Source organism: Phalaenopsis equestris, unplaced genomic scaffold (genome assembly GCF_001263595.1).
Source record: "Phalaenopsis equestris unplaced genomic scaffold, ASM126359v1 Scaffold000840, whole genome shotgun sequence".
NCBI lineage: Eukaryota > Viridiplantae > Streptophyta > Magnoliopsida > Asparagales > Orchidaceae > Phalaenopsis > Phalaenopsis equestris.
The window spans coordinates 2,583,852-2,655,940 of record NW_018165280.1 but is presented as its reverse complement, the minus strand read 5'-3'; the positions used below and the strand labels follow the sequence as shown (position 1 = coordinate 2,655,940).

The 72,089-nt window shown below is 35.3% G+C and overlaps 3 protein-coding genes across 5 annotated transcripts in view; 1 reads left to right on the top strand and 2 right to left on the bottom strand.

Moving 5' to 3' along the window:
- LOC110031611 (nuclear cap-binding protein subunit 2) overlaps window positions 1-5,945 on the bottom strand; it is a 29,424-nt gene extending 23,479 nt beyond the window's left edge. Inside the window, exons 1-5 of one of the 2 annotated variants that reach the window (XM_020734897.1) lie at window positions 5,720-5,945; window positions 4,239-4,462; window positions 1,821-1,959; window positions 1,698-1,731; window positions 1,260-1,370 (exon numbers count right to left, since the gene is read on the bottom strand). In XM_020734897.1, coding sequence (XP_020590556.1) covers window positions 1,260-1,370; window positions 1,698-1,731; window positions 1,821-1,959; window positions 4,239-4,462; window positions 5,720-5,737 — 526 coding nt within the window. In that variant the 5' untranslated portion in view covers window positions 5,738-5,945. The remainder of the gene's footprint in view (window positions 1-1,259; window positions 1,371-1,697; window positions 1,732-1,820; window positions 1,960-4,238; window positions 4,463-5,719) is intronic. The other variant, XM_020734898.1, reaches the window with a different exon arrangement.
- Window positions 5,946-27,876: 21,931 nt separating this feature from the next.
- Window positions 27,877-32,217, top strand: LOC110031658 (scarecrow-like protein 21). The gene is made up of 3 exons (XM_020734985.1): window positions 27,877-27,952; window positions 29,593-30,193; window positions 30,920-32,217. The coding sequence occupies exons 2-3, from the start codon at window positions 29,768-29,770 to the stop codon at window positions 32,048-32,050; spliced, it is 1,557 nt and encodes a 518-aa protein (XP_020590644.1). The 5' UTR covers window positions 27,877-27,952; window positions 29,593-29,767; the 3' UTR covers window positions 32,051-32,217.
- A 6,016-nt stretch (window positions 32,218-38,233) lies between these two features.
- Window positions 38,234-67,845, bottom strand: LOC110031607 (WRKY transcription factor SUSIBA2-like). Of its 2 annotated transcripts, none has more exons than XM_020734889.1 (6): window positions 67,537-67,845; window positions 57,369-57,560; window positions 56,107-56,644; window positions 55,579-55,744; window positions 55,326-55,484; window positions 38,234-39,135 (listed from the first exon to the last, which is right to left on the bottom strand). In XM_020734889.1, exons 1-6 carry the CDS (start codon window positions 67,645-67,647, stop codon window positions 38,604-38,606), a joined length of 1,698 nt encoding a protein of 565 aa, XP_020590548.1. In that variant the 5' UTR covers window positions 67,648-67,845; the 3' UTR covers window positions 38,234-38,603. The 2 variants fall into 2 exon arrangements, with proteins under 2 accessions (XP_020590548.1, XP_020590547.1); XM_020734888.1 differs by having other exon boundaries at window positions 55,579-55,669; window positions 67,537-67,709.
- Window positions 67,846-72,089: the final 4,244 nt, after the last annotated feature.

The window sequence follows — 72,089 nt, the reverse complement described above, 5'->3', positions numbered from 1 at the left end:
AGAAGGAGAGTCTTCATTTGATTCTTTTCCCTAGATGTCCCTACCTATAATTAAGTTTGAACATACTGATCTCCAAATCCATCAATCCATAGAGTTGTTCCATTCTAGCTCTCCAAGAAAGATGATAATTTCTAGACATGCACTTCATCGCAAAACTTCATATCAACCAAACTCAATAAAATTGTGATCAAATTATTTTTACATGTTTGTTGCAAAGGAATCTTCCATCCTCCTGTGATTATGTTTTTTTTCTCATTATAAATATGTCATTTATAACAAATGACTTTTTATTCGCATTTGAAGGAGCTTTCAATGATCCAATCAGAGTCTTCTCATGTAGTAAGTATATTGACAACAACATTCTAGGTGGGTGGGAGATTGACTCTTCAATGCTATCCATCGAAGAGAACCTGATCTTCTCAGTTCATAAATGTCGACTTCATCTTTGCAGCCAAAATATTTTCTATCAAACTTATAAATCTTTACATTTCCATTCATAAAAGGCGTTGCTCTTATTATTCCCATGGAACCTCACAGTTGAATAGAATAACAATTGTTCAGAAATTAATCAAAAAGTAGAGGTAAAGATAAAAAAATATATATGATATAACAATAAATAAAAAACGACGTGGTTCGACGAAATTAACTCAGATGGGAGCATCATAATTTGCACTTCAAAAGAATCTTCTAAATATTAGTGCACTGTTAAAGCGGGTAAAAATCAAATCAAAACATAAATTTTGAAACTAACTCATGAAAATAAAATTTGTATTTATCCATGAAATTATCAGTCTTGAATTCAGTTGCCTATCCAATAGAGAAAAATAACGAAACTCAACAATAAGACATCCACCTTGGCGATGTGGTTAACCAGACTCAGCACCCATCTCAGCCAACATAACATCCATCTCAGCAAGGTGGAAAAGGCAATCAATCACAAAATGACCCATAAACTTCAAATGGAAACCCCTTAAGTCAGTCAGATTCACCAAAAACTGAATAACATGCCTTAAACAAAAAAAAAAAAAAAAAAAAGCACGCAGCTCTTATCCCTTACAATTCTCCCACCAAAACACCATTTAATTCAACATTTTTAGCAAATTCACTTTTCCCATATAAGACATGAAATACAAATATTCAAATTGCACCAACTTTTTATAACCCGCGTAGACCACTAACAATAATTGTTTTATCTGCGGGAAGTTTCAGCAAAGTGACACACAAACACAGTAATCATTATTACAAGCCACAAAACTTACAGTGAGAAGGCATGTTTGGCTGAAAAGAGTCCAATGATCCTCCGCCATAATCAACTAATTCTCTTTGTGCCTCCAACTCTCTCTGGACCAATTTTCCATAACCACCCCTACGTATTAAGAGTTAAGGAAGAGAAAAAATCATGGGAAAAAACATAAAAAGGCATCATTCTCTAATCTGAATAAGCCAAATTAATAACATCTTCAGCTGGCACACGTAAAATGAGTGAACAACGATTGGGACGAGTAAAAAGTCAAATTAGGAAACTAAGTTCAGCACTTCATACCGATATATCAAAAACTATTATGAGGAATTTAAACAAATAATTGAACACCATTGAAACATAATAGCATCTCAAAACAAATGAAAAAGTAAGGAAATAGAAATTAAACAGATCTCCAATCTATTTTACATAAAAACATGTTCCGGTTAAAGGATATCTGGATCATAATCCGTACGGTACTCATCACGCACCTAAAAAAAAAACTCATCATGAGCACAAATTCTGCAATAAGAAAACAATCAGCCAAAAAGAACAAAAGAGATGAAAAATAGAATATCACTTGTCCACCACTGCGACCGCGGCCCCATTGTCTACCTTCTTCAAATCCCCAATCAAAGTCTACTCGAATAGATCGATCATCTAAAATGGTTCCACTGATATATTTAACTGAATCTTCAGCATCTTCCCTAGAATAATACCTAAGGACAAAATAATCACATTACTGTTTGTTCTGGCTTCACATTGAGAAAATTAAAAATGAAAAAACTAGTTTCATATTTGTGCAGTACATGAGCACAAAAAAAGGATCATTTACATATAGACTGCAAAATTCTTATGTATTTACATATCTAACACCTAAACTTCAAAATTTACATACATAACACTCTAATCTTTAATATCACATCAAAAATACAACTCCAGCTAAATTTTAAAAGTGAAGTACACCATTTCATACATAATTTTATGATACTAAAGTGTTATAAATGTAAATATCAAAATTTAGGTGTTAGACATGTAATACAAAGGAATTGTTCGGTATGAATATACTTTTCCCTAAAAACAAGCCCTGAACTCTACAATATTCATTCACTGTTTTGTATTATTTTTGTTAAAAGACCATAAGAGAAGAATACTATGTACTTTTCTTATTCTATGAAAGGCAAAAGTAGAATTTATATTGAACGCAAGTCTAAAGTATAATAAAAAATAACAATATGCAATTAAAGATATGGATCAAAGATAATATTCTCCACATCGACAGCAACAGGTTTGAAAATATTAAGTAGGGCCTGAATTCCATTGGACGATTAACCACTGTGTGTTTTGAAAATATCCTACTATAAAGCAAATCCAAGAAAGTGCATCTCACCCACTTGGAACAGTGCCGATCAGTACTAAAAGTCATAGGGTGAAACCAACTTGTGCTTAATCTAAAAAAATGTTCATTCCTAAATTCACAAGTCATATTCTGAGTGTAAATCATAAACAACCTCAGCATTCGAGTCAAAAAAAAGAGTGAATTATCTGCATATAGGATTGGCCAAACCCATCTAACATTCATGAGATCCGAAGCTTCGAACATTGAACCTATCACTTGAATCGAGACATTACAGCCATAAGCCCTAGGGATGCAGTTCTTATTCCCTTAATAGATAGATTATTTGATTTAACATTCTAAATAAACCTGTATTAGGAAGATTTTTATTTGCATGATATCAAAAGAACTTGAGATGGCATGCTAATTTCAGAGGCTTCAACGTCCAGCAAGGTTTTCTGTTTAAGGGGAACCAACTTTGCATCACACAGACATCCCTGTATGCGCCTATCATTCAAGATTTATATGTGGAAGGTTTATCCACGCAAGCTGATTGCGACAAACCCATAGTCATTGTCAAAGAACGATTCTACTTGCCACGAATGAAGAGAAGATCATCAAATTTGTACGAAAATGCAGTTTTCACCAATCTCCCAAAGGGTAATCTTCAAACATGGGTCTATAAATTCCATTACCTATCCTAGACAGCATATGTGAGGTTATAAGGGTTTCAAGTTAGGATTACCGGCAACCCGAAAAAAAAAAAAAAATTCAATTTAAAAATGTGTTTGTTCTTGGTACAAAAATAAAATAGGCAATAATGAGTATGTTGTAGATCTACCTGAACCTTTAAAAATTGCAAAAAACTTCAACATTATATACGCCTTTAAATACAATCCTACAAATGCCTTTGAAGTTATCGAAATGAAGTTCAAATCGAGTTCCTCTAAAGAAAGGGGGGTTTAATGCAGCAGCCATAACTTGTGCCCACCCAACTGAGACCTCACGCCTCTATTCTTCTGCATATTCCCTTTATTCCTATTTACTGTTTGGGGTAGTTAAAACTATTTTTTTCTGTATGTCCTTGTTTCCAAAATTTGATTGCTTTGTTGTTGTATTGGGCAGAAAATGGTCTTATATATATAAGTAAAATGTGGTTCAAAGGAGATAATCGGTAATGCATGTACTCTTGCTTTGAGAAAAAAATAAATAGAACACTAGAAGTTCCATCAGAGAAGAACAACTATTCTTCAATCCAAGCATTATTTATTATTCTTAATTTTACTACTTTAATGAATCTATATTTTCTGGTGATTAAATTATTCTATAAATACTTTATTTGTTAGCATGCTAGGCAAATTTTTTGAGCTTGTTTTATTTAAAAAAATTTTGGTTGTCCAAAATATTTCAAACAATTACTTCTAACACGAAGATGCACAATTTATCCCAAACATGCAAAGCATATTTCTTAGTTCTTTTTAGATTTATAAAAAAGCTATCCAACCTTAGCCCTACTAAATCACATGACATTCAAAAAAAAATATATTGAACTAAATCAAAAGTTAGCCATGACAAACTTTCAAGTTTATAGAATAAAGCTTGTTGAGGTGATTAAAAAATTCACACAGATGGAACTATCTGAGTGTGGGTGGAAAAGCTTACACTAAGAAGCAAAATCCACAAGGAGTCTTGCTGTTCTTATCTAGACCCATAATTATCTTTTTGATCTCCCCAGCACGGGAGAATAGCTCATAAACCTGCTCTTCAGTTGTGTAGAACGACAAATTGCCAATATAAACCGTTGTCGAGGTTTGCAAAGCATGCTCATACTCTTCTTGTGTGCCTTGGAACCTTCTATCTCTATAAGCAGAAAGCTTGTTCGGGTCCTTTAAATGCACCAGTTCAAAACATTATGGTGTCAGTATTAGTTCCATATTTTAAGAAAAAAACTGGGCCGAATAAGCAGAAACATGAAATGCAAATGTAGCTTAGCTACACAATGAAAGAGATACACTTTGGAGCTTCTAACTGCAAAAAATTGAGAAAAAATCAACAGAATTACAAATTGAGAGGAAGTCGGTTGCCTTTACAGCTAAACTAAGAGGTTGTTTGCTGCAAGTAGGATTTAACTTAAATAGGATTTTGTAAATCGTATAAATCAGTTTTGAGGTGTTTAAATTCTAGAGACTGTTTGGTATGATATTGTTAAATCTCCTGTCACTGTTTGACAACTTATTTCATAATTTAAATTTTATAGTTGAAGTATGAGTTAGTATTGCACATTAATGATATAATTATTAATTCTAATTAAATTTACTTAAAAATCTTTTATTTATAATTATGATAATCAATAATTAAGTATTTATTTAAATAATTAATAATTAATAAAAAAAATTATTAGATTAATTATAATAAACAATAAATAAACATGCATTAATTATAATTTGATTAGTTCTTATTGAACTAAACAATAATTATTAGATTTTTATTAAGTTAATTAAACTTTAATATGTATTTTTTTTATTAATTCATTATTAAATATTTACATATCCTCTTGCCCTAAACCACCTTTGGTTCAAACCCTGCTGAAACATTGAACCATCAACCTTTGCATCTGCCCCGTTCGATGTCCGGTCCAGTTTTCACAAACCTTGCCAAAAATATTGCCTTCCTAACCTAACCCCAGAGAGTCGCGATTTGATCTGGCTGGGAAGGCAACGACGGGATAGCAGCATACAAAGAACACGGAAACTCCCATCTTTCTTCTCCTTTGACTCCGTTCCTACAGGAAACCATTGAGGAAGGTAACCGTGGCCTTTTACCCCTTCTTCCTAGCCGCATTCACGCGCTACAGCGTCTCGAAATCTCATAAATCCATGTTCCAAAGGGATTTACTAAATCACTGATTTAACGTAAAACGAAAAAAGGGATTTAAGAACCTGTAAAAGATGTTATTTTTGCTGTTTGGCAGGATTTCGGTTAAAAACCGCTCAAATCCTGCTACCAAACATCCCCTGAGACGCATCACAAACTAGTTCAGACAAAATATGTTCAAAAGCAATATTATCAGCATTCTATCCCTTACCTCAATTATGAACCAAATATCATTAGATAAAAAAAAAAATGGAATTGAGCGGGCTGACCTTGAACAGAGACGCCATCTATCTCTTCCCCGCCTCGCGTGAGATGAAGCCCAAAGCTCAATTTTGCACTACTTGTCTCTAAAATCGCACATGTAGCGAGGAAGCGGGAGAGGATGGTAGACCTAGGTTTAGTGGTATTTTTGTAACGCTTTGTCGCAGCCCTGCCGGAAAAAAAGAGGATCTGGAAATCCGCAGCATAAGTTCATGAGGACTAAGGAGAATTTGATCTAATCTGAGGATTCGACCGGCCGAGTAAAGTTTCAGACCGGCTTGGGTAGAATTAGCTATATGGGGTTTGTTGGTTTTCATTTTTATGTCGTACATAAAGCTAAAAATTAAATTTTGTCTGTAAATCATTTTTTTTAAATAAATCATTAATGAATTTTGTCATTTCAGATGAATCTCAACAAGATTAATACAAATATCAAGACAATTTTTTAACAAAAAATCTTCAAATTCAAATTAAAATCATCTAGAACTTTGATTTCAACAAACTTTATTCAAATCGACAGGCTAAACGAGACAAACACAATGTCATCAAAATTGGTCCCCCGAGTTAAATCAAGTCTGAATCAAACTATTGAACCACTTTTGAAAGTTTTTTAGTGACTAATTGGAATATTAAATGGATTTCTAATATGATCAAGCATCTTGTTAAGACAAATTCAACAAGTCCAAAATCACTAAAGTCTGACATCATTAAGGCAATAAAATATTCATAAAATGTCGCTCGATCAAGAGAATCATTCTAATTCATTATATGAAGTGGTCTAGATTCCTACCATATTTATAAGATATGTCACTCACAAAATCTATAAGTATAAATATTAAATGTTCTCTAAAATCACACATGTTGCGGGAAGCGAGAGAGGATGGTTTGCTTAGGGTTTGGCAGTGTTTTTGGGAATGTTTTGTTATGGTCTTCACAGAAGGGAGGCTCTAAAAATTCTACAGCATGAAGTTCATAAGGAGAATATGATCTAATTGAAGTATCTGGCTGGTTTAAGAAGTTGAAACTGCATTGAGTATAAGTGAAAGTGGTCAGATGTGGACATTTGTGAACAGATGTAAACAAGTGAAAGTATGAATGGAGGTGAAGTTATAAGAGACATATGAGATATATGAATAATCAGAGATATAAGTGAAACTAGACATGTAAGGGGCAAAAAGAAAATTTAAAATAGTTCAAATAAAAAAATGTGCTTGCTATTTTAATACATTCGTGATATCATGTTGTTTGTACTGTTACTCAACATATAATTACTGTAGTTATAATTTTAGTATTGACATTGTGATAGATACCACACACGATGTTTTAGCATGTTAGATTTCTTTGTATTGAATACGTGTGTGTGTGTGTGTGTGTGTGTGTCTATATATACAGTGAACTGTGATTACTCACCCTTGCTTGACTCACATGTGTTATTTCATGGAAGGGGAAAACTCACGTTGAGTTAAGACTTTTGAGTTATTGTTATTATTGGGGATATGAGTATCTTAGATCAATATTTTTTTTCAGTCATGATGATTTGTGTATTTTGATGATAGATATATTAAATCAAAATTATTGTGTATCGATCTCAATGAATTTTAGGTATTTTTTATTTTACAATATTTGATGATGCTAATGGCTTTGTATTTATGAAAATTAAAGAAAAATAAGCATATAAAACTCCTTCAAAATAGATAATGGGTAATAATTTATCTGTTATAACCTCGACACGAGGTGACCCACCTTGTTATGATGGATGACACGGAGTTGGATCGTGACAGTGGCAACTAACCACTAAAACAGGGTAACGAATAATTGTATTAAAGATTTAGTGATAATTCTCGATGAAAAAGGCTTACAACCGTTATATATAGGATATAATAATTTCTTGCGGACTCCTGAAGTTTTTGGCCCACTACGACCCTTTGCGACCAATTGATGTTATCACAGCTAGACATCGTGAGCTACATGTCAGCGATCAACTATGTGACTCATAGCTCCTGCAACTCCCAACTTCAGCCTTTCTGATCTATGATGTTATTGTAACTCTCAACTTCAACCTCTATGACCTATAAATATTATTGCAACTCTCTTATCTTTGTCCTTTGTGACCCACATATAATATTGTTGCTCATAATTATGTCTTATATGTCAATTATAGCCTATGAATCTCACAACTCTTACTGCTCATAACCTCGTCCTCTGTGGTCTATGATTGTTATTGCAGCCCCCAACTTCGGCATTTATGAGATAGGGAGATTCCCAAATCCAACCTTCATGGCCTACGGATGTATTGCACCTCCAACTTTATTACTTCTCATCCTCATGGCCTATGTGACCAAATATAGCCTAAGTAATTACAACCCTTACAGCTCCTAACTTCATATTTTATGTCTAATTGACGCTATTGCAGATATGAACTAAAATTTTTGTGACATACAAGCGTTATTGCAGCTCATTACCATGACATATGTGACTAACTACAACCCGTTGTTGACCTCTATTTTTTTGGAGAGGTTTGTACCTTTCTTTATAACCTGAGATCTAGCCATAGAACTTCCCTACTGACTCTTCTAGAGGACTAGTGATGAGACCCACCCTATTTAGAAAGTCAAATTGCCATTGGCTTCCCTTAAGTCTCATATTTGTGATTCCAAATCCTCAATATATAGTTGAGCCGATTGGAACCAATATGTTGAAAGTTAAAGTGAGTTTCTATAAGGATTGAGAGTGTCCTAGGGAGACCATTTGAACTTAGAAGCTTTTGTTCTTCGACACATCACATTCACATACATCATAATTTACACAATATACACACAAACACCATAATCCACACATAATTCACCATCTAAAATAAAATTCAAATTTTAAAAAAATGAAATGAAAACATGCATAATACGAATTCGAGACCCTTCGACATAGGTTGACCAACTTGCTGCCGAGACCATTCCGCTTGACATTGGTCATCGCTTAGTGAGGTCGGGTCGACGTTTAGCTTGGTAGAGGACTCTGATCGAGTCGACGAATTGTATTTGCCACGCTGTGCGTGGGCCAAACACAAATTGACTAGATCATCAACAAAACTGTCCAGATGATCCCAGGTGATGAAACGGACTACACGGGTGCGTCCAGAACGTTAATTTTACCTACGAAAGATACTCATATTGTTATGGTTTCGTGCACGAACAAAAATCACATAAATCAAAAGATTTAACTTAAAATTTAAAAAATGAAGAAGAAAAGAAAGAAATTAATTTAAAAGTAATAATAATAAAATCTTCTTTAAAAATCTCACATAACTCCTCACAGCATACCCTTACCCGTTCGATGGAGAACCCTAGCCGTCATGAAAAAATATTACACCAAGACTCTAAATACATTCGGAGTCCAATGGTGAGATGTCATGTATAAAGCAGACTTCGCCATTTTTAACACTAGAGTGTTTTGCTGGTAGCTGCTATTCAATATTGGTATATAGACTTCGATGTCTCAGTTGCCTTGGAATTATAATGAATGAAAAGTCTAAAGCTGAGGCCATCCCAGCCTAAATTCTTATACCCCTTTCTGATTTTTCATATGCTCATCACTAAACTTTTTATGAAAACATACATGTTTAAAATCTTTTTTTTTATTTTTAAATTGCAACTATTTTGCTTAATCTTGTTATATACACTTGTGCTACCTAATTGCAATTTTTTAAAAACTTTGTTAGAGTCGACAGGTACGCGCTGAGTTTTTCCTTTTTAATGCACTTTAATGTTCATATTTCGTTATGCATGAAATATTATTCTTTTGTTATTTACTACAATTCACTATATATGCTCTGTCATAGGTATGACTTAGGGTCTGTTTGGGGCAGCTTATTTGGTGTAATATCGTTTTAAAACGCGTCTGGTCTGTTTGGGTAAACTGCGTTTTGGCAGCTTATGTGTTTTCAAAATGTTGAAAACAATGTTTTCACGCCGCACCTATCTAGGTGGGTACGAGCTTTCTGGCTGAGGTCTGACTTTTTCAAAAAAATAAAAATTTGTAATAATCGTCGTACCTAACTTATCAGCAGATTATTCAGTAAGCTACAGCTGCCCCAAACATACCCTTAATATAATTAAAATATTCCTCCACTTTCTTCAATTATTTTGACAATGATGAACTTTGATCTATGTTTCCAACCAATGCTTTTGAAGCCACAATCTATGACTCACATGACCAACTGCTATCATGACCTTTGACTATGGCCTCTACAATCAGTTGGTGCTACAATCATTGTCTACAACATTCATGAAGTGTTATTACTTTCATAACAATCAACTATGACCATTACAACATATTATAACTATTCTTGTGGAACTATTGTTCTACATCAACAATGCAACTTGATCTTCTCTAATTTAAGAAGAGAGCGAGTCTGTGTGCTTAAAATTACATCGTGAATTATCCCAATTGGTTGAGGCTCCGCATTTTTTTCCAAGATTTTTCACATAAAAAATCTAGGTTTCTCCTCTTGCTTACTTTTCTTTTATCCTTTGTGCGTTGGATCTTTATCTAGTACTTATACGCTAATTTATTACTCTATTGTCACAAATCATCCAACATGCATCAATTCTATTAACTTTATTCTTAAAGAAATATTCAGTTTATCAAAATTCTAAGGAAAAACTAGCATTCATTCATTTGTCATTAGTCATATTCTCTTTCAAAATAGACAAGTCAGCTCGAACTCATAGAATTAAGCTCGAGCTCAAACTCGATTACTTGATCATGCTTAAGCTCAAGTTGAGGGTGACTCGGCTAATGTCTACTGTTTGTCACCATCCCGACATTCACATATGTCTTTTTATCAATACCCGTTGTGATCTAATATTTGACACTTGTCATCCGACTCCCATTACACTATTGGGTATATCATCATTCGACCAGCAATGCTCATCTTCTAATAGCAATCATCTAAAATCATCCATCATATGATGCCCACATAATATCCCAGCCCTCTTAACTATACACAACTCTAGCAACATGTATTGACTCGATGGCACCAGAGAATGCAGTTCACATATAATATTCCATAGCTAGACTTATTGGAGTTTTAATGTTAACTTTCTTGTCGTGTCCCTCTAATTTCTCTTCCCACTTTGCACTCAAAGGAGGCGAAAGGGCTAACAAAATGATAAATTTAAAAGTTTAATATTGTTTTCAAGTTTTTTGGATGTATAAAATGTGAAGTTGTAAATGGTATATGTGTAAATTTTTCTTAATTTTACTAGTTTAGGGCATTGTTCATACGTAATATTACAAGTAACCAAATAATAATTTATATCGCCTCCCCAACCCCTTGCATGCATATGCATGCTAAGATAATGTTAATCTATTGTTTAAGGGTCCGTTTGGGGCAGCTTATAAGTGCAGGCGGCGTTTTTAAAATGTCGTCGTACCGTTTGGTTCGCGCGTTTCGCTAGCTTATCCGAAATTGCGTTTGAGTTTTTACATTAAACGCAAGCCGCTGGTCGAACCTTGCGGCCGGCCTGCGGGCTGCGTTTAAGGATAAGCAGCTTATCTGAAACGCATAAGCTGCCCCAAATGGACCCTAAATCTCCTTTGGACAAATATTAAACATTTCTGCATGTGCAGGAATTAATGACGTTCATGGCAGGTGTATGAAATGCGGCAAAATTGATATATTGACTCCTACGGTGGCAGTTGTTTAACTATATTATTAGTTGAATGTAAATGTATTCAAAAGTAACTAATCGCAAATGGGAAATTTGAACTTGAATGCCTCATAACAAGTGACAATTGAAGAAATATGCTATGCACTTTATGAGTGAACTGGCTCAATTAATACTTAATAAAATTAACATAAAGTAATAAATTAATAAGTTTGATCTCTTTTTTTATTTATTTAAAACATGAAGATAAACAACATATACTATGATGAAGGTAGGTTTAAATCATGACACCCTCGTCTTGACTCGGCTCTTTTACAAGCTTGAAAAAGACAAAGATGTGCGAACAATAATGAACAATAATACGTGGTGTCTTCTTCATAAAATGATCTCCCTATTTATGTGGGAGTGTGATAATGTTTTATTTTTTCTCCTTTATTAAAAGGGGAATTACTGAGTATTTATGATATTTTATATGTATGAGCTTGTCGTTTGACTGTTCTTTTGTTCAGCATGATAAGTTTAATTGAATTTGGGTTGACAATGTCAACTGATTGGCTAGAATCGCTTGGTCTGCTAAGCTTGGTCGATACAATTTGGCTGGTTGATGTGGTCTGGTTGTTGATTCTTGACTCCTGATGAGAAGTCTCTGGACATTCTTGAGATGGTAGAAGATGCTAGATAGCCAGATCTGCTTTGGATCAATTCTCTTGTGATAGTTGGCTTGGATATCGTTTTGCCTCGTTTATGGCTGAATGACTTGATCTTATATCATCTAGTCATCTTTGGTCTGTCTTGTGTTTCAATCGACTTCGACTCTGACTTTGCTCGGTCAAGAAAATGGACTCCAAAAACTTTTTTCAATGGACCCTCCTTCGTCATACATTTCTTTTCTAGACCCCTAGATATCTTCAAGATTAATGCTGACACATTTTTGATATACTGAATGTGAAGTGACAGTGGTCGTGATGGTAGCCCATTAGGGACAACGTCAACATGTCCAATAGTAGTTGTAATGCGATAAATGGAAAGATGAGGGGTTTTCACTTTGTTGTACCGACAATTGATTCAAACTTAGTTCGGAGGGGTTTTCACTTTGTTGTACCGACAGTTGATTCAGACTTAGTTCGAACTCACTTAACTTAAATTCGAGTTGGCTTAAATCTTATTTCTTCAAACCTAAATTTAAGTTTAAATTAGATAGGAACAAAGGTTCAAACCAAGTCAGATTCGAACACGTTTGAACATTCTAGTTCAACTTGAAAAATTTGCCGACAAATAGTAATGTTATTACTCATTGGGGTTAATTTAGTTTCGATCAAAATTTAAAATTATATATCCCTTAAAAATAAATTGTAGATATTTTTTTTTCAATTTTCGTTAAGTACGAGACATATAAAGCTAAATTTCACATTTTTTTCAAAATCCTCTTAAGAATATTTTTTTCAATAACAAAATGTAAAAAAAAACTCATATATCATCCAACACAAATCTCGATGCAATCTTTTAAATAAGAAACATTCAAATTTCAATTAAAAGTCATCCAGAGCTCCGATTTTAGTAAATTTATAGTCAAATTGACTGACTCGATGAGACGAAGCTAATGATATAAAAACTAGTCTGATCCAAGTCAAATCAAGCCTAGATTAAGTCATTAAATCACTAGCAAGTTTACGGACAAATCGAGCGTCTCGACAAGATGAATCTAACGAGTCTAAGATCACTTAATTTTGACATTATTAAGGCACTCAAATGTCCGTTAAACAAGCTATGATTGAAGGAAATTATCTGAACCGTCCGATCAAAATGGTTCATATTATTGCATTAATTGCACCCAAAATAATATAAATAGACCCCTACCCCTCTTTTGAGGGGAGGTGGGGGGGGGGGGGGGGGGGTGGGGGGCTGAAGCTTATAGAGAGAGCCTGAGACTTTGAGGAGAAGCTGCAACTCAGCATCACCGCCGACCGTCATCAACCATCGTCAACCGCTGTCGACCACAACCGATCGCCGTCAATCACAGCAAACCACCGTCGACGAATGGAGACTGCAGTCGACCACCAACGACCGCCGCCGACCTTTGTTGACCATCTCTTACTATCGCCGACCTCTGTCGACCAAACACCGTCAGTCAATGTTACAACTTGGAAATTCTAGTAATCATTTCTCGTATGTGGGACAATAGCTCTTCACCGCGGTCCATGTGTCAACAACGATCTATATGGTCATCAGCTCATGCAACTCCTAACTCCGACTCTCACAGCTTAGGGACGTCATTCATACTTGTCTCTTCGACCTACGTGGTTCACATGTGTACTTATCATACATAGTGAATTATTTCAACTGGGTTAAAGCTAGTGGTTTTTCTTCCTTTCAAGGGTTTTCCACGTAAAAAGTCGAGGTGACTCCTTTTGTTTTTTTTATCTGTGTTGAATTCTTGTGCAAGATAATACGATAATCCATTACTCTACCGCCGCTATATATATATAACATATATATATATATATATATATATTACAGTCTATGATGTAAAGATGATGCAAAAATGATGTCATCAATAAAAATAAACAGCACCTGCTCTTACCTCACTGACATCTCTCCTTGTCCAATCATAAATTAAAAAAAAAAAAAACCGAAAAAAAGGATAAAAAGATGTTGAAAAGAATCTTCATAAAATTTCAAACAGACCCCACCAAAAATACTAAAAGGGACTCCTCTTATGAAACATATTAATTTCCAAAGACTTATGCAAAGAATTTTCATAAAACACCCCAATAAAATTGTTACTTACTATAACATATTCCAAAAAATGTAACAAAAGTCTAAGAGGTTCAATTGATTTATTTGTCTTCTTCTCCCCTACTTCTTAGAAGACCCTGTTGCCTTTTGACCTCCTATGCTTCCAACTAATAGAATGACTAAGTAAATTAATGCATGGGTCCAAAGTTAAATAAATACTTTATTATTTATATCATTTTTAAATAATATTATGTATTTGACCCGCAGTCATGAAAATGATTTTTTTTTTGTTAGTCAATATTAGTAAATTGTCAAAACAGCTGTTTTAGTTCCATAGTTTTTAGAAATATCAAAATGATTTCTAATATTTTAAAATTGAGCTCTAATATTTGTCCTTCACAAAATTATTTCAATAATAAATTAAAGTGTTTCGGGAACTAGAGAATATTTTGACACTTCTATAAACTCTCGTACTAAAACAACCCCATGAAAATAATGTAGGTTCATTTTGACACTTTAACAAAAATTAATTAGACAATAAGTCGGGTCCTTATTTTTTATTTATAAGACTTAATATGTATCTTTTATTTTTATAAATTTTGGCGCTAAAATCTTTCAGCGAAAAAAAATTATCTTGTGGATCAAGATTATATTATAAATTTGAGAATGATATATATGTATATATATAAGATTGACCGGAGTTTATGATACGAGTCCCTAACCAACCTCATGTGTCTAACCACTCGATTCTGCAATACAAGTCAGGTACACTCAGGCGGGCTCGATCCGGTGACCCCAGAGGACTCACGATTGACAACACAGCTGTCAACCAAAGAATCACAGTGCGTGACTCACACAAATACAGACACATATCTGTGTCATGAGTTATAAATATATATAATACTTCACGCAATTATAAGGAGATTACATTTTGAATAACGCCCTCATATCCATTCTATTTCATAAAACGCCACATTGACTTTGGCTTGATCAAAATTTACATGAACACTAACAGGGTACTATATTATAAGATTATATCAATTAAAATCCAAAAGCTTTAAGTTTACAACAATGATTAGAGAATTCATATACTATGTTGTTTGTATTCATTAAAGACAATTTCACAATTACATTAGAGCCCATGTCGAGTTTAATACTTTAACTTTCGCCTGTAGATCACTCATCATACAAAATATATAACTTTTGAATCCTGTGTGTGAATCACACACTAAGGGTTATAGCATAAGAAAGATGAGAGATGAACAAACAAATAGAGAAATGAACAGCAATAAATAGTAAAACATTTTATCTATTATCACCTTCTCATAAAATGATCTCCCTTTTTAAAGGAGGGAGGGTACCTTTTTTCCTCTATTTTAATGGTGACATGATAGGGTATTCTAGATATTGCACATGTATAAGCAGAGGATGGATCTCTGTAACCCGAAGATAGCTCATTGCTTGACGAGAGAGTCATTTAGGATGATTGTGAAGCTCTATTGTATTGCCAATTTTTGGTCTCTGATGAGGAACCTCGGGGCATCCGTGAGATGACAAGTGATGTGGAAGAGCTGGATTCTTTCCTCAAATCAGATCTACCGGTAGGAAGATTAATGCCTTTGCTCGACTTGTAAATGGTGATGTTTAGCTCGAGTGCTGATTTGTATGCTCTAGTCTGTTAGATTTGGACTCGGTTTGTTATTTTGGTTCTTTTTTCTTGCTTGGCTAGCTTTCATGCTTGGTTTATAAATTTGATAAGTGGGGTCTCTTGCTCTCATGTTGGTTGGCTCTCCTTTGTTGTACTTCCTTCTTCTGGACCGTTGAATCTTCTTGGGATTCATGCTGACACATTTTTTATGCAAAATAACATAGCCAAAAAATAAGTTGTTTGTGCATTATAGCCAATATGAACACCACATCAATCAACGCATAAAATAGAAGAACACTATAACCTCATTCAGAACATATAAGGTTATCTCTATCAGATTACTTATAGTGAATAATTATTTATTGGTGTTTCTAACACCATACTAGAACGTAGAGATAATTATATAATCGGTTTCTAAATTTAGCCAATGTTACTCTTTTGATCACCATGTTGAAATAGTAAATTAACGTTATGGTTATGTGTAAGAAAATGTGTGATAGTTTAATGAACGGATAATTATAAGAATGAATGATAATAACACATGAATCATATCAAAGAAATCACATGCAATGCACTTAACCATATGGATCTACAATTTAAGTTTTTAAAAAATAGGTATTGAAGATATAAGCATTCTTATAATATCATATGTATTAGGCCCAAAATAACAAGTAGATCAATGTGCACATATAACTCAATATTTTCATAACATGGCTATGTAATAGATGAACAATTACCTTAAGCATTGAAAAAAAAATTACAAATAATCTATCTATAATTGAGGTAACATTAACAAAACAAATCTTCTCACATAATACATTATTTGTTACATAATTAAAAAAAATATATGATTCAAATATACTAAACAATATAAATATCAAAAATAAAAAAGTAATAATACTAAAATAATAACCTCTTCATCAATTATTAAGTCTTATAAAATAATCTGTTGGCATGCATTGCATATTGAGACTAGTAACATATTTTTCCGATACGTGATGTTATCTATAATGATATTTTAGATCCAAGTTAGTCTACATAAATATCATGATCGTCACCTAAATAATGTCAACTAATAATAGAGTTCAAAACTAATCTCATCTCACACATACCTTAAAGAAAAGGGCCAATAATAAGCCTTAAGGATTTAAATAAAAGCTTTTGGGTCCATCTTTCAGCATGAAGATTCAAAAATATCTAAATAACAAAAAGAAGAAATATGTATTTACATGTACACATTCTATAACAACCGTGTCATATATCATTTAATGATTTTATAGCACATATAAATTATATGATATTTCATGATACAAAAAATAACATGTGTAAAATTATATGGGCTAACATGTATAACAATGAATAATAGAGCTCATAATATGAATGACAACATTGTGTATAAATATTCATCGTAATTCTAAGGATTAAAAACATGTAATTGGTCATTTGAATGATTTGACTTGAAGATTGGCTAATTATATGAGTTTTAATTGTAATATACAAAGAAATCAAAGTGATCAAATTATTTTCCAAATAAATCTAAATCAAATCAAGATTTAATTCAATCAATTTAATTTAAATTTGATTGAATCAAAATGTAATTAACTTTAACAATAGGTATAATTATCTCAGGCTTTAAAATATATATCAACAAGAATACTATGTAATATTTGTTATATTAAAATGTTTATCGAGTAATAATTATGTTTATACTTTAATCACTTATTTATTTATGTGATTTATTGAACTAATATTATTATTTTTTTTTAATTTTGATTGATTTAATACAAGCAAATGACGAGATTTTAGATTTCTGAGCTCCGGCAATCCTTCCCCAAGCTAGGATGAAGGTCGCCTTTGGTGTAAGAGAGCCCGTGAGCTCGCCGGAGTTGCTCTTCCCCAAAGCTAGGATAAAGCTTTACTAACCGTACTAATCGAAAAGTTTGCTGGAGAAGAGTGAGGTCACCAAAGAAGAGAAAGAAGGGTGAAGAAGAGGAAGAGAATAAAGAGGATAAGCTCCCTTAGCTTTCTCCTCTTGTTACCTCGAAGAATCTTTTCCAAAGCACCTCCAAGATCTCCAAGTACTCTCTAAGGAAGCTTCTTCAACCAAAAAAGCTAAAAAATGAAGTGGAGCATGGGGGGATATGAGGCTCCCCTAGATTAAGATCAGCTCACCCAATGAAGTCTCCCATTTGAGTCTTGCTTCCTTTTTGGAAACTTCTAAGAAAGGCTTAATAGAGGTATTATCTACCTTATTCTCCCATCCCCAAAGCAAATCATCACAAGCCTACAATTCTAACTGTCTCGAAGGTGTGTCGGGGTCAAATCAGAGCAAAAAATAGGCTTTTCTGGGATTTGGAAATGGTCCGACGCCAAGGCACCACAACCCAGGTGCCTAGATGCCCAGTCAGGTGCCTTGGTGCCAAGTCTTTCGAGCCTAGGAACCTAGTCGGGGGCCCTAGTGCTAGGTCATTGGAGCAAAGGCGTTAAGTCTGGCGCATAGACGTCACCCAGGTGGCACCTACTTTCCCGACTCTCGGGAAAATACTATATTTTAGATGTTTTGGGCTCCCATTAGCCAGAAACTGGTGTTAGAATTCCAGAGGTTTGGTTTCAAATGTCTGGGGAGGCATTTTGGGGACCTAGGAGCCCAGGGCGCCGGTCTAGCCCCGCAACCCGGATTTACATCGGGAGCGCCGACCGAAGATTTTCTTGATCTGTAAGTTACGGTCTTGAATGAGCCCATAAATTTGAAATTGAGTATTTTGATAGGTCATTCATAGTGGAAATCACCGTCAATGGTCTCCCTAAGCCACGACGCTGGTAGTGCGTCCCAAACCATAACTTTCCTTGGCCACGAGAGGCTCCAGACAGACGTGTGATAACTTATAAACACTGAAATGGGCACCAAACCTGTCTCGTGTCCTAAATAAGCCCCTTTGATGGCTGGTTCTTTCGAGTAAGGGTAAATCATAACCAATCCAAGCTCCTTGCCCCGAACAAGTGTTAAAGAGTCTTGGGTGGTGCCTTAAGCTACGGGACGTTACAGAGAAATCGTGTAGGTGGACATCCTACACTCGTGACATCAAAAGAAATGCCAACAATTTCTTCAAGATCAATATATTCACCAACGGCGACAATGTTGTCGATGAGTGATTTAATCATGAGAAGATATTGAGTCATTGATTGATCTTTCATAAAAACGTGATGGATTTCATTCCTTAGTTGGATGACACACGATGGATTGGTAAATTGAAGCTGGCCATTTAGGGTTGTCCAGATTTTTGACGTGGATTTCACCTATTCTCTGATCCCATGAGAAACACTTCATAGGAAGGCCATTGAGGTGTGCAATGTGGTAAAGTTCCAATGGAGGCAACGGTGAGAGCAGAGAGAAGAGGTTGAACATTCTGCAGTTTCATTAATCTAATTTGTTAAGTATATATATGTTACATTGGCATATCAGCAATGGTAATACATATGTAAAGCGAATAAGCATAGAAGTGAAGGATCATATATGCACAAAAGATGAGGTCGAATGGTCCTACTACCAGAATGTTATGGAGGAGGTGGAATCTTTTCGACTTAACTGTAGGTAATATTATACAGTGATGTTACATTAGATAATCGATCTGTTAATTGGATTCATTGTATTAAAATTAGCTCGATCCAACAAACCAAATTCATGAATCTGATTAGGACGTAGAGTCCCGTATTATGTGTAGGTATATACAGTTTGGCCAAAGTTCTAGTAACGAAGGAAGAGTGCTGCAAGTAGAGTGTGAGATGGAAGTGATCCTAGATCCCAGAGTTGGCGAGAGGAAGAGCCAAAGAGAGAGAGAGAGGGAAAATCTCTCAAGAAGAAGATATGGAGTATTCCAGGAAAGGGAGACGAGGAGGGAAGAGGGGAGAGAGAACCAGAGAGATCTAGAGAGCCCCCCCTTTTATCTTTCCTCTGTTGACACTTTTATACATAAGATAAAAAATAATTTAAATTTATCAAAGTTGGACATGAATGACTATATTGTTGACTTCTTTTTATCCAGTGGTGTAACATTTAGACAATGACGATTAGTGTTAGATATTGTTGGTACGGTGGCCGTCTCCAATATTTGGGTGATGGGACTTGTTATGGTATGACTCATATATCATATCGGGACAGACGCTGGATCGAAGCGGAGCAGAGCGGAGCGGAAGAATCTGTCCAAATTGGGAAGTTACTTGGGTTGGGGTGCGGGGGCAAAGCCCCGCGGTTTGGTACAGGGGTAATGTTGTAATTACATATTGTGTCTAGGTTTACTTCTGTGGTTATAAATAGACCTGTTAGTAACCCCAGGAGGTATCCTGTATTCTGTAACCTCTTTTCTGAATATTGAAAGGAATCGCCGCTCTGCTCCCGAGGACGTAAGCATCTTTGCCGAACCTCGTTAAATCTCTGTGTTCTTCTGGATTTGTGTCGATTACTGTTTTTCTTCGCCCTAATTTTCTCAACAGGACTAAATTCTTAATTTCGGGCAACGTTCTTAAATAAGAGGTGGACAGACGTCCTGGATGGTCATGATAAATTTCTCAAATGTATACATTTATAGAGATATGCTTCAATTGACTACTGGAGGAAGATGAAAACGAGTTGGGTTAGCACTTCGGCGTGTGGGCTCGATTTAGCCGCTTTGGCAGGTCAACACAACTCAACCATTTCAGTTGGTGAGCTCGATTCAACCAAAAAAAGTTAAATAAAAATTTCCGTATGCCAATATTTGTGTATACAATTTGTCTGTTTAAAACTTGTCAATCACAAATTAAACAAGCTCGAATAAACATTTGATCAATGAGCTTGAGCTTGAATGCTATCACAAAACAAGTTTTTGTTAGACAAGTTAGTTAGAGTTCGAACAATCTCCTGCTCGGCTCAACTTATTTGTAGTCCTTATGCTGACGATCGGTATCATTCATCACTTTACAACAACTATTGACCAACTTTGATTTATAACCATTATTCAATGCTAGCAATTGTTTGGTGTTGCTCAAACTCTAATGTCTCTAAACATCATTGTTTTCAAATATTCAGTCTCCCTTCTTATGTGAAATCATTCTATAGTGTAATCTTTTTTATTTCAAATCACTTTTTTTTTGGGGATAATTACATACTAATCATTAGAAATATTGATTTTTTTTTTAGCAATAGAACCGATATATTTATGTGTTCTAGATGAAATTATTGTGAAAAATATGAAATTGAATTTTATCTTAAATTTTAATATTTGAGCGATAATTTAAAAAATAGGTGAAAGAAAAAATTTCATTGTAATCCCCCCGTTTTTTTCGAGCAATTATTGCGTACAGACACCGCACGCAAATTTGCGTGGGGTGTCCGATCAGAACTACTGAAATACATCTTTTTATTTTTTTATCATTAGAGTGTGTACCACTCTAATTTTTTCACGACCCTAATCAGGCACCGCACTCAATAATTATACATTTTTTTCATACCGTACTTTAATTATTTTAAAAAAAATTATACCTCGTGGGTAGAAAATTCTCTTCATGAGTTTTTCCCAAGAAAATTAAAAAATTCTCATTTGCAATATCTAGAAACAAAGGAATTGTTGACCTAATAATTATGCTCCCTAAAGTCTTCTAAACATAAATCCGTATTATCCATACATAAATATTAAATAGCAACACCAACTCATAAAAAAAAGAATCTAAATGTATAAATAAATACAATAATATATAATTATTATGGGCGTAAAAGTGGTTGAACTGAGTGTCGAAGTAGTTGCATCTGTCTCCCTCACTCATAGAAGAGCGCCCTAGCTCACCTAGAGAGACACAACTACTAGAAATAATTTCCGGTAAGCAAGGACGCAAGTTCATCTATTTTTAAAAGTATCGCTTGACATCTAAATCATTGTCCTTTTATCATGGAACAATAAATGGGAATCATTAGTTACTAAATATATTTTTTTATTATTTTTTTCCTTTTTGTATGAAAAGAAAGTCAATCTAAGAACGATGAAATTTCATTTTTCTCAAGATTTCTTACATTTTTTAGGATATCCATCTAAAAGAAAAAGCTCTTAGCTCAGACTATCTCCGATGAACCTGATATTCCGACTTACCAGAGACTAGAGTTCAACCGATAATCATCAAAACCTCTCCTGCGTCTCACACCCATCTCTCTCTTCTACCTTTCCTCTACCAAAAACTGTTTTCTTATTATGTACTCACTTTCAATACAGGACCCTGCACCATCAAACTATTTTAAAATTTTATAAATTTTATAAATAATTTTATTAATGAACATTAATAATTAATTTTGCATAATATATTTTTAAATTAAACTTGAGAACTTAATAAATACTACTCACACTTGCAAATAAATTGACTTTGACTTATGAGTCCTAACCGACATCTCGATGTACGGCTCTGTATATATACACACACACAAAATAAATCCATGCAAAAATATTTTATAGCAGAGAAAACAGGGAGGACTCGTGAATCACTGACACGTTCCCGCGGAAACGTGTGGGTCAAAGCCTATTCATTTGACCCACATTTCATTTGATTTTACAAAACTACCCCTTGTTTTCTCTTCAGGCTAAATACCAGAACGGCCCTCGGTTTCTTGCTTTATTCCTTCTAGAAGAAGCGTCGTTGGTAAAAGTATAATTACATCTTAAATATAGTGAAAATTTGAAATGAATTTTATATGGCTTAATCTCTTGGCCTCTTCGCATAGAGTATTAACTGTTTTGTTGAGGCGGCAAAGAATAGTATATATTTAGTTGATGGAGAACATGCACAGTAGGTTCGGCAAGATTCGCTTCTTTTAAAAGACAAAATGGGAAGTATGCTCATTAGGATCAAAGTAAAGCATGCTCTTCCTATAGATGTTTGGGGCATTTTGAAATGATTTTTATTTATTTATTTTTATTATAAGTCGACATTAATAGATATTGCAATACAAGAAATGTGTTAGCTTCTGGTTATATGATTTGTTATGGTCGATGGCGCGTTGATGTTGGTTGTCATTAGGGGATGTGATTAAATTAGCAATTCTCCATGCCAAAGATAGTTAATGAGTGAACTCTCGAATCTCTTAGGAGTAAGTTCCAAGTTATGAATTAATATAGGTGAATTCAGTCAGCTCTACCGAACTACTTGCTTAAATGAGATCAACTTGAATCCCTTCATGCATCTCATCATTGGGGTTTTAGGTTGCACTTGTGTCGTGGGTAATTTGGGCGTACCTGTTTAATTCTTCTATTGTGTTATCTCTTTAGATGTTAGCTGCAAAAATAACCAGAGAAATAATTTTGTTATATAATTATTTACTTTATCATTCATGTCTTATAATAGACTGAAGTGGCATTTTATTCTCTTGAGCATGTCTATAAATTGGGAACCAATGGAAATGGCCGAGGCACACACTCATTTTATACACCTATAAAGTCCTTCAATCATAGGTGAGATGGAGTTTCTGAATTATAGGATTGACATTTTTAATAGTTTTTGGTTGTTGAGTTTTATGATAAGAAAAAGAGGGGTGAAGGTACCCTTGAAGGGAAGAAGAAAAAAAGGTTACAAGTGAGGAAGCCAAAAAAAATGGTGTTCCTACTAGGATGCTGGTAGAAATGTCTTTTTTACACCAAAATTTTCCTTTATTAAGTTCAAGGGCCTAAGCAGCCTCATACTTCTTGCAAAAAATTATGCAAGTAGACAAGGTCAATGAAAGCTCAATTTTGATGGAAAAAGTTTTAATTTTATCATAAACAGTTGCACCCATATATATATATATATATATAATATTCACAATTTTGTTAAAATTGAGCAAGATATTATTTGAAGTTTTGACCGCATGTTGATCTATTTTATCTTGACAGATTAATTTCAGAATGACCCATCACTAAATAAGGAGGTCATCGCGTTCAAGAGAGGAGGTCAATAATAATAGGATCGTTGGTGAGGAAGGATCTAAGGATGCAGACAATAATGCTAATTTCCTTTATTCATTTTTTAAAAATGAAGAGTTGAGATTTGCTTCTTGTTAAGGGATTCTTAAATTCTTAGAATAATGAAGAAGAAAAGGAAGTAACTAAGATAACATCAACTCTCACTAGCTTGAACTATCATGGCTCTAGAAGAGGATAGTAGTGAGCCCCATGAACAGAGTTGCAGGCAAGCTGATCGTTGAGCCTAAAATGGTTGTCACAAAGTTGGTGAGCATATCTAAACAGTGGAGGCAGGCGCCCATCCTCAGGTCGCTTTCCACCTCACTCTAGCGAAGGCCTTTTTTGCATTCAGGAAAGTGGTGGAAAAAAGCCACTTTAGTGCTTCCTATTGTAGTCCAAGTTAGAATAAAGAAGGTGATAAATTAGCCTTCTCCCGAGAGAGCTAGGGTTGGAGAGGTTTGCCCCATGATGACAAGCAAACCACCTCTTATCACGGCTAGGGTCCAATCAATCTTGATAATCAGTCCACCCAGCATGAAAATTTCAAGTTCAACGAAGACTTAACTTCGGTTAAGGTGGATATGACAAAAAATTAGGGTGCTCCTTACAAGTCACCAATTCTAGCGGTGCTTGAGCTTGGGTTCATGATTAAGTAGTAGTCATTATTTGAGCAGGCCAAGAAGATGCCATTCGAGGTCTTCTGTTATGAAGTGATGAAAGCAAATGTGACATCATGGTAACCTAATCACATGGTGTCTATGGATTAGAGAGCTCCTACATTAAGGATAGGAATGAACATAGTGTCCTAATCACATCATGGTAACCTAATCACATGGTGTCTGCCACCGAATCCTAGGCTAAGGATAGAAATGAGATGTATTAACCTTTTTAAAATGGAGGCCAACAATTCTCAATGTTCACTAATGTTTCTACATTATCGTGATCAACATCTCAAAGTAATCCTTGTCTAATTTGTAACATGCCCACGCTCATCACACATTTTTGAATGTTGGATTATGATCTATCTGTGGTCATACCACTTTGGCTGGAAAACACGAGAGGAGGGAGAGCTATATAAATGAATAAAATATAAGAATGAAAATAATTTGAAAGGCTAGAAGCCAAAAAAGTCATCTTTAAGCTTTTTTATATCTTATTTATAGTTCTCGGGGTGTCAATGGTTTTAGTACAATATCTAACAAAAATATCATAAAACGTACACAAAAACACATGAGGATCTATTAGACCATACTGCTAGAATGTTAGGTAATGTCACAAGTGCAAGAGTCCATGTTGCTCTCAATGAGGCCAAACCAGCTCTTGCAGCTTGTACAAAGCTATGTACTACTTGAGGGCATGTTGAGAGCTGTAAATTAGCCATTCTCCCTGAACGAGTAGTTACAGAGTGAACTTCTAGATCTCATAAGTCTTTACTTTTAGCAGAAGGTTATCAAGTCAAGCTATGTCTTGTGTATTTTAGGTGTACATTTATGTTTAATAAAATAACTTGAAATATATGAATCATTAAATTATAAAAATTCAAACTATATTTTCTTACACTCATCACATATGATACCCATTAAAACCTTAAATTTTCACTTAATAAATAAATAAATATTGTAATAATATTTTAGGAGATGATCTTCAAATTGCATAGAATATCTACGGCTGTTATGTCAAATGAATAATTCATTGCATTTGATTTGTTTTATTATCTCCTAAATAATTATTTTGAAGGTGTGGGACTAAACAACACATAAATTATTTTTTCATAATCATTTTTCTAAACTCAAATGCAAATATTATAGTAAATAAACAAATTAAAAGCTTAAAATTTAATTGATTCTAAATAGGGCATTGAGATCAACTTAATAATAAAAATAATAATAATTTTGTGCAAGAAAATTAATGGTAGATTTTAGAAAATGTAAATTTTATGCTGTAAAATTTGAAAGACAAACCATGCATGTTTAAACAACACTTATCTTGATGTCCAAAATATGGAAAAAATGATATGTCAACAACAAATCAATCCAATTTTTCAAGCCAAGACCTTCCGTTGGCCAAATCATAAAAGAAATTGTAAGAAAAAAAGTTTTTTGGCAACTTTTTGGCACATAAGAGTACATGACCAACATGAGTTTTTACCATGAATGGTTGACTTCTAGAAATACAATGAAAAATAATATTTTTCAATTAAAATTTCAAAATTTACAACAGATAAAGCCGCAAATAAAAAATCATAATTTGTAATACACTTTGTAATTATATTTTTTTTAATATACTTTGTAATCATAGTTATTTCAACATACATTTAAAGTAAGAAAACCCAAAAAATTTTTAGCCATATGATGAAGTGATTCTAGTGAAAAGCTGATACTCCATTAGAGGGAGAAATTTCTCGGTCTCTCTACAATCTGAATGATACTCATGCAATATTAATATTATATTTCTAATAAGTTTGATGTGTGCTAGGGAATTCACGGTGGTAGAGTAATAAATTATTATCTCCGTATTGCATGATAATTCAACACACAATTAGGTAACAAAAGTGACATGTAAATACAACAGAAGTTTTTATGTGGAAAATCAGGAAAGGAAAAAAAATTAAGAGGTCTAGCCTAGTTGAAATGATGAACTATGAGTTGGTCATTACATATACAGACTCTTCTCTTACATCCAGGAAAGAGAAACAATTTTTGAGTTTTAAAGATCGTACACAAAAGAGCTCGTTGCCTCACGGTAAGGAATGAATGCAGCAAGAAGTGGTTGCTATTGTTTCAGCACATCGTTTGCGATTGGCACAAAGTTCGGGGATGATATACTATTTCGTATGGTGCTTTATGACTCATTGAAGTCAGTTGTTTCTTCTCAAACCACAACACAAGTCTTGACTCCATATTGAGTTTCACTGCAATGAGTAGAGGGCGGTCGACGGTAGTCAATAATGGTGGGCAAGTAGTGGTTGTAAATAGTTGGAAACTGTAGGAGTGAGCGATATTCGCCAAATCTTCGTTGCATAAGTGATGCTAGACTTCAACTCATTCTTTGAGCTTCAGTCTTCTTCTAGCTCAAGGTATAGGTCCAATCTCAAGAGAGTTGTAGGCCTCTAGTTGTAGAGTCAAGGAGATGTCTCTATGCAAATAAGAAAGAAATTCAGATCATTACTTCGTACGACCTAGAGAGATTATCTTGACTGGAGCGTTCGACAAACATTTAAATGTCTTAATGATGTCAGAATTGAACGATGAAAGACTCGTTGGATTTGTCTACCGAGGCACTCGATTTGACTATAAAATTGTCATATTTGGAAGCCGTTTGACATTCTAATTATGCACTGAAAAGTTTCCAAAGTTGGTTTATTGTCTTGTGCTGGGTTTGATCTGGCTTGGATTGAACTAATTTTGGTATCGTTTTGGTCCGTCTCGTCTAGTTCTTTGTTTGATTGTAAGTTTACAAAAATAAGAGTTTTAGATGTTTTTTTTTTAATCAAAATTTGAATATTTTTTGCTCAAAAAATTATTTCAAGTTTCATATCTTGCCTCAACATTCATGCCGAATGTTGAAAATTTACTTAATGCGTATCAAAACTAAGATAAAATTAGTATTAAAGTTCATTTTATCCAAATGAATGAATTAAAATAAGAAAATATTACATATATTTTTCCTCAGAAAGATTCACCCCGATTAACTAACTCTGATCAAAATTTTAAGTCAATTTATTCAAAAAATAAAACTTTATTTATACTAATTTCCAATTACTTGTGCTCTTTAAGGTCAAGTGTTAAAATTCTTCATGTAATTTCAAGGTAATTAAAGGTCCTGAAAATTCCACCTTGAATATAAATCATTACAAAAATACAATTCACATCTTATAAATTTCAGGATAAGCATTGAAGAGATCAACTAAAAGTAATACTAATTTGACCCATAAAATAAAATTTACAAAAAAAATACGCAAACAACTCAGGAAACATCGTGGGCAGTGCTTTCTAGTCAATCATGGCAGTCCAGAAGGATAAGTAAGATTTCTGCCCCCCTTTTTTAAGGGACAATGGATAGTGGCATAGCAGTAATTATTAGCTGAGGCAGGGGCTTTTGTTTACAGATTTGTGCTTATAATGATGACAACCTTGTTTATTCAGGTTTGGGAATCTCTACCCTCTCGGTCTCTCTCCCACTCTCTCTGATTGCTGTGCTGCTTTGAATTCAAAGTTGTAGTCTGTGAATCAAATTAAGGTAATGAATCATTTTTTTCCTTCAGCTCTTCTGTTCTTATTTTAAGGTGAAGGGCCTTCAATATCTGAAGCTTGGTTTAGTTCTATAGTTTTTTTTTTTTTTCATTTTAAACCAGGAATGGTTTTTTTTTTTTCATTTTAAACCAGGAATGGTTTTCAATGAAAAAAAAAGAAGATTTTTTTCTGTGAATAAACAAGTATATATAGCTCGCTATTTGAGATGGTGAAATGGGATATCTGAAGAAGTAGAACTGCTTCGGCTGTAGGGATTATATTAACGCTTTGAATCCACTAAAATTTTGTCAGAAATCTGATGATTTTTTGTCAGAATTGTGAAATTTTGTGTTTTGATTGCTGCTTTGACTGAAATTTGTTTATTGCAAGATTTAGTTTTTGTTTCCGAGGTTCTTAGTCGTCACAGGAAATTTAAGCCACAGCTCTGTTATTTTTTGAAGCTGGAACGCTAAAGATGGCTTTTTTGCTATCAAACATCCAAAAACTTTAAATATAATGTTTGTGTTGGCCACCAAAACTTGAAGTTTATACATTATATTTAAAGTTTTGGGTGATTTTTGGGTGGTTGAAATGTAAAATTTTAAGTTTGTGTGGTCAATTCGTAATATTTTAAAATTTTAAGTGGTTGATATGTAAAAATCATAAAAAAATTTTATTTTCTTTAGAGAAATTTAGGCTGTGTTGGATGTTGTCTTCTTGTTCTTCTCCTTGGCCTTTGATCGATCTCTGCGGCCAAATTCTGTGTATTGGAAAACATTTTCCGTTTCCAGCTGAAGAAGTCATGAACAAGTTGCTTTTATTATTTATTTTTTAATTTATTGATGTGATATGGAAGATTTAGGTGGTATAAATGCAAAATGTAAAGTGTAAATACATGAGAATTGAGTGGTATGTGTGTAAATCTTCCAATCAAAAATACAGATTAGATTTATCACCCAAAGCAAGTTTTAAAACTGAAACAGAACTAACATCAGTTTTTTCACTCTGAGATTTTTTTTTTTTTCATGGAAATTATAAATTAGTCATTTCTTCTTTTACAATAATTCCATGAAATTATTTCAATGGTTGTTTGAATTTGATGGTGGATAGAAGTATAATTTCTAAAACTAACATATTTGCTAGTTAAACCCTGTTTTGACCTTGAAAAAAGAAATTGAAATCACTTTCATGAATAAACCTATATCTTTGTGATGCTACAGAGAGTAATAAATTTTGTAATTTTATTTTTGTTTTGTTCTTATTTAAATAAGAATATTACTTATGTTTTGAAGGTCTACTGGGCACAGAAACCAATTAAATGTTATAACTTTTTTTAATTTCTGTAGACTTTTTCGCTTTCTTGTTTGTTGTGTTGATCCTCAGAAGATGCATCATGATTATCACCAATGTATAGCAGAGACATTAATTGATTTTAGAATGATTGTCATCATTGCTTCCTCTGTAATATAGTCTTGCTCTAAACTATGCAATCATCATCAATGAGGGGTTAAAGTTTTTGGAAGGTTTGACTATGAAAGATATGCTTTTTTTTTCCTGCATTTCTGAGCTTTTGTTCAGTGTCTGTAAGTAAATGTGTTCTTTCTTTATTTCGGGCATTCGGTTAACTTCAAAATTCCACTTTTGCAGAATACCACCCTCCAAAGAGCAATATTTTCATGGAAAAATCTTTTCTTGCAATAAAAAAATTACATAATTTTACCAGAGAAGGTGTTCGATCATCTGGCACATCATTTACAGTTCTAATATTAAAAAAACTAGCCGTTTTATTCTGCTAAATGGTTTGGGGCGCTTCGAGTTCGTCATGATAGCGAGTTTAACACCAATGCAAGCTTCAGATATTCAAAAAAATTCTGTCAAATCCCAGCAATCACAGCCTGTTCACAACTCCATGCATTTGAAACAAATAAGCCCCAATCATCTTCCTCCCAACAACAAATCTTCACTCAATGAATCTCAGATGAGAAACTCATCCCCTCAGTCGAGTAATTTACGGTACTGCACACTTGAATCCTCTTCAGCAGTCGCCACTCACACCCACAGCTCTCCCTCAACCTCCAGTTTCTCTTCATCTACCGAAAGCCATTCAGATGCCGCTTCTGAATCTCCTGTGAGCGCTTCATGTCTAACTGAAGATCTGAATGACAAGTTAAGGGAGCTAGAAAGCGCGATGCTTGGGCCTGAACTGGTTGTGTTAGAGAGCTTCGATACCTTCAAGATTCAAATGGAGATTCCAAACAGGGATCTCCGGCAGGTGCTCGCCGCCTGTGCTTACGCCATCGGTGAAAACAACTTCACCACTGCCAAATGGCTGATCGCAGAGCTAAAACAAATGGTCTCGGTTTCGGGAGAACCAATCGAACGATTAGGAGCTTATCTGCTGGAAGGACTCGTCGCGCGTCTTTCTTCCTCGGGGAGTTTGATCTACAAAGCTCTGAAATGCAGAGAACCAACTAGCTCTGAGTTTCTGTCTTACATGCATATTCTATATGAGGTCTGCCCTTACTTCAAATTTGGCTATATGTCTGCCAATGGTGCCATTGCTGAAGCCGTGAAGAATGAAGATAGGATCCACATCATCGACTTACAGATCGCGCAGGGAACGCAATGGGTGACTCTAATCCAAGCCCTAGCTTCCAGGCCCGGTGGACCGCCTCATGTCAGAGTAACAGGGTTCGATGATTCTTTAAACGCTTACGCCCGCGGCGGCGGATTAGAGATTGTGGGGCAAAGACTGTCGCGGTTAGCCGAATCATGCAGGGTGCCATTTGAGTTCCATCCGGCAGCGATGTCTGGCTGCGAGATCGAGCTCGAGGATCTCGGAATCCGGCCGGGGGAAGCCTTGGCCGTAAACCTAGCTTTTCAACTTCATCACATACCTGATGAGTGCGTGATCTCGCCGAACCACCGCGACAGGCTTCTTAGATTCGTGAAGAGTCTTGCGCCGCAAATGGAGATTCCAAACAGGGATCTCCGGCAGGTGCTCGCCGCCTGTGCTTACGCCATCGGTGAAAACAACTTCACCACTGCCAAATGGCTGATCGCAGAGCTAAAACAAATGGTCTCGGTTTCGGGAGAACCAATCGAACGATTAGGAGCTTATCTGCTGGAAGGACTCGTCGCGCGTCTTTCTTCCTCGGGGAGTTTGATCTACAAAGCTCTGAAATGCAGAGAACCAACTAGCTCTGAGTTTCTGTCTTACATGCATATTCTATATGAGGTCTGCCCTTACTTCAAATTTGGCTATATGTCTGCCAATGGTGCCATTGCTGAAGCCGTGAAGAATGAAGATAGGATCCACATCATCGACTTACAGATCGCGCAGGGAACGCAATGGGTGACTCTAATCCAAGCCCTAGCTTCCAGGCCCGGTGGACCGCCTCATGTCAGAGTAACAGGGTTCGATGATTCTTTAAACGCTTACGCCCGCGGCGGCGGATTAGAGATTGTGGGGCAAAGACTGTCGCGGTTAGCCGAATCATGCAGGGTGCCATTTGAGTTCCATCCGGCAGCGATGTCTGGCTGCGAGATCGAGCTCGAGGATCTCGGAATCCGGCCGGGGGAAGCCTTGGCCGTAAACCTAGCTTTTCAACTTCATCACATACCTGATGAGAGCGTGAGCACGACGAACCACCGCGACAGGCTTCTGAGATTCGTGAAGAGTCTTGCGCCGACGGTGGTGACGCTCGTCGAGCAAGAATCTAACGCCAACACCGCCGCCTTTTTTCCGAGATTCATCGAGACTCTGGATTATTACACGGCCATTTTCGAATCGATTGATGTAACTCTACCGCGTGAGAACAAGGAGAGGATTAATGTGGAGCAGCAGTGTCTGGCGAGGGATATTGTTAACATAATCGCCTGTGAAGGGAAGGAGAGGGTGGAGAGGCACGAGGTTCATGGGAAATGGAAGGCGAGGTTTAGAATGGCGGGGTTTGCGCAGTATCCGTTGAGTTCATTGGTGAATGGTACAATCAAGTCGTTGTTGGGGAATTACAGTGATAAATATAGTCTGGAGGAGGTGGATGGAGCTCTGTATCTCGGATGGAGGCATAGGGCTTTGGTTGTCTCCTCTGCGTGGAGATGAAGTTGGATTAATCAGATTTGTGGTGTTTTCTAAAAAGGACTCTTTTTTTTTTCTTGGTTTTAGTTGTGGGACTCGTAGTTTGATCATAATATCAGGCTTAGTTTGCAGTGATGTTAAGAGTTATGCGTTAAAAAAAAAGATTATTTGTGGGTTCTCTTTTTGGTAAAATTTGTAATCTATTTAAGCCTATGCTAGGAATGAAATAATAAGATTTTTGAACTATTCTTATAACATGATATCAGAGCTAACCCTAATAGATTGTGTTGGGATTGATCGCCGTGCATACTCGAATTCACGATCGACATCATCATCAATAAATTATCGTGATTCAAGCTAATTGGGACGGGAGTGAAGAGATCGACGCAACATCATCATGAAACAACATTTAGCAAGGGGATCGCGACTTACAGATCGCTACAGGGATCGCGGCGTGTGATGCAGTTCTGTGTGCACTAGATTTATCCTTGAAAAAGAAAATAGTGTGGGAAGTAAAGAATTGAAACTTATGGAGAAGATGGATCATGAAGTTCTGAAGGTCTTGGTCGGGTTCATTGAGGAGAAAATATTAGGTCAGGACTCCGGATCATTTGGAGTTCAATAAAAAGGCGCCACGTGTAAAGTGAACTTGGTCGGGCTCATAGAGGAGAAAATTTTAGGCCAGGACTCCGGATCATTCAAAGTCCAATAACGAGGAGCCACATGTAAAGTGGACCCGTCACAATACACTGTGATTGGCCACTTTATACGTGTTGCCTCCTTATTGGACTCCGGTTACATCCAGAGTCTTGACCTAATATTTTCTCCATATAGAGAGCTAGTGCCTAGCTGTAATATTTGCTCATTTCGGGAAAGGAGGAAGAAAAAAAAAAGACATGATTCTAGAAATTTCTTAAAGGGAAATGGAATTTTAGGAATAATTAAAAAAAAAAGAATTTCGAGAGAAAAAAATTATATTTATGAAATTATTCTTTAGGTGATTTTTTTTTTTTACACCTTTATCCTTGGGTATTTTGCTAAAGAAATTCTTTTGGAGGAAATATTTCAATGGTGAGAGCCATGAATGGTAACAAAATGTCAGGTTTTTCAACCTCCATTATGATGATGAAAAGGTGATTCATCATGTGGTTACGCATCCTATCAAAGTTAATGTGATGAAATTCAACGAAAAAATAAATTTTGGCATGTGACGATATAAGATGATAGATTCGCTATGTTCTCTGAATCTGAAGGAAGACCTTGATAATGAAAAATTCTGATGGGATGCATAGAGAGATCGATTGAAGTTGAATAATAATGTTTGTTGCTTGTTTGAAATTGCTTGGCCAAGAAGATCAAATATAGGGTGATGATGAAGACTTATATAGGAAAATTGTGAAGGATGCTGGAGGACAAATATCTCACAAAGAATATGACGAATCGTCTCCATATGAAGCGTCGACTCTACAAATTTCAAATGAGATAGAGGGTTACTATTTATGAGCACCTGAATGACTTCATTAAGTTATTGACAGATCTGCTAAAATTAGATGAGGATGTTGGAGACGAAGACAAGGTGTTTCTTCTGTTAAATTTGCTCCCGGATGAGTACGAAACTTCACTATGACACTGATTCATGAGAAGGAGGTCTTGAATTATGGCAAAATGGCTAAGACACTATTTTGAGTTTCGTCAAAGAGACATGGAGTGCGCAAAGATGGAATCCGTCAAAACACTTGCACTCCAATGTGGCAAACCTGAGAAGAAAAAGAAGAATTGGTCAAATAAAGGTGGCAGCGGCGACGCTTCTCAAAAGCGAGGCAAGTCTCGTGGGTGCAGTCTTGAGAAAATAAATATGTTTTCTATTTAAAGTCTGGTCATTAAAAAAAAGATTGTTCAAGACTGTGAGAGTTATGATAAGAGGTGTTTGAGTTATAACCCCAAGCCATTTTTCTTTCTCTCATCTGGTACTAGTAGAATCTCCCTCTCCGTGGACGTAGGTGAATCAAGTTAAAGCCGAACCACGTAAGTCTTTTGTGTTTAATTGTTACATGAATTTTTACTCTTCTGCCTTGTTTTATCATGATAATATTTTGGATGAAACGTTAAATTTGCTTGGTTTGAAATGATTGCCAATTCCATTTATTTTATTATTGAAGGGTGGGTCTTGCATTTTACCTGCTTTTTGTAGTTAATTTATAGGGTGATCTCTTAGTTCATCCCATTGTTTATTCTGATGGCATTCATTATTTCTTAAGTTGTAAAAAATAAAGTTGAGAATTTAAAAGTTTTTCAGTATGACGAGTGTTATAATATGACTCATATATCACATAAGGACAGATGTTAGATCGAAGCAGAGCGGAGCAGAAGAATCTGCCCAAAAAAAAGAAGTTACATGGGTTGGGGGTGCGGGGGCAACGCCCTGCGGTACGATACAGGGGTAATGTTGTAGTTACGTATTGTACTTAGGGTTTACTCCTTGGGTTATAAATAGACATGTTAGTAACCCCAAGAGGTATCCCTGATTTCTATATTCTCTTTTCTAAACAATTAAAGAACTCGCCATCCTGCTCTCGAGGACGTAGGCATCTTTGTCGAACCTCGTTAAATCATTATGCTCTTCTGAATTTGTGTCGATTCCTGTTTTTCTTCGCCCTAATTTCTCAACAATGAGGCTTAAGGCTCAAATTAAAAACATAAAAAAGTCATAAATATGCTATAAAATTTTGGATTTTCTTTTTCTCTTTGTCATAAATTATAAATTTACATGATAAGAAAAGAAAGTACATTATAAATGGCAAAGCTCATTCACATTTATCCCATTTCTTTTGAATCAAACAGAACTAGTGATTTAAATCAAACGGCATGGTTTCAAAAATCAGATTAATATCTTAATATTTAAAAAAATAATCAAAAGAAATGAGAAACTTATTTTATTAAAAAGTAGAGAACTACCATAGAATTACTATAGGGTTATCAAAAAAATATATAATATTCTATTGATTTTCTCTTGAACATTAGGCTTAATTTCATCCAGATGTCCTAATTAAATCAGTTAATTAATCCAATTAAAAGTTATTATGGAAAAGGCATTTGGCAGATGCCCACTTGCTGAAAGCCTTAAGAGAATGGAGACTAATGAAGAATAGGTACCAAAAGGATAGAAGAAATGAAGGCTAAAGGTGCTTCTTATCTACTTTAACTTTGAGCCTTTGTGGACTCAGTGCTTAATAGAGTTTTTCCACTTGAAAGTTCCATTTATCATAAACTTCAATTACCATATTAAAGTGGGGATAACCAAACTTTAGATTTTAGTTTATTTAGAGCAACTTAATCAAGGTTTGGAATCAAATTTTATGAAGTAAGGTTTTGAAAATTACACTACAAGCAATCACTTATAAAAAAGAGAATTTTACGTATGTACCTCACAATTCTCATGTATTTACATATATAACCCCTAAACTTCTATATTTATGTATATATAGCACTGAAATCATTAACATCATGCTAAAATGATAGTACTATGTGCTCAAACACATATCAAATTGGTTGGAAATGAAATGAAAAAATCCCAAAAGGGACTATATTTCTAACTTCTTAAATGTCAGATGTACACTAAAATGCTATAAATCTAAATATGAAACTTTAAGTGTTGGATATATAAATACATAAAATTTGTGTGGAGTGATTAGCAAAGTTAATAGGTGACTTGATAGCTTGGTGAGTTTGATTAGATTCTTTGCTAGTTGAAAAGGGTCTGGTGCTTTAGTAATTTCTGATGTTCTGATGCTTGCTGACTGCTTTTGCTCAAGAATTTGCTCAAATTGCTAGTATAATGAATATTTGATGAGCTATCGATGATGTTACTGTCAATATTGTTAGTATGAAGTTAACATTAGATAAAATTGCCAAGTGTTGGATCCTAATTTGTTCTTTCTGAATTACGCCAAGAGAGTTAGAGGAGAGAAGAGAGAAAGAATAGAATAAGTTTGGAATTTTTATAGTAAATGTCAATTTTCTCGTTCTTTTGCCCCGTGCTTATAGATGTGTGTTTTACACAATTACATAAATGATGGAACGGTTATGGATACTGTTCTTAATGTCATTAATACTATAATTGATGGTAAAGATTTTATGTCATGTGCATTACAATTTGAATTTCAACTTTGATGATAATTGACAAGTCGGCTAGCTTGAAGTCAGCAGACAGAGGCAACCGACCGGGTGGCATTTGTGTCCCATGAAGTATGTGTGTTTCGGTCGACGATTTTTCTCGGTATCTTTTGGCACGGCCAATCAAAGTGGTCGATTGTGAAGTGGTCGTTCGGTCTAAACGTAGGGTTGATCGGTTGAACGTGATCAATCGACTTTTTTCATTGATTAAGTTATTTCTCATTTTTCATTTGGCTCGAATCTTACAAGGCTCGTGTCTCGCCTGTATAATTGGTTTGCCTCCGCCAGATCTCTAAATCATGCAATGTCTTACGTGGATCTTGCAGCAATCTATGTGGGGTATCCGACGAGACTCCCTACCGGATGATTTACGCATCACTTTCAACGGGTCTTGCTGCTGCTGAGCGATGAATCATCTCCTGAGCTTGAACCTATCTCGGATTTGGAGACGCGACTTCATGCTCGACCTTGAATCGTCCTTGATTGCTTACCTCGAGAAGAGGATCTTTCATCTTGGCCTTTCGTTCTCTTTGAGATTCGTATTGGTATTTATGGTGTGTACTAAGAAATAAATTGCCTATACTAGTTATGTAGCTTGAGGAGTGAGGACAGATGATTTTATAAAAATCATTGTCATTAATATTATCTTAATTATTTAAAATTATTTTATAAAATTATATTTTCTACGTTTTATCATGTGCTGCTTAAAATGCTTGAAGTAATGAACATGTTATTTTAAATAATTTTTATTTATGCCATCTTATATATACTCATATCCAACCAGTATAATTTATTTTAAATTATCTCATCATTGACTTGGATCACCTCAGCTACATATTTGATTATTCTCCTCATTCTTGCCATGATCAATTTGAATTTCAATATTCTTTTTAATATCCTTCCTCAGAAATATACAATTTAATTTTAACTTAATTATATTTGGAAAATTATTTGCATACAATTTTATAAGAAAAGAATCAAAATATGATAAAATTTGATAAAAAAAAATACAATTGGAGGCATTCACATACATATTACGATGTAGGTGAGCAAAGCAGATTGGTGAGCCGGTTCGGTCTAAACTCAATAAGTTGCTCGTTAACTAAGCTCAATGAGCTAATAAGCCAAGCTCAAGCTAACCCCGACTAGACTCGTTAGCTCGTAAACTTATTCGTTTAAAAAATAATTAATAAAAAAATATAATAATATTCAAAAAAACTTCTTTAATTTATTTAAAAAAATTTAAATTAATATTTTATATTTTATATCAAATGACTAATTATTAATTATCTTTGAAATACTCTTTCTATTAATTTTTTAATTATAATATTAACTTAAATTAATACTTTTTCTCTTTTGCAGGTTAAACAAGACAACATGTGTCTCTCTTTTAGGTAAAAAAATACGGCATGTGAGCAAACTTGAACTCATGGAGATCATCTCGAGGTCAAACTCGATTAAATTACACAAGCTCAAGCTCAAGTTAGACTAGACGCAAATCGTTCGCACCCTTACATATCAGCCAATTCATATATAATTACATATTAATAACTGAACTTTACTTCTATTTACATTTAGACCACCCAAATCTTTCATAACAGACCAAAAACATAACAATTTTAATTTTTAAAAACTGATATACACATTTTCATGGATAAGGTGGCATATATATAATTAATTAATTAATTAATTAATTATAGGTGCTAGACATGTAACTACATAGAAATTAAGTTCTATGCTAATAAATCTTCCAATATAAATCTCAATATCATTATTAGATATGTTTTGAAAAATACATAATAAATTTAAGCTCTAAGGTTCATCAAGCATACTGAGTGAAGATATCGCAATAAATCTCTCAACAAGAGAGAATATTCAGTCTGGAGACCGCACGTCTAGACAGCCAACCATCGGGCGTCACATTATCATACACCTCATTGGCAGGCGTCGCAACGCCCGGTGGTTGGCATCCGGACGTGCGGACAATATATTTTCCTCGGAAAATGGGCTCCAAAGAAGCTAAGATAACTCAAAAAATAGCCACTCGTATGTAGGTTTCAAATCAATACAATATTGTCTCCATGATTCCAAATCAAAATTAAAACATTAAAACATTAAAATATCCAACATTTTTTCCATAATTACACAGCAGTAAGTAGGATTTGAGAAATATCCAAAATACTATTAAAATAAGCTCATAAACTCTGCCCAGTAACTCATCAACTCAGCCTGCGTTCACCAATTATCTTCCATGGAAGCTGCAGGAGAAATCAAATCACTCTTTGGATGAAACTTTACAGAATTCTAATAACCTTCCACCCGTAGTTTCCAGTCCCAAGCAGCAGAGGCATAAATTAATATATTCCACAACATTTTACACCATTGCAGAGCTCCTTCAATCTTTCTATGGCCCCATTACCAGATTATCTGCTCTGGAGTAATAATGGCTTGATGAATTGTTCATTTGAGTGGTAAAAGAAAACCCTTCTGTTTTATCTTCTCTGGATCCAAACATGCCATTATTTGAGCTTCCATAAAGTTTTGATGCAGGATTCACTTGAACCATAACATTGTTGCAGTCAGAACTCAGAAATTGGAGGTGATGATTCTTTGGGATGCGTTCCAGACCTGATAGATGTTGTGTTTCGCTTAATAAGCTCGTAGGGTTAGAGCCGACACCGACACCAAGACGAAGGTTTATGGCGTTATTTTCTTCAGGAAGAGTATATTGATGTGAAATATAAGAGGTTGGAATATTGCCATCGGTTATCAATGGCGGAGATGATTCGCGGTTGGTGCTGCTGCCAGTTTTAGCGGCAGGGACGTCGTGGTTGTGTTTGCCTTCGTAGGTCGTTATCACTGCTTTGGGATCATGGGAGGCTCTTTCAACATGTTTCCTTACGGAGCAACCAGGATTGGTGCATTTATAGTAGCTTCTGGTATATTTAAAAATAATTAATTAATTAATTAGTAAAGCAAACTTGGAAATCCTCAAGTGTTATAAAGGACGTCAATTGTATTCATGATTCATTTCCTCCACTGATGTAAAAGAAGGAGAGGGCAAGGAAAGTTCACGGAGCAATTGATATCAATAAAAGCAGGACAAAAACGAAGAAGAAAAAGCATAATAAACTAATAAAACATAATTTCAATTTTAACCTGTGGAGGTCTAGTGGAAGCAAGACAAATGCAATTTGAGAAAAAAAATAAGAGCAGCAAGGAAATAATACAAACATGTATGAAATGTGTTCTTGTCTATGCATGCCAATGTATGCAACATAAATAAAGATCATTCTTCAATTATAAATTTCATTCTCTATTACAATGAAACCTATACGTGTGTAGAATACTCTTGTCTTTGCCAAAAGTAAATTTGCAACACAAATGAAAGAGGTGTTACAAACTGCTAATTAGAATCACAGACAACGTAATTTGGAGCAAGTTTTAGTTCTCAAGTGTGAAAATAATTGAGGAACAATTTGAAGCTATAGATTTCAAGCTAAGCAAATATTTTAGTTTCATGCTAGAAGTTGTAAAAGCCGTTTGAACTTTTAGTTTACAGGACCCGTGCTTTCTCACATTTGAGATATCTAAATAAATCCGAGCTCAAAACTTCCACCTCAAAACTCACTCTCCTTACTACATCAAAACTCGAACCTGCGTTCTTACACCTTATTCATTATAAAGCCAGCTAAGTAGATTCTCCAGTAAGTAGGATTTAAACAATATCCAAAATACGAGTAAAACAAGCTCAGAAACTCTGCCCAACAACTCATCAACTCAGCCTGCGTTAAACAATAACTTTCAAGGAAGCTGCTCGTTTTTTCTTCAGGGGTGGACCCACAGAAACTGAGGGTAGGCAATTGCTCGCTTTAAAGAAATAAAAAAAAAAAAACTTTAATAAAAGATAATTTGGTAATTTACGCAACCCCCCCAACCCCCAAACATCCTAAATTATTTTATTTGCCCCATATTAAAATTCTAAACTCCCCATCTATTCCTCCTCGATTCCTGAAAACTGAAAACCCTGGTGTTGTCCCTCCCACGCAAAAACCTTCACGCCTTGTGGCTAGCTCTCCTTGCCCTCAGCTCATCGCCACCACAGCCTGGCCCTCACAGTGTCATGACCATCAACTTCTAATAGGAAATCCCAAGACAATTCCCAACTTAAATGGGGCGTAGGATCAATTAGAATCTAAACAACATAACAGGATTGCACCAATTCAAGAAAATCGAAACAAAGAATTAAATAAAAAACACAATCAAAGTAATCAGAAAAACGCACGAGAATTTACATGGAAAAACTATATAATGGAAAAAAAAAATCACGGAGCCCGCCACCAAAAATTTCACTATGAAATTTAGAAATTTTTACAAAGAACCCACACCAATTTCCTCTCTACACTCGACTCGCTCCACAATCTTCTTTCTCCAATCCGATGCAAAAAACACGCTGAATCACCGAAATTCACTTCATCGACACATCTCACATTTACCGGAATGCTCGTTAAAGAACGCCAAATGAAGATAACAAAGTGTCGCACAAATTTGGCCTTAAAACAAAAAGATCGAGTGCCAACTATGTCACGCACATAGGCGCCAGGACTTGGCACATAAGTGCCAAAACATCTGTCGTGCGCCTAAATTGGGCGCATAAGCGAAAATAAGCTGACACATGAGCGCCAACCTCTCTGTGTCAAAGCATCGCCCATGTCATAAGTGGGTGCATATGTACCAATGGGTTGGCACATATGCGTCAACCCCTCTGCTATAGAAAAACACCAAAGTGGGCACATAGGCACCCAGAATCCGACACATATGCATCTGATGCTCAGTTGAAGTGCTTCGGCTCCACACACATAACACTCTCGTCAGATTATCTCTTCAGTTACAGTCTCGCTCTTGCCAAACTTGTAAAATTACCAACGAAGCTGGCCATCTCACCATTGACCATACTTTCTTTTGGTACTATGCCACCAAGAGGAGGACCCATGTGTTGTTTGCAGCCTTGCCACAGGCCTCAACCTACAACTATCAACTCGCCAATGGTGAAGGCGTTAAATTCAATTAATTCATTACTGAAAGCATAATTAAATCTCTCTCCACGAGTTATATAGAGTGAATATAATGTATTGTTTAAAACTAAATCATGTTTCATAACTCAATTATTCCAATTTTAGCTCCTTGAATCTATTTACACATATGTACCATCATATTAGTAATAAAACCTCATTTATTAAAAATTATAATATTTAAATTTTTAATTTTGCTATTCGAATACTAATTAAGTATGATTACTCATTTAAATGACTTTTCTAAATGTATTTGAAGGTGCATTTTGAGAATAGTAACTATTGGATAAACGGTTAAATTCCTATTTGGCCATTTCAATATACGAACTAAATACAATCATCTTACGATTAAGGATAGGAAACAGCAACAACCACAAGCCTTTATCCCCCTAAGTGGTGTCAGCTACAGGAATCCATTTTCGCCATTGTGTCCTATTGAGTGTCATATTTTCATTTAATTCTAATAGATGAAAATCATTTTTTCTACAATATCTTCAAGTCTTTTTAGGTCTACCTATGCCTTTCTTAACATATGTCGAATCTAAAACACCTACTACCCTTACAAGATCAACAGATGGTCGGCGTTTAATGCGACCAAACCATCTAAGATGACTCCCTCTAATCTTGTTTAGGAGACAAAGATACATTCATTTCGCATTTTGTCTATAAATGTCGACCCACTCAACCGCCTACGCATTCTCATCACAGCAACGCTTAACTTTATTTTATGTTTCTCTTCTAAAGGCCAACATTCTGCGCCATGGAGCATTGCAAGTAATTAAGGATAGGAAAGAAAAGCCAATTTTTGAGAAGAACTAACAATTGAAAGTTCAGATTTCTTTTTTCCATTTCAATAGATAAATAAATGCTATTAAATTCTAATTAAGAGCATAGATGAAAAGCTAAATACTAAGGCTGCGTTTGGCGCAACAGTTTAGGTGCGGCACGGTGTTGCGCCGATAAATTATGTTGTTTGGCGCAGCGGTGGCTCTACGGTGGGACGCGATTTGTCCCGAAAGCGGAACACGAATGGTAACCCGCGGCCTAGCTTCCTCGTTCGACTATTTACCGCAATACCCTGAAACATTTCGCTCGTGAAAGAGGCGAAAATCTGCGATCGAAAATTTCCTCTTCTCCTCCTCTCCGACTTATCTCATGCTACCCATCCGCTTCCTCGTCTTCTCACAAGTTTCCTATGCTTCGCAGGGCTTCTTCCTTCTCTTCGCACTGGTAAGAACTGTTATTTTTTTAGGGTGTTCTGTTAGATGGAACAAAGGCGAATCTTTGTATTTCAACCATTTTTGATATTTGCTTAGGTTGATTGTTTTGAGTAACTATTATAGCAGTAAGGATTTCCAGTAATTTTCCCATTTTTCCTATAGGCTCCAGAATCTCGTATCCCATTTTTCCTCTGTTTCATGCCTGCAAGATTTACAAAAGCTGAAACTTGAGGAGGAAAGGGAAGAAGGTTTTACTGGTACGCCCGTTGTTTCTCTTGTGGACCCTTTTGGCTCTTCTGTCTTCAATATTGCAGTATTTTCTGTTTGGAATACTGTAGTTTCTACAATTTGTTCTACTGTTGATTCTATAGTTGTTTCTAATGCTGGTGTGAGATGATGTTTGTTTTGGGAGGGCTAAGAAGTGATGTAGGCACTTCAATACATACGTAGCACACAATTCTTATGTGTTTGCATATTCGACACCTAACTTTCATATTTACATAATAGCACTTCACTGCTTTAGAAATATGAATGAAAAAATACATATTCCTTTTTTTTTATAGATGAGGGTGGTAGTACATTTAGATACATATCACCCAAGTCCTATGTATTTTTATATTTCACTAAAGAGGGACAAAATGATTATATTTCCAGAAACAGCTGCGGAGCAGCTGTGAACACAGCTGCAACAAACAGACAGTCAGCTTCTCCGCAACAGTTTCATAGGGCAACGCAGTTGCAGTTGAATAGCTGAAAAGCTGCAACTGCGCCAAACAGACCCTAAGACGAATGTTCATGAAGAATTTCAGATTCAATATTTGTTGTTTTAATAGAAAAATAAAGGTAATGAGAGTCTAATTAAGGCTAGCAAAGAAGCACCAAACACAATAAAATTCAAAGTCTAATTAAAGGTAGAGAAGAATAACTTATTTCTAAGATAATCTTATCATTTGAAACTCCATATTTCATTTTTTTTTTCCCATTTCAATAGAAGGACAATCAAATAAGGAAATTAGCGATTAAATTTGGAACTTGTGATGGAAATAATTCTGGGCAGTCAAATAGCAACATCAAATGCAATTAATAAAATTTTCATGTTGTAATTTTGGTGAACATGATTGCACAAACACTTGGGAAGGGAATTTGGGAAGCAGAACTGTAATGGATAAGGATTTATAAAGTAATGGAATTTAAGAAGCTAGAAAATTATAAATTAGAATTTAATTTAAAAAAAAAGGGAATAGAGAAACGAATCATTGAATTTAAGGGAAATTTACATACATAGCACACAATTCTTATGTATTTACGCATCTCACATATAAAATTTCATATTTAAATATATAGCATTTTGGTGTTTTAAAACTATATGTGCAAAGTTTTATTTCACTTCTAAAAGTAATAATAATGCTATTTATTCTATCATAGTAAAAATTTGAGTGACGTGTGGGTTAATATGAAAGTTTAGGTGTGAGACATGTAAATACATCAGAATTGCTAAAAATAAAAAATAAAAAGATATAAATAGATAAATAATGAAATAAGGAAAATAAAATTAAAATAAGAATTGTGTGCTATGTAAATGCCCCTTAATTTAATAAATGAGAAACAGGCTTAGAAATTGAATAAAAATATTTAAATCAACTAACAGAGAAATTAAATAACAGTCATTATCGGATAGTTAAAGGTTCTTTATGATGCTAAATGGCCAATATTGAATACAAAGAATAATGACTGATATCCAATCCAGCTATCAAATTTAAAATAAAAGCCTACGTTCCCATATAAAAAAAAAAAAAAACACAAAGTCACTTCTATAATTATAGTATAGATAGAATGGATATAATTTGAGCATTTTCCACTTTTTTTTTATGACCATAGCTTAATCTAATTTTTTTCTCAGCAAGCTACATTTTTTTTAATAGTTTTTCTAGTGTTCCGTTCAGAGAATTCTTGGCTGCTATCAATGAGATGATAATTTGATACCAAAACTGTCTTAGAATTATTAGAGTTATCAATAACTATTTTATTTCATTATCACTTATATTTTTTATTTTTCATAAAAATATTCTTCTTTCTGCAAAGCCTACTACAATTTGGGGACTGACAATAATTGGGAGAAAATTAGTGGAGGTATGATGAAGAATAATATTTTGTTTTGAAAAATGACTGATAGTGTCTTTTTATAAGAAAATGGCCGATGGTGTTTTTTTTTTTGTTTAATTAGTCAATGATGTATCTTTATTTTTAAAAAATGGCTGATTATGTGCATTTATTTTATTAAAAACTGATTGTGTACTTTTCTTTTTAAAAAAATACCAAAAATTATGTTTTTTCGAAAATTGGCTAAATAGCATGCATTTGTTCTTAAAAATGATTGGCAGTGTGACTTTGTTTCTATTCACTTGCTATCTAATATTGAATAATTAGGATTTGAAGGATTTGTTTGTTCAGCACACACTATATAAATATTTATGATATAGTTGTTTAGTTAATAAATCTCATTTAATTATGTTCACGTTAAGATTATCCTCCTGTTTATGATTTAAAAAATGAATCATTATTTGAAGACAAAGGAATAAAAAAAATTGATATTGACAACCTACATTCAGATCCATGATTTTGTCCTTTCAATTTGGAGTTATGATATTAACAAGAGAGACAAAATGCGAAGAGCATGTTTAGTGAAATGATTGCATCCGCCAAAATATCATAATTTTTCTCAAACATTGACGGGCAATATTACACAGAGATTTAATTCAAAAGGATATGAAAAGTATCAAAGTTAGTGATAGTATAGCATGCATAAAAATGTAGCAAATTATATTTATTGCTATCAATTTAAGCCTGAAGAAGCTGCTATAAGTAATGAGATAGAAATTCATTTGATAGTGAAGATTTCAAAAATTGAAAGAGAAAATAAAAGCTTTTAGCACTTGTTGGTGAACATAATAATACGCATAACAAAACAAAATGCAAATGAGAAGATTTAATAAAGCTTCAACTACAGATTGTTTATGTTGTGTGATTGAGCACGAATGAAAATAAACTAAAAGAGATACATGATGTTGATTGTTGTCCTCGATTATGCGCGCATTTTTTTATCACAACGATTGTCATTTTGTGATCATCATGAATCATCTAAATTAATTATAAAAGATAAAAATTTAGAACAACTTCTGTTTTTTTGCAAATCATACTTAATTAAGAGAACTACATTTCAAAATGCTAGCCCAAAATTACAATTGAATTCACCAAAGGGTTTAAAAAATTTTTATCGGAGAGCAATAGTTGAGAAATTAGCTTCAATTAGAAAAAATATAGGTGCTTCTTACTTCGCTATTATAGTGGATGAGTCTCTCAATATGTCAACAAAAAAATAATTGATTGTTGCAACGAGATATATAAATAAAAGTTGACAAGTTATTGAAAAAGTTATTAGTATTAAATATATTTCCTCTACAAGCTCAGTTGCTCTCAAGGAAGTTATTGAATCTAGTTACCAAATTTATTAAACTTATCATAAATACCTGACCAAGGCTATAATGATGCATCCAATCTACTATACCTATCAAAATATTTCATGTACATCTATTATTAAATTCATATTATACTCGCATAATATACACTTCTTCACTTGCTATGGCTGTTCAATGATACTATTATATTAAATAATACCGTTTTTTTCATTACTCAATATAGCTTTTTCAATGATAATATTTTGTTAAAATAAGAATTATGCTTTTACTAATTGCATCATAATTAATTTATTTAATAAATTTATCATAATTACACCAACCTTCTTGACATTTTAACACGTCATCATTGCATCCGTCCACACATCCATTGTGCTAAATATCTTTGCACCATTTGTTGCCTACAAACGATCGCTAGCCCACAACCCCAACTACACATATATATATCAGACCATCAAGTTGAAATAGCCTAAGCTTCATGTTGCTGCCAAAGATTATAAAAAAGGTTCATCATTTACGAACCACCCGTATACAGCTCGTAAAGTAGATAGTGTTCGAATTGTTCATTAAGCAAGCAAGAACATGAACAGTCATTTTGAAATCAGTTTATAAATGCACAAAACACAAACAAATATTTACTCAATCTTGTTTGGCTCAAATTAATTAATTAAATATTTATTATAATATTTTTATATTGATTTTTTATATTTTATTTAAAAATGTAACACTTTTTTTATTTTTTAATTCATTCAAGCTAAATTTGAGCCAAATGCAAGCCGTAAATGAACAATTGAATTTGAATCAAGTCGAACACAAACATATCATTCACAAGCAATTTCAAACATGAATCTTTTTGAACAAGCTGAACATAAACAAACATCAGGCTCCCTCAATTTTGACTCATTCCACCCCTATTGCTACCTATGTCTATTGCTATCAGCCTAATACCACAATTCCCTCATCTAAGCTTTCTTTTTTTACTTGCTATCCCACAACAACATCCATCCCATGATTGATGCTTCCTTCCACAACCTTAAAAAACTAACTACCACCACCATTAACTGCAAACTAGTAATTGTTTATCATCCAACCATAGTCAACCCCTCTATGGTTTACTATAGAGTTCGGTGTAGGGCTCAGCTGACCTGCTACTTCAATAATGACCCTATAATTTCTAAATCTATATTGATTCATCTTGAAACGCCATATCCGAGGAGTAAAATGAGTCTTAAACAACAATGTAAATAAGCTATTGGGTGTTATTCTTTGTGCCATTAAACATATGCATTGCACCACCACGTACCTTAGCATAGGACCTCGAAGTGATATATTTTGTGCCCATAAACACCTACATATTTGCCTATGCTTGCTCTAGACTCTTTCTAGCATCTTTTTGCCTTCTTCCGCAGTTGCATCCAAGTCCATTGCTAAATCCCTCAATCTCTCCTCATCTAAGTAGCTTCTACGATCATGGCAACAACCACTTCCATCACATGCTTGTTTTCGATCTCCATCTTAATCCATATTCTCTTTGGTGCATGCCTTTACTCATAATCCACTACTTTTTTTCCATGTCAATCGCCTCTCTGCCCAGCAAACCAACATTGACACGTGTCAATAACCGCCATGCAACATCCATTATTGTCAACTCTACCTACACAACATCATTATCAAGTTCTTTGTGTTTTGTAACCAAGCACCGCACCTTCCTCTTCATCAAATGTCTCCTAAAACAAAACTTTATCAGCAACTATTGAGAAATTTGGCCTCAAATCCTTTATGCCCAACAAGTTCTCATCCCTCACTTCAATTTCATCTTGAAACAATTCATCAATCTCTCCCATCTCCATCGATGTCGAAATCTATCAATGTTTTATGTAAATACATACATCAAAAATCTATTTCAACATTAACACCTTTTATAGATACCTCCAACAACATCACGAACATATGACTCCTTTGATGCCTCTCTTAATGGCCTATATTGGCACCTTTCATTTGATTTCAACACTTGCCAAGCTCAGGTCTTAATTTTACATACAAAACCTGTTATGTTATGGAGACAGATTGCAGTGCACCTGTACGCATATGCATCGGGTTGTGGGCGCCTATGCGCCCACTTGAGGATCACTAGAGAGGTTGGCGCATATGCGCAGGCCATGGTCATGTATGTGCCCACTTATAGGTGGGCGCTCCTATGATACAGAGAAGTTGACGCTTAGCGTATATGTTCCCAACACCCAAACGCCGATATAGCAAAGCATGGCGCTTAGGCACCAAGTCCGGGCGCATATGCGCACAGAGCAATTTTTACACGAGTTAATTGATTTGTAAGCCAATTTCGAGCGGCATAAAAGCAAAATGTGAGATTTCCTTCCGAATTTCTTCAACAAGCATCCTGATGAAGGTGAGAAGGGTCGAAGAGGCGGATTTTCATAATTCTGAGTGATTCTTGTATCGGATTGGAGAATGAAGTTTATGAAGCATGCCTTGGAAGTTTTTTTTTGCGTTTAGAGAGGAAACTAGTGTGAGTTTTTTTGTAAAAATTTCTGAATTTCATATTGAAATTTTCCAGTGGTGCGGCTTAGTAGTTTTTTCTCGTTCTCTGGTTTTTTTCCAACGTAAAAGTCTTGTGTTTTTTTTTTATTTCTTCGATTGTGTTTTTAATTTAATTCTTTGTTCCGATTTTCTCTAATTTGTGCGATCATGTTATTTTACGGTGTGATTTAGTTTCTAATTGATCCAAAGCGTCGGTAAAGTTGGGAATTGCTCGTTTTATTCCTATGAAACTAGTATAAGAGCGGGGTTCAATTCAAGTTGGAGCAATGGCCGAAGAAGCAGGTTTAAGGTGGAGAAGTTCACTGGGACGACTTCACATTCTGAAAGATTCAGGTGGAGTATTTACTGTATCAAAAAAAATAATAGTTGCCACTATAAAGAATCACAAAGAAGCCCAAATTTATGCCTAAAGGAATGGAAAATGTTGGATCAAACAACATTAGGTTTGATCTAGTTGCCACTTCCCTCATTTGTTGCGTTCAATATTGTGAATGAGAAAACTATGGTGATCTCAGGCAGTGACCAAGATGTACAAAAAAATTTATGCTTCCAATAAGGTTTTTCTGATGAAAAAGTTATTCAACATGAAAATTGTGGAAAGCAGTTCAGTGGCAGAGCATCTCAATAACTAACACTGTGACGATTCATTGTGTTCTGTGGGGATCAAATTTAGTGATGAGGTCAGAGCACTGGTGATACTATTTTTATTGTCGGACAGTTGAGATTGTTTGGTAATCGTGGTGGATAATTTTTCTGAGACTTCAAAGTTGAACTTTAATGATATCATATGTCTGATACTGAATTAAGAGGTTCGCAGAAAAACAGCAAACGGTGAATCTTCAAGTTTTGTGTTGAATGATGATAACAAAGAAAGGTATCTGGGCAGGAATACAGATAGAGGCAGATCCAAGTCCAAGAAAAAAAAAATAAAAGTCAAGCAGAGCGGAATACTGGAATTACAGTAAGAAAGGACATTTCAAGAAGGGCTGCAAAGCTCCAAGGAACACTAGTGATGGAGAACGGGAAAGTAGTTTCTCCAATAATGTCTCCATTGGTGAAATCCAAAGTGACTCCCTAATGTTATACCTAGTCAGTACTGATTCTTGAATAGTAGATTCAGGTGTCTCTTTTCATGCTTGTCCCAATAAAAAAAGTATTTAAAAAGTACACTAAGAGTGATCTATGGAAGGTTTATTTGGGAGATAACAAAATCTACAGTATAGCAGAAAATGGTTATGTTGATATGAGGTCGTTGAATGTAACAGTCTGGAAGTTTACTAAAGTCGGACATGTTCCAATTTTGAAGAGAAATTTCATCTCTATGAGTCAGCTGACAAAGTCAGGACTCGAGACAAATTTCACTGGTGATTCGTGGCAGGTGATCAGGGGGGCATTAGTGATGGTTCGGGGCAACACTGAATGCACGCTTTATCTTATCAATAAAATGGTTGACTTTATTGATGTGACTGGAACCAGGGTGGATACAGGTTTGTGGCACCGAAAACTTGGTCGTTTGAGTGAGAAAGGTCTGAAGTCCCTACTTTCTAACAAAAAGTTTCAGGGGTTTGAAGTCAGTTGAACTAGATTTCTGTGAAAACTGTATTTATGGCAAGCAGAAGAATGTTTCTTTCTCAAAGAGCAAGTCAATGGTGAAATCAAAGAAACTGGACTTAGTGCATACTGACGTATGTGATCTTACTCCAGTTCAGTCCAGTGGAGGTTCGTGCAATTTTGTCATGTTTATTGATTATTACATGAGAAATGTATGGGTTTATTTCTTAAAGAAAAAATCTAATGTATTTGGAATCTTTAAGAAATATAAGACTATGATAGAAAATGAAACAGACTTGAAGTTGAAGTGTCTCAGATCAGATAATGGAGACAAGTATCACGATCAGAAGTTCAAGAATTTATGTGCTAGAGAGGGGGTCTAGCATGAGTTCACTGTCCCAAAGACACAGCAGCAGAATGGTGTAACTGAGCACATTAATAGAACAATCACGGAGCATACCAAGAGCATGAGGTTGCATGCAGGCTTGCTATAACAGTTTTGGGTTGAAGCAGTAAATACTGCAGTTTATCTAATCAGTTGTAGTCCATCCGTACCTTTGGAGGAAGACTTAATGAAAAAGTATGGAGTGACAAAAAAACATGTCTATCTCGTTTAAGAGTATTTGGGTGTTCTGCATATGAGAATGTTGATACCGGGTCCAAAAGCAAGCTCGACTCAAAATCTGTCAAGTGCACCTTCATTGGATATGACACAGATGAATTTAGGTACAAATTTTGAGTTTGTAAGATTCAGAAATTCATCAAAAGAAGGGATGTCACTTTCAATAAGATGGGGATGTATAAGGATAAGGTCAGAACTTAGGACAGTGTGTGAGCTACTTCTGAAGAATCCAGATATGTTGAGATAGAAGATATTGATGATCAACAAGCTGGAGAAATAAAAAGTTCTCAATCAGGAGCACTAGAAGTTCCTCAAGTCTCCTGCTACAAAAATTAGAATATCCAGTAGAGTGATACAACCCGTACACAGGCATTGTCTTTCTTTACACTATTTATTATTAACTGATAGTGGTGAACCAGAATGCTTTGAGGACGCTCAAATTGAAGATTCAAAGAATTGGGAGTTTTCCATAAATGAAGAAATGCAACCTTTGGAGTCAAATCAGACTTGGGATTTTATAGTACTACCACATGACAAAAGAGCACAACACAACGAGTATACAGGCTTAAAAAGAGTCAGATGGTAGCAATTGTTACAAAGAAAGACTTGTTGTAAAGGGTTTCCAGCAGAATGAAGGAAAGGATTACACATAAATCTTCTCCTTAGTGGGGAAGGTGAAGATGACGGTTGTCAGGGTTGCGTCAATTTTGGTAGCAGAAGAACTACACCTGGAGCAGATAGATATAAAAATAGCTTTCTTACATGGAGATCTCAAGGATGAGCAATACATGGTGCAACCACAAAGTTACAAAGTTTCAGACAAAGAAGGTTTAGTTTGCAGATTGGAGAAAAGACTTTGTCTTGAAGCGGGCCCCAAGTCAGTGGCACGGAAGGTTTGACAGGTTTATTTTAGACAATGAGTACATGAAGTGTCAGGCATACCACTGTTGCTTCATCAAACACTTTGGTAACAATTATATTTTGTCTCCTTTGTATGTGAATAAAATGCTCATTGCAGAGGCATATATGAAGAAAATCAGGGACTTGAAGACGCACTTATCAATTGAGTTCGAGATGAAAAATATAGGTCCAACCAGAAAGATCCTCGGGAAGAGAACCATAAGGGACAGGAGTGCGGAAACATTGAAGTTGTCTCGGGCAGAGTGTGTTGAGAAAATCCTACAGAGGTTCAATATGAGTGAGACGAACCAGTTAGCACTCCTTGGGTAGCCACTTCACACTATCTAAGGAGTCATCGCCTAACTCTAAAGCAGAGCAAGCACGAATGAAAAGAATTTATATGCTTCAGTAGTTGGAAATTTGATGTCATAATTTGTACAAAACAAAATATTGCATATGTAGTGTGAGTGATCAGCAAGTACATGGACAATCCATGTAGGCATCATTGGGAGATGCTAAAGTGGATTTTCAGGTATTTAAGGGGAGCAGTCAACACAGCACTTTGTTTTGGAAGTGCAGAGATCAGTCTACAGGGATTTGTAGATTCAAATCTAGCAAGTGATGTGGAAAGTAGAAAAAGAGCAATGGGTATGTCTTTACATTAGGGAACGCAATCGTGAGTTGAGTTTCCAGGTTGCAAAAAATCATTAACACTTTCAACTACGGATGTCGAATATGTTATTATTGATTCTAGCAAGGAGATTATTAGGCTACATAGTTTCTTGACAGAATTGGACAATGAGCAAGAGATTGGAAAACTCTACAGTGACAGTATGAGTGTGATTCATATTGCTAAGAATGTTGTTTTACATGCTAGGACGAAACATGTATATTTCAAGTATCATTTCATTTGATCTCTTCTATAAAATGGACAGTTATTTCTGAAAAATACACACACAGCTGAGAATCCTGTCGATATGTGACAAATGTGGTGGTTGTTGAGAAACTGAAGCTCTGATTGGGTTACATGATAGTTGAAACCAAGACAGAGTCACACCACGATACATGACCACAGTACGTGACTATGAAATTGATTCAGATGGAGGGTACAAAGGACTTGTGTTGGGTGCAATCAGTCTCCACGTGGAGGATTATTATGTTATGGGGACAGATTTGAAGAGTTATGCACCTGGCTCATATGCGACAAGTTGTGTGCACCTATGCGCCCACTTGAGCATTGTTCGACCAACAGAAAGGTTGGCATATACCAGAGGGGTTGGCGCATATGTGCCCACTTAAAAGTGGGCACTGCTATGATACAGAGAGAATGACACATAAAATTTTGCGCATATGCGCGCAACACCAAACGTCAATACAACAAGCATGACGCTTAGGAGCCAAGTCCAGGTGCATATGCGCCCAAAGCAATTTTTGCACGAGTTAATTGGTTTATGAGCCAATTCCGAGTGACGTAAGAGCAAAATGTGGGATTTCCTCCTGAAGTTCTTCAACAAGCATCTCGGTGAAGGTGAGAAGGGCCGAAGTGGTGAATTTTTAAAATTCGACGTGATTCTTGCATCAGATTGGAGAAGGAAATTTGTAGAGTGTTTCCTGTAAATTTCCTTGTGCAGAGAGAAAACTTTTGTGAGTTCTTTGTAAAACTTTATGAATTTCATAGTGAAATTTTCTGGTCCGTGGTTTTTTTCCGTTCTCGAATTTTTCCACGTAAAATTCTTGTATTCATCTCTAGTTGCTTTGATTGTGTTTTTTATTTAGTTCTTTGTTCTGATATTCTCAAATTGGTGTGATCATGTTATTCCGCGGTGTGCTCAATTTACTCCTATCAAAACCTTCATCCCGAAAAAGATATACTAAGATTTTAGTGTTCTAACAAATCAAAATAAAACTAATGAATTTCCTTAACCTAACCATTGGAAGAAAAACCTTCACAACCTCCTATATACCACACAATTCTTTTGTATTTACATATCTAACACCTAAAAATTCATATTTACATTTATTACACTTCAGTGTCATAAACACAAGAATAAAAACATGTATTTCACTTTAAGAAGTACGTAATAGTGGTATTTTTAATGTGATATTAAATATTTGGATGCTATGCATGAAAATATAGAAGTTTAGGTGTTAGATATGTAAATACATAAGAATTTCGGGTATCTAGTTAAATTCCCCCTATGGATAAATGCATGTAAAGCAAATGCATTTGATTGTCAATATTTTTTTATGCTCCTTCCAATGGATTAGAAACCTATTTCAAATGAAACAGTAGTATATGACTGCATCGTGGTCTTTTAATACTTGAAATTTTATTGTTGACTCAACTCAGCAACAGATGGTTGAAACCTTAATCAATAGACACCCAAAGGCCAACGAACTACACATTTTAGCAATAAAGTACTGCATTGTACAGTTTGGATGCAGTTTTTCTGCACAAAAATACTTAAAACAATTGGTGAAATGCTCCTTTACATACATACCACCCAATTTGTCAGTTAAATATGTGTAACACCTAAACTTTACTTTTTACATTTATACCACCCAAATCTTTCATTTTACATAAAAAATACCACTATTTTAACATTTAAAAGGTGAAATGGTCCTTTACATGCATAGTTAAAGTGGTCCTTTACCTGCATAGGTAAGGTGCTCCTTTACATGCATAGGTAAGGTGGTATGTATGTAAAACATAAGGTTAAATGTTAGATATGTAAATACATAAGAATTGAGTGGTATGTATGAATATCTTCTAAAATAATTTAGATCACAATTTTGAACTTCAAATGCATCCAACTGAGCCAATTGCAGTCAAACAGCTGGCATTTTCCCTCGATGAAAATTATATGATGGTATCATTCTGTTAAAAACTACACACATTTGCTGCACCTATATGCATGCATTTGAACCTTTTTGAGAATCTTTTTTTTTCGGTTGTTATTTAATTATTTAAATAATGCATAATTGTCAATTCATATTTATTGGGGGTACTTCTGAATAACTTTTTATTAAGGTTTCCTTGGCTACTGTTTTCCTTTATTCTTATTTGCAAGGCAGAAAAAAATTAATTTTTATTTGATCAGGCTATTTTTCAATTAGTCCTGTGTTCAGCATGGATATAAAAATATTTTTATTGAAATATCCTTCAGTTGTTTTACAGAAGAATGACTTTGGTTAGATAGATGTCATTTTATAACTTGCTTTCTCTTCGAGAACACAAGATTTTAGCTTAATGAAGGTGTGCTTCACCAAACAAATTAAATTGATACTTTCAAACTCCCAGTAACTATTTACACATCCTTCGCATTGTCATTTTACTTATGCTTTACTTTCAATGTCTATTTAACAATTTGTGTGAGAGGACATGCTCCTAATAATCTTAATTTAAAGCTCATTACTATTTTATTTATTTCTTTCACATACTTATATTGATTTATTTTATATTATACGTTATTAAAATTGAATATTGCTTGAATAAGTGAGCAAACTTCTTAAAATTAATGATCATTCATCGGGATTTACCTGATATACCATGATAAGCATAGCATCTAATATCTCCCATACACGTTGAATGTTCATAACATGTAACAACTTTGCCTTCAATAAAATTATTTCTCTAAGGAAAATCATTTTTTTCCAAGTGAAACAGAAAAAAAAACATACCAATTTCAAAAAGGAATAAGAGAACAACGATGTAGAATGCAAAATTACCTAGGATTAGGATTCCCTTTCACTACTTTTTGTCCATATTTGCGCCAGCGATACCCGTCGTCCAAGATATCAACTTCGCTCACTGTTTGAACAACAACTCGAGGTTCACGATTATTCTTCGCAATTGAATTAGCATCGATGGTAGCAACTTCCAATTTCCTGCTTAACAATTTTCCAAAAGTAACGCTTTGGTGCAAATGTAACACTGAACCTTTAACATACAAATCAGTAAATTTCTATAATAACTAATAACCTGCGCTTCAATTCTGGATCATCTTCAGCAGCAGCCTCATCACCACCAAGTCCGGACTGTCCGCCTTCAACTTCGACTTCATCATCACTTACTGATACAGGAGAAAGCTCAGAGTTGCAATTGGGATTAAAATGAGAACCATGGCCATGGGCATTTGAAAACATCTCTGCAGGTGATGGATTCATGAAACAGTGATCCAAATTTTCAATAAAGAGGCGCATTTGCATACATAGCACACAGTTCTTATGTATTTACAAATCAAACACCTAATCATTCATATTTACATAACATACCACTCAAATCTTTAACGTCGCATCAAAAATATCACCAATACTACCTTTTTAAAAGTGAAATATACCTTTTCATCCATAGATTTATGATACCAATGTGTTATAAATGTAAATATTATAAACTTTAGGTGTTATGTAAATATAAAAGAATTAAGTGGAATGTAAGTACATTTTAATTTTAATAAATAAGCCACATATAATTACAAGGGAAAATGAAAGAAGACAAAATTCATACAACCTTCAGCATTTGCTAAAGAAGAAAACACATCCTTTTCCTCCTCCTGACCGTTGAAAACTCCACCAACTGCTAATCTGCGACTAGCCTGTGGCTTAGGATGGTCGTGCCGACCTTTGTAGATAATATCTGTGATCTGTCCATCATGAGAGCGTTCCAACTGTTTCTTCATTTGGCAATTTGGATGAGTGCATTTGTAATAACTCCGAGGAAATTCACTTCCTTTCACGTGTTTCTGTCCATATTTTCGCCAATTATAACCATCTTCTATTGATTTATCAACAGAATTCAAGGGAGCAGCACCATTATGATCAGACTGTAATGCTTGAATCCTGCAATCTGAATCATTTGTCTGCTGTAACTCATTGGAAGCATCTTCAGGAAAAGCATTAGCTTCTGTTACTGACCAAGTGGATTCCGCTGAAGATTGAGTTATATTCTCAGTTTTAACTAGTTGGGAACATGTTGACCCATTAGTTTCACATAAACTTTGGTTTTTCCCTGCAAATTCTTGCAGCTTTGAATTTGAACCTAGAGAAACCTGCAAAAATTCGACAGGTAAAAAAATGACATTAATAATATATTAAAATAAATATGAATTATGCCTCATACTTGAATTATATACTTATATTTCTTGCTTCATATTTTGGAATAACCATACAGAGGCTTCTGAAAAGTAAAGAGGGCTGACACAACAATTACGATAAAAAAAAAATAGATAGAAATATTATGTGTGCCCCCATCCTCCGCCCTAACGTTATGGTTCTACCACTGCCACAAAGTTTAGTGGACAAAAAATACTTTCATAAGAACAACAATTAAAAAGTACAATAATTTTCCCACTTGAAAAAATTTTATACATGTATGCCAGTGGGCTAACAAATATAAAGGGCCTAATCATATTATGCAACAGAAAAAAATTTAAAACTCTCATTAGTGGAAGTAGAAAGTAGATACCATGTATTCTGAAAAAAAAAATGAAAAATAAATTATTTTAAAAGGCGTTCTAATGTGAAATAAAGAGAAAACCCTTAATTCTCATTTAAGTGTGCCATGTCAGAATATGAACTGTAATATTATTTTCTTTTTCAGCGCAAACTTTACCTTAGATTTCCACTAAGAAATGATCTCATATGCTTGAACTGATGTAAGAATGGTAGAAGATCACCTTCTAAGTAGTTTCCAGTACACTACTAGTGTAAAACGATAAATACTAATTTAATGATTTTCTTGAAGATAATACAAATGCGGTTGATAGGAATTACCGAAGGTGCCAGAGAGGATAATCCAGGACGTGAAGACAACCTAATATGTGGCCGGAACTCAAAAAATGGAGAGCTGCCATCTTCATGAACACAACCTTTAGAAGAATCCTTTGGAGAACCCAAAGCAGCCAAACCACCATTATTCACAAATAAGGGCATGGCAAACGATCCCGTTGTAGGTGAGGGTTCTGCCTGCATTAATGTTGAACAAATTAATATGAGAGAACACTCAGACACATTTGTTTATCCCAAAAGCACGATGGAAGCGGCGTTCGTAAGCAAGAAAATGACAAGAAACTCCTAATAAGAAAATGATGACAGTTATATAACACCACCAACATAAGTGTTAGCCTTATCCCAAATATTGGGAGTCAGATTTAATAATCTCCCTCCTTAATTCATTCATATTACGTGTTGAATAAGATGTTAACTCTATCTTGTGAAGGTCATTCTGCTGAAATTATTAACAATGTCACAGTTTCTTTAGCTTCTCTCTAATCATTTCAATTTAACTTTATAAACTTGTTTTACTGTTGAAAAAGACAACATAGAGAGATAAGAGTTGTAGGAACAACAAAGAGAAAAAAGACACTTAATTTTTACTCCAATGAGCAAGTAAAATGTAGTATTTATATAGAGGCCGATCAAATGTCGGGAAAACAAAAGGAAAAAATTAGCAAGCACATGATATTTTATTCTTCTTCTACAAAGCATGTTGGGGGTGTCTTTCCTGGATTGAACAAAGCAAATATAGAAAAGAACTTGACAGGAATCCCAAGAACAATTTCCAACTTTACCGGGGCTTATGATCAATTAGATACTAAAACTCACCGCGAAACAACAGGATCGCATAAGATTCAAGAAAATCGGAACAGAAAATTATGAACAGAAGCACAATCAAAGAAATCAAAAAAACACACGAGAATTTTATATTGAAAAACCCAAGAGCAGAAAAAACCATGGAGTCACACAGCAAGAAATTTTACGATGAAATTTAGAAATTTTTTAAAAAGAACTCTTACCAGTTTCCTTTCTACAAATAAGGAAACTTCAGAACACGCTCTACAATCTTTCTTCTCCAATCTGACACAAGAATCACATTGAATTACAGAATCCACGTCTTCGACCCTTCTCATCTTCACCGGGTGCTTGTCGAAGAACTTCATAGGGAAAAACCACTTCACACACTTATATCGTTTGAAATTGGCTTAAGAACCAATTAATTCATGTACAAACAACTCTGAGCGCTTGACGCCTTTGCGACAAAGTCTCTAGGCGTTTATGCGCCAACATCTCTAGAATCAAACAGTACCCACATATAAGTGGGTGCATATGCGCCCATATGCATTGGCTCCTCTGTGAAGAAAAGCCCAAATATGTGCTTGAGAGCCCATAAGTGAGCGCATATGCACCCACAACCCGGCGCATATGCGCCTGGTGCTCTGTATGTACTTTGGCTCTACATAAAACCCAACAATCTCCCACTTGGAGACGATAAAACCAAGCAATAGTCCTCTGTACCTATACCTCCATCAAAATCACATTCATAGTTACGTACTGTGGTGCAGCTCACCCCCGATCTCAACCTTCATGAAACACAACCAAAGCCAAACATAGCTTCAATTTATCAATAGTCGCAACCTTCCTCAACATATCTGTAGGATTCTGAGCTGTGCATATCTTCTCCAGGAACAACTACTCATCTTTAAGCAAAGAGCGAATGTGTTTCATTATGATATGAAAAACAGCATTTCTAGCAAAATGAATCACACTCATACTGTCACTGTAGAGTTTTCAAATCCGCTGCACTATGTCAAATTCTGTCATGAAACTCCGTAATCAAATCATCTCCTTGCTAGCCACAATAATAGAAATATATTTGGTCTCCGTAGTTGAAAGTGCAACGATCTTCTGCAACTTGGAATCAACAAATCTCCTGCCACATCTGAATCTATAAATCTCTGTTGACTAATCCCTGCACTTTCATAACAAAGTGCCCAGTTGATTATTCTCCTTAATTACCCGAGAATTCACTTTTCCGCCTCTCAATGCCTTTTTGTATTGTCCATGTACCTGCTAACCACTCTCAATGCATATACAATATCTGACCTTGTAAAAATCATTGCATGTATCAAACTTCCAACTGCTAAAGCATACGGAGTTCTCTCCATTTGCGTTTACTCTGCTTCAGAGTTAGGCGATAGCTCCTTAGAAAGTTTGAAGTGACTATCTAATGAAAAGCTAATTGATTTTGCCTCATGTTGAACCTCTGTAGGATCATCTCAGCATATTATGTCTGAGACAACTTCAGTGTTCCTGCACTTATGTCACTGCTGATTCTCATCCCGAAGATCTTTCTAATTCGACCTAAATCCTTCATCTCGAACTCACTTGATAATTGTTTCTTCAAGTTCTTGATTTTCTCTATATCTGCCCCTGCAATCAGCTTGTCATTCACATAAAAAAAAATAAAATATAACAATTACTAGAGTGTTTGATGAAGCAAAAATAGTTTGTTTGCCACTTCAAGTACTCATTATCTAACATAAACCTGTTGAACTTCTTGTACCAGTGTCTAGGGCCCTACTTCAAGTCATAGATACTCTTCTTCAATCTGTAGATCAAACCTTCTTTGTCTGGAAAATTTTAACCTTGTGGTTGCACCATGTATAGCTCATCTTCCAGATCTCCATGTAGAAAGCTATTTTTACATCCATGTACTAAAGGTGTAGATCTTCTGCCACGAGACTGAACACAACTCTGACAATCGCCATCTTCACCACTGAGAAAATTTCTGAGTAATACACTCCTTGTAGTGCTTGGTACCATATGACTCCTCTTTCAGCCTATAGATCCACTTATTGTATAGTATTATTTCGTCATTTGGTAATGTCGTCAAATCTCAAGTCTGATTTGACTCCAAAGATTGTATTTATTTATCCATGTCAAGCACTCTCTTCCTTGAATCTTCAACTTGAGTGGTCTTCTCAAAGCACTCTGATTCACCACTATCAGTTAGTAACAAAAAACATAAAGGAGAATCCTTGTGTACAGATCGTATCACTGCTATATCTTCTGACTTTTGTAGCAGGTGGAATTTCCAATGCTCTTGGTTGAGGACTTCTTGTTTCTCCACCTTCATCACCAGTACCTTCTATCTCAACATATTTGGATTCTTCAAAAGTAGTCGATGGGCTTTCCTAAGTTCTAACCCTGTCCTTGTACATCTTCATTTCATTGAAAGTGACGTCTCTACTTCTGATGAATTTCTGATTATGATAATGCCAGAACTAGTACCCAAATTTATCAGTCATATCAAATGAAAGTGCACTTTACAGATTTCGAGTCAAGCTTGTTCTTGGGCATTAATATGCACATATGCAGAAAAAATCAAATACTCTTGAATGAGATAGACATACATTTTTGTCACCCCAAACTTTTTCAGATAAGACTTCCTTCAAAGGTACTGATGAATTACGATTAATCAGACAAATTGCAGTACTTACTGCTTCAGCCTAAAACCGTTTTGGTAAACTGCATGCTCCTAGCACGCTCTGTTATTGTTTGGTTCATGCGCTCAGCCGCACCATTCTAACGCGGTGTCATTAGGACAGTGAACTCATGTCTGACTCCATCTGTACCACAGAAATTTCTGAACTTTTAATCACGGTACTCGCCTCCATTATCTGATCTGAGACACTTCAACTTCAAATTTATATCATTTTCTACCATAATCTTCCGTTTCTTAAAGACTTCAAATATATCAGATATTTGCTTTACGAAATAAACTCATACATTTCTCGTGAGATCATCAACAAAAGAGATAATAGACCAAACCATCCAATGGACTAAACTAGAGTAGGACCTCATACATCAGTATGCACTAACTCCAGTTTATTTGATTTCACTACTGTCTAACTCTTGGAGAAAGAAACATTTTACTTGTCATATATATATAGTCTTCACAAAAATTCAGATCAACTGATTTCAAATCTTAAAGCTTATTCTTTGAAAGCAGGAACTTCATACCTTTTCTCGCTCATATGGTCAAGTCTACGGTGCCACAGAAATGTATCCAACCTGGTTCCAGTCACATCAATAAAATCAGTCATTTCATTGATCAGATAGTCATCAATGTTGCCTCGAGCCATCACTAATACCCCTGATCACCCTCCACGAATCATTTGAGAAAGTTGATATGAGTCCTGACTTTCCCAACTGGTTCATAGAGATGAGATTTCTCTTCAAACTTGGATCATATTTTACTTCAAAAAGCTTACATACTGTTTCATTCGGCAACCTGATATCAACACCACTCTTTCTTACTACAATAAAAACCTCGTTATCTCCCAAATAAATCTTCCTTTAAACACTCTGAGTAAAGTTTTTAAATATCTCTTTCTTGGGGCAAGCGTGAAAAGAGGCACCTGAATCCACTATTCAAGATTCAGTACTGACTATAAATAACGTCAGGGAGTCATTTTGGATTTCATAAGTGGAGATATTAGTAGAGTAACTACTTTCCTGTTCGACTTTCCTTTGAGCTTTGCAATCCATCTTGAAATGTCTCTTATTACCGCAGTTTCGACATTCTCCTCTGCTTAACTGGGGCTTTACTTTCATGGACTTGGATCTACCTCTGTCTGATATTCTGCCCAGATATCTTCCTCTGTTATGAGCATCCAATGCAAAGCCTGAAGATTCACCATTCTCTCTTTTTCTACGAACTTCTTCATTCAGCATCAGACCTACGATATCATCAAAGTTCAAATTCGAAGTCCCTAAAGAATTACTCATCGTCGTTAACAAACCATCTCAGTTGTCTTGCAGTGAAGATAGTATCACCAGTGCTCTGACTTATCATCAAACTTAAACCCTGCAAAACACAACTGGCTCGTCACAATGTTGAAGTTATTGAGATAATATGTCGATGTATTATCATTCAGCATCTTCATGTTGAATAATTTATTCATCAGCAAAATATCATTGAAAGAAAAATGTTTTACATAAATCTTAATCGGAGCCGTCATGAGATCCACCGTAGTTCTCTCATTCACAATGTTGAACGCAACATATGATAAAAATGCACCGGATCAGAACCAATGTTATTCGATCCAACTCTTCTCATTACTCCATAGACATATACTAAGGCTTCCTTGTGATTCCTTGCAATGACAAATATAATTTTTCCTGATACAACAAATCATCCACTTGTATCTTCCAGAAAGCAAAGTTCGTTCCATTGAACTTTGGATGAACTTATCCACATTGAACATTGCTTCTTAGGCAATTGCTCTCACTAAAATCACACCCCGCCCTGATGTCTGTTTAATGGGAATCCAAAGAGCAATTCCCAACTTTATCAGGGTTTATGATCAATTAGAAATTAAACCACACCACAAAATAACAAGATTGCACAAGATCTGAGAAAACCGGAACAAAAATTATAAACAAAAGCACAATCAAAGAAATCTAAAAAACACATGAGAATTTTAAGTGGAAAAACCAGAGAACGAGAAGAAACCACGAAGCCACACCACCAGAAATTTCACTATGAAATTCATGAAGTTTTTGCAAACATCTCACACCAGTTTCCTCTCTACAAATAAGAAAACTTACATGACACTCTCCACAACCTTCCTTCTCCAATCTGATGCAAGAATCATGTCGAATTACAGAAATCCACATCTTCGACCCTTCTCACCTTTACTAAGATGCTTGTCGAAGAACTTCAGGAGGAAAACCCACTTCAACCACTTACACCGCTCGAAATTGGCTTAAGAACCAATTAATTCGTGTGCAAACTGCTTCGGTCGCATGGGCGCCCGAACTTGGCGCCTTTGCGCCAAAGTATCTGTCGCACGTCGCCTAAGTTGAGCGCTTAGGCGCCCAAAGGTTGGCGCTTATGCGCAAACATCTCTGGAGTCAAACAGCCCCCACATATAAGTGGGCGCATATTTGCCCATAGCATGCGTCGGCTCCTCTGTGAAGCTGCGCCCAGAAGCGGACGCATATTCGCCCACAACCGGCGCATAGCATCGGGTGCTCTGTCTGTGCTTCAGCTCCACATACAACCCAACATAACTAACACTGGGGAGACAGTAGGATCCGGTTTGCCTAATTTTAGTGACCGGTTAGCTTCAATTGTTGCCTCGTTCACACAAAATTCCTAAATAGGTTCTTGAATTACCGTAGCTACTCTTGACGTCTCCCCGCGATTGTTTTCTACCTCCTTATGAATTTCTAATATGGATTCTAAAAAAATAGCAGTCATAGTTTCTCCCAAATAAATGATTGACAGATATCCAAAGTCACAAATGGATCTTGAATTTCCACACTTATTGGCAAGTTTTCTGTTGTGCAATGGAAATACCCACACTTTCACTACCATGTCATTAATAGGGTTTACTTGATCCATCATTCTAATATAATCATTTCTTATATTTAAATTACAGTTTTATCAAATATTTATATAATTATTCCAATTTTTAGTAAACTCAACTACACCATCAAGGATTTCTTTCCCAGCATGTTTATAACAAGCACGTTGTAGAGAATGAAGAACAGGGAACCATGATACACAGGAAGAGAGAGGAAGAGAAGAGGAGCGGAAAAGCGCAAGAAGAGAGAAAGGATCCAATATTTCATTCAGTAAGCATCAATAATTCCCTTTATGGAACTCAGAGTCAATTTTATAGAGTGTAGAATCCTAATACATAATAAAACTAATTTAATCCAATGAATTAAGGTATAATGTGTCCTCAATGCCTATTTAACACAAGAAATAAAATTGAAATATTTATTAAAGCAAAGTGGAAGCATACTTTAAACCCGAAAACTATAACATACTCGATCATCGCGTTCCTACATTTCAAACAAAGGCCTTCTGACTCCAATGAAAACCTTCATAATTCAAGTTTTTCCTTAACTCTTTATCTAGGTGTATCCACAAGAAGGATGTCATCAGCGAAAACATACACCAAGGTACATCCTCCTATAAATGTTCGGTAAGAGCATCCATAACTATTAGTAGAATAATCCATAAACTAAGGTGCATCATTTATCTATGTATAATCTCCAAATGCAAGCTATAGGTCAACCTCAACCCAATATGATAAATCAATAGCCCTAAAAATGGCAAAAATAATCTCAACGAGCACAAACGATGCATCGGTGAAAGACTCAACAACTTATATACGACAATGTTCTCCAAACAAGTTGTAATCGCATAATCATCATAGATTATGGCACATTGTACTTGACATCTTCAATGGTTTTGTTCATTTTTTGGAGGAATTTAGATTAGTTATTGATTAAAAAGCATTCTAAACCTGTGCTTCATGGTAAGATGCATTATTTTATGACATCAGCCCTTGCATTGTGATGTACCGGTACCCATGATTTCCTTCAATATGCATGCTAAAATTGGTGTGCATAAGGACAGCTGGGAATAAGGCTAGTGATGTCAATCCTAACAAGGGGAGTTGAAGGAGATGAACATTCGTCATAGTCAATGCATCGATTGTAGGGTTGCGGTTGATAGGACCATTATGCAGATCATTCATCATAATACTTAAATAAGGAGACCAAGCATCATTATACGTAGCATCAGCTTTATTATTATGTGATGATATAAAAGGGTTTTTACATACATAGTACTTAAAACATATGATTTTACATATGCCACAGACTCAAAACTACACTCTTCTTTACGGAATAGGCACCTAAAACCCTGAATAGGCATAGAAAACACACTTCCCGTCTCCCTCTATCAATGTAACCTTCTACTCTTCGCACGGGAAGTCTGGCGAAGCTGTCAGTGCTATGTCGGACTTTCGAAATAGCTGGGAAGTATAAGATGGAAAATCAGAGAGAGATGATGTGATGTGGTTGGTCGGCGGAGGAAAAAATAATGGGCTCGCTGCAAGATATAATCGGCGTGAGCTGCAGCAACTGCTGCAGAATATCATCAGCGTGAGCTGCAGTGACTGCAAGGAGAAGCCTGGGTTTGGCATTATCGAACTAAGGAATTTGAGACGGCGAGAGCAACGACATTCAAGAACGAGAAAATTGAGAAATGGTTGTATTTTTGGGAATCTGCTGCGGAGGAGCTCGTAGATAGTAGGAATTAACCGTGTTTTGTTGTATGAGGAAAGGGGAGCTCTCGGGTTTGGTCGTGGGAGGGAGATCGGGTCGTGAGAGGGAGTTGTATGGCTTTAGGAGAATAACAGAGAAACTGTGGTTTTTAATGAGTACTCGAGATAGAAAATGAAGAGAGCGTAGGAGAGTGTGGGATCTAGTGTTGTGTGAAAGTGTAAAACCCTTTCTCTCCGACTTCCCCACTTGCTGCTTCGTGAGCTTCAACTTCTCTTCACTTTCCCTTCTAGCGAGCTTCGGCGAGATCGTTTAATAAATTAATATTGTTAATGAGACTCTTCAAGATGTAAATGTTGAAGTTTGGGTGTGAAGTATGTAATATTATCAGTTTTAAGTGCTATGTATGTAAATCCCACTAAAAAAATCAATCAACATAATAAGCATTTCTAGTATATTGATTATAATTCGTAATATGTATCGTGATATTGGAAATGATGTGAAGATTATATAAATAGATCATTTAAACTTCCATACAAGCTTATATAGTTATGTAGGCTAATAGACCTCATTGGGCCTTTTGGTGATATTGTTGGTCTGCTAGATCACCAAAGAGATGATATTACAAGTGTTGAGAACACTGTGATGTCATAAAGATGTGAAGAAAGGAATTGTAACATGAAGGATAATGATAATACGGACTTTAAGGATTATCATCCCAATCTAAATAATAATTATTGACAAGAAGTTAAAATGCAAAAGTTAGATATGCATTATCACTATTATGGTAATGATTAGTAAAGAGAAAAACTTCTTACCGGACATTAGAAATTATTCAAAATCATACATCTAGAGCGTATGAATGTTTGGGATGTGAAAAGATTCAGAAGGAGGTTTGCTGTGGACTAAACTTAATGGGGAAAAAGATTACATAGGTCTAAGCTGCAGGGCTTGCAAAGTGATGCACGTATCAAGTACAAAAGGTCACATATAGTCTAAGTAAGCACGACTATGGTGGAGGCACAAGGGGTTACTAATGATCAGGAAAAGAGTCTTCAGACAAATTTATTCAGTGAAATATATCCCCCACCAATATTTGATCCATCAAAAACGAATGGGTGCACGACAGCAACTGAATCCACACAACCAAAAAAATCATGACGCCACTATAATGGATCACTCACTTCAAGCATAAATTACTTCTGAAGAAAAATCATATAATTACTAAAAATTAACTCTCAGGACTGAGACAAATTCGTATTAAAAGTAAACCAAATTACTGGCTTCACACATCATTTCAGAGCTTTATTTGCAAATATTTGCATTTTCAAGTAATGCAAAGCTTCAAATCATAATTGCAACCCTGAAAAAGGGAATTGGAAGAAACTTCATGGTAGCCCTATAAAGAAACCAAAAATAAATAAAATAAATAAATCCACCTCTGCTTCTTCTCAGCATTAGAGCCTGCAAAGTGAACTCCTTGCTCTCCCAAATTACACAAGCAGACAGAAAGGAGAAGAAACAGGAGGTGCGCCTACAAAAATACAACCGAGAGAAACGTGTCCCAGCGAAAATTGGGAACTATTGGAATGTTCTCCAGTCAAGGACATATTCCAACTCAAGGAAAATAACAAAAGAAACCACTTTAACAATAATTTTCACATGGTGCTCCAGAAGTCCAATATCTAAATGTGGGCATCCGAATCGAGTTAGAGGAACCACCTACAAAAATTCCACCAGCTTCTTTCCCATGCAGAGCATAAGATATCACATCATTACTAGAACAAAGGCATAAAGCCAAAACAAAATATTTTCACTAAATACAAGACCAAGTTTTCAGAAAACCATGGTAAAAGGAAAGATGTCGCTGCACTTAAAACTCGTCAAGGAGATTAATCCATTTCCCACCAAGTGAGGTAAATGAAGCAGAGCAAGTGGCGAATCAATATCAAATAACTTTACTGATCTGAGCTTGAGCGAAGGGGGTTTCTCAAGGGTTTCAGAAAATTCGAAGTATCCAGCAGAAAACCAGATTAATCAGTTGAAATCTATTCGAAGAAGTCAGATCTAATACCTTCATGTTCGTGAGGAGGACGGGTGACTCGAGCAGCGCACCGGGGCTGAATCCAGGCGGAATCGTAAGGCAGGGCGATCGCGTTATAGGAAGCCGAGCAGGCGACATCATCTTGTACCTCGCGCCGGCGGGCGCCCCCGACACATCTCCAGCGGGAACGAGCTGGCAGCCGCATCTCCGTCGCCGGAGATCGGTATCTCCGACATTCTTAGATGGGCGGAGCCGGGAGGGCAAGAGAGAGCGAGAGGTGAAAGAAGCAATGGAAATGAGTGGAGCGAACGGGGGGAAAGAGAGAGACGGAAAGGAAGATAGAAGGGGTCGTTCAGTGGCATTTTTGGTATTTAAATTTCTATTATAGTGTGGTTGGAGCAACTTGTCAGGGACTCGGGCGTGACTACAGATGACGAATATGGTATCTTTTTTTAGAATAATATCAAAAGACGGTAGTACCCCGGCTAGACTTTGTTAAATTACGACGGACCCACCACTCAGGCAGGCACCACAGATCTCAGCTGTGAAATGACGCTTTAACCCTTGCACTGTTCCTCGTGATTCAAGCTTTAAAATAAATAAATAAATAAATAATTGGAATTCTGATTTTTTAAATCATATTCTGTAATAAATAATTTAATGGCTTCCTACTTTCTTAATTTTTGAAAATTTTATTTGCAAGCAATCTTGACTTGTTTGAGAGTCAATTTGGGATCATTATTTATTTGCTCTGTGTTTTAGATTGTTATCATAATTTAGTTTGAAGAATAATTTACTTGTATCTACTCGCAGTTGTGCAGCTAACAAGCCCAAAACTTGTTCGTGTTTTGCATTTGTTCAATTTTTTTCGTTCATGTTTAAATTTGCTCGTGAATAGTTTAATTGTGTTCTGCTCGATTAAAGTTTGGGTTGTGACCCAAATTAGAACTTAATAAATTGAACTTTCGACGGCTACAAAGTTATTGTGTTTGAAAAAAAGGATTTCTCAATATTTAGGCAACTCTAATGTTGTATGCAAATCTCTCCTACAAATGTGGGACTAAATAGTAGAAGTAAAACTACATCGTGACTTTATTTTTTTCGGTCATTTATGAACATGCCAGCCAATTCCAGCTTTTTAACATGTCTCAGACCTAAACAAACAAATGACGAAGGATAGGGCAATGAGTAGCACATTTGATTTTCTTTTCTTTGTTGTTCTGCCATTAAATACATACCTGCCAATTCCTTTGTATTTAAGTATCTAGCACTTAAACTTTACTTGTTAACATTCATACCATCCAAATCTCTCAAGATCATTTTTTTTTTAATATGGAATAAATAAAATAAAATAGAGAGAAAATAAAATTATTATTATTTAATTATTTAATTATTTCGTGCTAAAATAAGTTAAACATGAACCAACAAAATTTTGTTTGTTTTCGGCAGTTTATAAATCCAGGTCTAAATAAATTGCTCGTATTAGACTCGCTTGCTTGACAGACTATTTGAGCATGAGTTACTCGTCGGGTCGAACACGAGTTGTTCGCAAATGACAAATTTTTTAGATAGCCCACTTCTCAACTATACAATAATCTTTTTAAGAAGTTTAAGCTACCCAAAGACCCAAACAAATCATAAGTCTATCAACCAAGAGGTTTTGAATTTATATATATATGTCACCATTCGGAAAATTGATTTCTCGTTATTTTTTTATCGAAAACTGTTTTTTTTTTCAGCCTGACCTATTAAAATATGATAGTTATAAGAAAACTAGACTTTATTTTTTTACACTTTTACCATATAAATCTTCCATATATCACATCAAAATATCAATATCTTAATTTTAAGTAGTTGAAATGCACGTTTCTATGTCTGGTGTAAGGTGGTACATATGTAAAAATTGAAGTTTAGGTGTTAAATATGTAAATGCATAGGAATTGGGGAGTGTGTGTGTAAATCTTCCTAAATTAAATATGTAAGCTTATTTGAAACAACTGTATAACTACAATTAGTAGATGTATTTTTTTTTTCTAATTTATAATTATTGGTTCTCAGTTTGTCTTTTGTGAACGCACATCGAGTGTTAAAAGTCGAGTGGATGTGATATCAAAGGGAACCGGGGGAGTCTTAATGGCCTGCCTCACTTTGGTTTTCACTTTTTCTCTTACTTATAAGAATGCTTTTTATACAAATACAAAAAGATAGGAATAGTTATTGAATTTGTTCTTGATATAACTAATGCTCTAATAAATTATATTGATGTCATTTCATACATGTATTGTAATTTCAATTTGATATGACAGTAATTGGTTTGTCGATTCGCTAGAATGCGACCGAGTGAAGCGATCGACTGGGTGGTGACTGTGGCATGTGTTTGGTTGACTGAGGAGTTCAGTCGAACAACAATCTCGTTCATTGTGGCAAGAGCTGGTCTGTCATCCAGTAGCGATCAGGGTATTTTTGTCTGTGTTTTTGTCGTTTGGTTGGTTGACGACTCATTTATCGCTTCGGCTAAAATCTTACGGGGCCTATGTATTGTCTACCTAGATAATTCATCTCCTCAACCAAATACTTATATTTGCAATGTCTTAGGTAGATCTTATCGCTGCTTATGTGAGGTATCCAATGAGACTATGCAGTTATAATGAATTACATCTCTCCCTTCACAGATCTTATCGCCATCAAGCGGGAGACCGTCACCAAAGCTTTGACCTGTCTCAGGTTTAAAAACATGGCTTCATCTGCTTTACGGTTATTTGTCGTTCATTTTATTTGAGATTTGTGTCATTAGTTCTAGTATATACTTATTAGTTTCCCAAAATTTTATGTTTCTTAATGGTAACCGTTGCAATAAGGACGGGGAAATTAGTATATTAATCATGTCGCATAAATTAAGAAAATTCAATAATCAGTTCTTCATTTATTTTTGTGCTCAACATGTCTTGTAAATATGGTCAAGGGTTGAGTTGTTCATATTTTATCAATGTTTTTCAGATTGCTGAGTAGGCATCATCTCGGAGGCACAAGCAACAGGACGCTCAACCCATACATAATGGTCTTGGCGGGGTATCTACCTACTCCGACATATGCCCCAAAAAAGATAAATGTGATCAGGAAAGAAAAGAAGTGAGTTATTTCCTTGGTTTGGTCAACTCATATAGGGTTATTTTAAGGGTTTTCCCATTGCTCGTTCTTATTGTTCCTTGAAAAATTTGGGTGGTTTTGCTCGGTTGGGTTGTAGGTGTTTGAATAGAGATTATGTATGACTCTCCTTTCCTATGACATTAACGGTTTATAAGAAAGAGATACTTGAATCTACCACTGGTCCATGAATCAATCCATCATTAGGTGAAAGTCCCTGTATTGAAATCATCCTCAAGTTATCTAATTTATAGAAATTGCAGCTACCTGACTCACCACAATAACTAATACATCAAACTCATGTACACTGTAATTCTCTCAACAAGCCATTAAAAATTATTTTTGGTCATTTCCTTTGTCAGTTGGCATGCTTCATCAAAATGTTTAGACATCAACAATCCTCTTGCATCAGCATTTATTATGGATCTCAGGGAACCCACTAATTCGTTAGAAAAAAATTGAATGACTAACCAATCAGGAAGGGCGTGGTGTGGGCACCTCCTAAGTAATTTATTGAATCTCTCGCGTGCCTCATAAATATACTCTCTATCAATTTAAGCGAATGAAATAATATCATTTCTAAGCTTTGTAGTTTTTTATGGTGGAAAGTATTCGGCCAGGAACTTATGGGCTAAGTTATTACAGGTCGTGATTAATTATGTGGCAAGTGAGTTAAGTCATGCATTAGCTTTATCCCTTAAGAAAAAAAAAATTTCCTGTCTGACGACAATAACACTAAGGACGCCATCGTATCAGAAGGTGACATAAAGTTCAAGAAAATTGACAAAGTGAAGCTTGGGGTCTTCAGAAGATAGTTCTCCGAAAAAAAAAATTGCAACCGGTCATGAAAATTTGTATATTAAATAAAAAAATATTTCATATGTACCTAAATCTCTTTAATAATAATCATTAAAAACTGGCCGATGCACTCGTAAATATGAAAAAATAGAAAAAAACAATGAATTAAAAGCCGCCTGCGTTTATTGTTTTTGCTTCTAATGCCAGTGCATTGCATGCAATCTGGAGAACGTGAGGAGCAGAGAAGACGATTACGTGACAACCACCACGTGCATGCATGCATGCATGCATGCAGGTATCTCCTCGTTTGCATATGCAGACCATTAAAAGGAGACCTACTCTGATTTGGAAATCTAGCCGTTGGATCTTCCAGCTGTCAACCTATGTAATCACTGGTACAAGCAGGCATCTAATATATGAGAATTGTGGGGGCCTTCGCACTGATTACAAAAAAATAGAGCATTTGTACAAACTGTACCGTAATTATAAATAACTTTCTCATTATTTTTAGGGGTTTTTTACATGCATAACGCCCAAAACATTGGTATTTACATGTCACACCCAAATTTTTATATTTATATATAAAGATTGATCGGGATTGAGCTGAGAATGGGAGGACCAAGACTTCGACTTGAAAGTGG

Bases quoted from the DNA above. Each gene is read 5' to 3' on its own strand.
- LOC110031658 (XM_020734985.1), top strand. From the start codon at position 29,768: ATGATAGCGAGTTTAACACCAATGCAAGCTTCAGATATTCAAAAAAAT. The intron at 30,194-30,919 runs ATTCCAAACAGG...CCGCAAATGGAG, and splicing joins CCTTCAAGATTCAAATGGAG to ATTCCAAACAGGGATCTCCG.
- LOC110031607 (XM_020734889.1), bottom strand. From the start codon at position 67,647: ATGATGTCGCCTGCTCGGCTTCCTATAACGCGATCGCCCTGCCTTACG. The intron at 57,561-67,536 runs GTATTAGATCTG...ACATTAATGCAG, and splicing joins TCCTCCTCACGAACATGAAG to GCAGAACCCTCACCTACAAC. The intron at 56,645-57,368 runs GTAATTCCTATC...GAATTTTTGCAG, and splicing joins TATCCTCTCTGGCACCTTCG to GTTTCTCTAGGTTCAAATTC.